The following is a 72,089-nucleotide window of genomic DNA, read 5'->3' as shown; positions in this document are numbered from 1 at the left end:
TAATGAAGTATTGAAGGAAGTATTGGAAAAACTGGAAAAAGCGGGACTTACCACCAACAGGAACAAGTGTAAATTCTGTGTTGGAGAAGTGGAGTACTTAGGGCATACGTTGAACCAAGATGGAATAAAACCGAAATTAAAATTAATCGATGCAATAGAAAGAGCTCCCTCTCCAAAAAATAAGGAACAACTAAGATTGTTTCTTGGCTTGGCAAGACATTACACAAAGTTTGTAGATCATTTTGCAAACAAAGTACATGTGCTGAGAGAATTAATGAAAAAAGGTAGTCATTTTAAGTGGTCCAAGAATTGTCAAGAAGCATTTGATTCGGTTAAGGATTCTTAATAAAAGCAATGACACTCAAATCATATGATTCAGAAGATAAGACTATAATAGTGACAGATGCAAGTAGCTATGGTTTGGGAGCAGCGTTATTGCAACAGCACGAAGGCAAGGAGAGAGAGTGGTAGCTTTTGCGTCACGTATGTTAAAGGGAGCTAAATTGACATATTTAACCATCGTAAAGGAGGCATTGGCTTTCTGGTGGAGTGTATAACATTTTTGCACATATGTTTGGGGTGAGGAATTTGAGCTTCGTACATATCACAAACCACTGATAGATATTTTCACCACCAAAGGGGCCAGTAAGGCTACACCCAGAATTGCTATACGGATATATAGACTTCAAGAATATAGATTTAAAATGAAATATGTGCCAGGGATAAAGAATATAAAGGCAGATTGTATGTCAAGATTGCCAATGGACAAAGGAGAAAAGTTTGAAGAGGATGAGTGGATGGTGGCAGATATATTGGATATGTGGGGAGCCATAGGCAAGGATCAGTGGAAAACTGGAGTACAATCAGATACTGTGTTGGAAAAGTTAATGAAAGAATTACCAGTAGTGAAAAGAAGGAATTTGGATGCAGAACTAGATATATTCAAGAATGTATGGGAGGAATTGTCAATTCAGGGTGGAGTGGTGAGAAGGGGTGACAAACTAGTAGTACCTGCTAGTTTAAGAGAAAGAGTATTAAAATGAATGCATGAAGATCATGGCGGCATGTCTGCCATGAAAAGGAAGACTCGCGCAGATTTTTGGTGGCCAGGAATGGACAAACAGATTGAAAGATATGTGAGGGAATGCGTTGCGTTCGCATGTAGTGATAAATCTCATGTATTGTAAGAATCAGCCAATAAAACATTGGAGTTACCAAGGAAGGCATGTGGTACGTTTGAGTGTTTGGGCTGGTGAGACAAGTTTGCCATAGTCATGATGGATTATTATTCAAAATGGTCGGAAGTGGCATTCATGAAAGAAGTGAAAACATGTAATGTGGTAGCATTCTGTGAAGAGATATTTAGAAGGGAGGGATATTCTGGGGAAATAATGAGTGATAATGGTCCACAGTTCACCATTTTTGCTTTTGAAGGGAAGAGTACTGTGTACTGTGGCGGTACCAGCATGAATGGTCAGTGAAAAATGGTGTGACGTTAATCACAAGGTAATTGGTGAAAGGGTGAGAAAATATCAAGAACAGTATGAATCAAGACACAATAACAAAATTAAAAGGAAACAAATGGTGTATGAAAAAGCAGCGTGGGTGAGAGTAAGCACGGGAAATATTGTAAGGAAGGGTGAGTTTAAGTTGTCGGAACCAAGATGTGAGGGGAAGTAGTGTGAAGTTATCGGATGGCAACTGGTGGAATGTGAGAAGGATGGCAAGGTGTACAGATGTTGAGAAGAATGAGTGGTTGGGGAAGAAGGGGATGGCTGAAACACAGATTGCGGGTGGTAAAGTAAAAGAGGAGTGGAGTGGCATCAAAATTGTGGTAAGAGGACCTAGCAGGAGGATCAAGGAAAGAACAAGTTCATTGAGAGACTATGGCCCTCATTATGAACACGACAGGAAACACCGTCGACCTGCATGGTGACGGCGAACAAAAGACCGCCATTGGCGGTGTACAGAAACCCGCCATATAATGATGCAAAAATCATAAACCAACAAAAATCTTCCTGCCATCACACCCCCAGAACCTTGTCGGCGGAAATGCTGGACCTCCCATCCCACCACCACCAAGCACACAAAACCCTGCCCTCCAAATAATGAATCATAAATCACTGCGGCGGTCAGTGGAAGCCAAACGACCACTGGCGGTACAGGTCACCACAGGAGGCAAGTGGACCCAAAGGTAAGAAATTCACACATTGGCAAGTTTGAAACCCACACACCTGACACACATCCACAACACTATAAAACACTCGCAGACACACCCCACAATCCTTTGCATCGCCAATAGGAGAAGCCATACGGACAACACGACAGGCAGACACTGAACGCCACATTGCACGACTCACACACCCAACCACACAACAGCACCCTCACCTAGATCCACACATGACATCATTCACATCACACACCATGGAACCCCCCCCCAAACACCCACGCTTTACAGAAAGGGAGCTAAGAACCATGGTGGACGAGATACTGAAGGTCGAGCCACAATTATTCGGGGCACAGGTCCAGCACACACCCATCGCCTGGAGGATGGAGCTATGGCAGACAATAATGAACAAGGTCAATGCAGTGGGACACCATCCACGCACCAGGGACAACATCCGCAAGAGATGGAATGACCTGCGTGGGAAGGTCAGGTCCATGGCATCCCAACACAACATTGCAGTCCAGAAGACTGGGGGAGGACCAACACCACCCGACTACACTGACTGGGAGGAAAAGGTACTGGCCATCCTGCACCCTGAGGGACTCACTGAAGGAGTGAACTCGGGTAAGTCGTCTACATTTACCCCATATCCATCATACATGTAATGCATGCACCACCAGCCACCAGGGCCACTACCCCACCCAGGCCACAATCACTACATCCAGTTACCCTGCATGCCCACAAACCCACTAACAGGCCCACATCCCTCCCCCTCTGCACAGCCACCTACCCCTACAAGGAATCACAAAGGGACTACACCACCCACAATGCACCCCCACATCCAAATCAAAATGCAATGCAAACCTCACAAAGGTACCCTGCATGGCCCCAAAGTGTGAAAACCTGCAAAAAACAGCCCTGTCCTGTGCACCCCATTTGATCATGCAATTGTAACAGACATGTCCATTCCCCCCCCCCCCAACAGACACCACCACTCATGCCACCCTGACGGACAGGATAAGGAGTGGCAGTGCCCCACAGGGAGACAGAGGTACCTCCCAGGACACTGGGGATGGAACCCTCGACATTGAAGATCACCCTGGCCCCTCACACAGTCCTGGACTGTCATCATCCAGCAGCCCCACCCAGGATACCACTGACACCCCTACCACCCAGCCAACAACACAAGCCCAGGGCAACCGTTCCCACACCTGTGTATCCAGGCCACAGACTGGTGGAACACATGGACAGAGGCCACAGTCACCCTCTACCAACAGGCAGGAAGACGATGGCCCCAGTACAAGTGGTACTGCCAGACCTGTGCAGGGACACAGGCACAGGGGGCTAGGCCCAGTGGGAGGGCATCACTGGCCCAGGGGGAGGCCACAAGATTGATGCTGCAGCCCAGGACGTGATCTTGGAGGTCCTCGGAGCATATCACCATACCCAGGACAGATTGGCCCAGATAGTGTCCACCCTGGAGCATAGTCAAAGGATGCAGGTAGCACACCACCAAGAGGCCATGGAGCAGTGGAAACTGCACAATGCCACAATGGCCACCATAGCAGGGGCGCTGCTGCACCTTGTCCAACACAACCTGAGGCCCACACAGACCAGGAAGACCCTACTACAGGCCAAGATACAGACTGGACAACAACAGCAGCAGCAGCAGCAACTGGACATGTTCCACCATCTCAGGACACACAGGAGACATGCATCTCAACCCGTACAGGCAAAAACCAGGCACCCAAACGGTCCCTCAGATATGGGACAGGAACACCAGCCAAGACCAAGGCCCCCTCAAAGAAGTGTCTCTGGCACGAACTGTCCTCCAAGTGTCCCACTGAACTAACAACCAAACCGTGTGAAAACAACAAACGCTGGAAAACATAGATGGACATACCACTACTGCCAACAAATGCTGCAACCATGTTGCCCTATTGTACAACCACCAGTAGCCCACTCCCATCACTGTAAACTGCACAATGTAATCCCTACACCAAATAAACACCAGTTCACCTATTGCAATGTCCCCTGTCGTTATGTTTAAACAAAGTGAAGTATGGATGCAACTGTATTATAAATCATTTATTCTTATCTGAGCAGCAGGAATTGCACCACACGCATAACATGTTCTTGTGCCTACAGATGTGTCGAACTATTATACTATAATGTTACCTATCATATGCAGACCTGGTCACAGTAGCAATGACTATTGACCGAACAGCCCCCTAGATGAAAAGGCACACTGACAGTATGCTGCACAGACAGCAATCTCATAGATTAGTCCCACATAGTTACTGGAATAAGAGTTGTATCATTTGGGTCCTGGAATATACATCTTCCCCCTCCTCATCATCACCATCACTCTCATCCCCTCTCTGAGGAAGCAGGTCTGGATATACAGCACCCTCCTCCTCCAAGAGAGGGATAGAATTCCTCACAGCCATGTCCTGCAGCATGCAGAAGGCCACCACTATTATACACACCTTTCAGGCCCATAGGCCAGGGAACCGCCAGAGATATGTAGGCAACGAAATCTAGCTTTCAGGAGACCTATTGTGCGCTCTATCACCCTCCTAGTCCGTCCATGGGCCTCATTGTAATTCCCTTCTGCATCTGTTCCAGGGTTCCTCACTGGTGTCAGGAGCCAACACATGTTGGGGTAGCCAGAATCACCTAAAAAAGGGGGCAAAACAGGACTGTCAATAACAACCCTCAGTGGCAGACAGCCTGGCTGTCTGCTGTGTGGAGATAAGTATCAGACACACCTTCCTATGATCCATCCTCTGTCCCCTTGTAGTTGTTCCATCTTCTGTGGCACACTACTGTTCCTTAGCATAAAGGAATCATGTACTGATCCAGGGAACATGCCATTCACATGTGAGATGTACTGGCCTGCAGTACACACCAATTCAATGATCATGGAATGAAAGTTCTTCCTGTTTCTGTACACCTGTTCACTGACTCTTGGGGGGATGAAAGCTATGTGGGTGCCATCGATGGCACCTATCACATGGGGTATGTTGGCAAAGGCATAGAAGTCTGACTTGATGGCAGGGAGGTCAGCACTTTAGGGAAACTTCACATAGGACTGCAGGTGTTATACAAATGCATTCAGGAATCTCGACAGTATAATGCTACACATTGGTTGTGAAAAACCTGCACCCATGCCAACTGTCACTTGAAATGAGCCTGTGGCCAGAAAATGGAGTGCAGAGTGCACCTGTACTTCAGTAGGGATGGCATTCTGATTCCGATTGGCCGGTCTCAGTGCTGGATACAGTAATGCACAAAGTTCATGTATAGTAGCACGAGTGAGTCTGTAATTGATAATGATGTGACGTTCCACAGTGGTCCGTAAATCAACAAGTGGTCTGTACACCAATGGGGCCCTCCCTTACCACAAGGGTCTGTACCTAGGAGGAGTATAGAACACATGTGAGGAACACACATACATCTGCACACATTGTTTCTTATTCAGCACTGCTGGCATGATTGTCGATGACACAAATGCTTAGTATGTGTGACATTACAGCAACATGACCACAATTATATATCAGGACTGTTCAGGTGAGGTAATGTATATTGTTTCATGCCTATGGGTGTTTAGGAGACAATAGGGTCTGCATGGTGCAGATGAGGATTTTACAACTGTGTAGCTAAGGCCAAAATGTCTGCCCCCTGTAATCCAGAAGTGTTGTGGTGGAAGTGACCTCATACCACTAGCAGTTGACGTAATAGCGTAAGGCGGTGTTTACCGCCGTGCGCAAATTCATTGGTTAACATGGTTGTCAATGGGCATTCTTAGCATATCATGATCGGCGATGACGGTGCACACCCGCGATGCGTACGCAAACTTGTCACCCTAACTTCAGTTGACTCCTGGATCTCATGCATGCAGCTACTCCACTGAGTCATGGAAATGGCATGTGTGGCAGGGGAAAGGGCCCCGGCCTTCACCCTCGAGGAATTGGGGAAGCTCATGGACGGGGGCCTGCCCCTCTACGCCAAGCTTTACGGTTGGCCAGAGTTACAGGTGAGTAGGAGGATTGGGGGGCATGGATGTGTGTAATGGTGGTAGATGGCTGTATACATGTGTGCACGTGTGACACTGTATAGTCCTTGTTTCCTGACATGCTTTGTGTGTGTGTGCTGTTAGGCTGTTTAAAATATCCGTCCCATAGTGGACGTATAGCCAGCAGTATATTATTGGCCATTGCCTGACCTCAGTGTTACTTTTTCTGCGTGTCCATTATAGGTAAGCGCCCATCAGAAGAGGGGACTTTGGCAGTCCATCGCCAGGGAGGTGCAGACCCTGGGGGTCTACAACCGGCAGAGCACCCACAGGCAGGAAGCGGTGGGAGGACCTGCGGTGCTGGGCGAGGAAGATCTGTGAGGCCCAGCTGGGGAAGTCCTCCCAATGAGGAAGGGGTGCCCGTCGGGCACTGACCCCCCTTATGCGACGCATTCTGGCAGTGGCGTACCCAGACCTGGATGGCGCTTGAAGGCTGCACAGCAGTCACAAGGGGGTGAGTACAAATACCAAACTTTGGCTCCTTGATGGATGTGTGTGTGTGTGTGCTGTCGTATGTATGTTGTCTAGTGGCAGGGACTCTGACTGATGTCTATCTACATAATGGCCCCGGTGGGGAGTAAGGTTGTAAGGGTCAAGTCTGCAGTACGTCAGGTCCTTCAGTGCTGTGGGGAATGGCTGCAGAGCAGGGTTCTGGCCACTAGTCAGGGGCATAGCCATGTGTATAGCAGTAGGTGCTTTGTGGTGGAATATTTTCGGGGTGAGTGTTTGTGTGAACCAGTTATGTACCTCCATTAAGCTATTTACAAGTGTCTCTCCTGTTTTCTCTCCCCATCCCTGTTCTCTTGTGTTGTCTGTGTACATCAGTGTCATCTGGCAAGGGAGCTGAGGCACCGGCAAGTGAGGATGCAGTGGCCCACGACTCCTCGGACGCAGAGTCGCCCCACCAAGGGGACCAGTAGGTTGGAGGGTGAGGGGAGTACAACGGGGAAGGCAACTACCACTGGAGGTAGTGACTCTGATACCTCCTTCGATGGGAGCTCCCTGGCGGTGGTGGACCCTAGTGAGCCCACCCCTTCTGTGTCATCTTCGGCCACACCCCATACCATCACCGCCCTCCCATTTGCTCTCCACCGAGTTGCCTGTGCCCGCTCACCCAGAAGGGTGGGCGTCTCCTTCGCCACAGGTACCACCTCCCCTGTCCCAGTCAGCCCTGCTGCCTTCACGGAGGAGGCTATTGACCTCCTGAGAACCACCTCTGTAGGGCAGACAACCATCGGCAATGCCATCCAAAGGCTAGCATCGGAGGTGCAGCAGACACATGCCTATCTAGATGGCATTCACAGTGCTGTGTCTGGCCTACAGAGATATTTTCAGGCTCTGGCCTCCTCTTTGATGGCAGCCAGTGTCCCTGGGCATTCTGTCCCCACTCCAACCACCTCGTCCCCTTCCAGCACTACACTCCCTTCACCCGTCCAAAGCACACATTCTGACACGCAGGCACCCACCTCAACTCACAAGAAGCACATATCAAAACACAAGCACCACCCTTCCCACCACAGGCATACACACAGCCAACATACGCATGCACACACACCAACATCCTCTTCCCCAAGTGTGTCCACCTCTTCCACCTCCCTGTCTGTCCCCTCTACAAGCACACCCACAGGCACTGCACCCTCATTCAATGTTGCTGAGCCTATTCTGCAGTCACCACAATATCAAACATCCATTCATGCACCCCAGACACCACACCTGCACTCACCACAGCGACTTTAGTTGACAGATGCAGCACACTCACCAGACTTGCAGACACCCAGACAACATACATTTATACTGGCAGCTGTCTTGTCCCACTGTGTCCACCCCCCTCCTCCCAAGACACTCAAACGCACCAAAACACCGACCCATCACACATCCACCACACCTCAGCATACTGTCCAGTCACCTGCACCCCTGTCACGCACACCTACACCTCTTACAGCCACTCCCTCTACCTCCACTCCCACGCCTTCCTCCAGGTCCACCCCAATTGCCCCTAAGAAACTTTTCCTATCCCATGTAGACCTATTTGAACCCACTTGTCCACCCCGTCTCATCCCTAAACATGCACACCTCCTTGCCCGGTCCACTCCTCCCACATCACAGCCTGCCCCTGTCCGCCCTTTCCATTCCCGTGCTACCTCCCCTGTGAGAAAGAGACCGCATGCTGGCCCAGGAACATCTGCCGCACACCAGGCCAAGTCCGCTCCACCAGCTGCAAGCACAAAACCCAAGCCCCCTCCACCTTTGAAACGTAAATCTAAGCCCCCCTCCCAGTCATAAGTCCCCACCCCCACCACCCTCTGCCCCTGTTCCCTGAGGTGCCTGGATGCCCCATTGTTGCCCCTATGAGGTGGAGTACCGTTGCACTTGTGGGAGTCAAGTTGGGGCCAATGTGGTCCATCGCACTACTTACTCTGGACTGGCCATTGGCCTTATGTTGCACTTATATTGCTCATTGAGCTGAATAAAAGTTACTGTGTGGCCTGTGTTGTTTATGACACACTCTGGATCCGTGGTTTATCGTTTCATTGTTTGGGGGTGTTGAGTATATGTGTGTACTTTGGGCAGGGTGGATTTGCCTTGTGTCGGGTAAGTTTCTCTTGCTGTGGGGTTATGGCTTGTGCTGTGGTGAAGGGTTGTGGGAGCTTTGCAGGGTGGGTGGAGTGGGTGGGTATGTAACTGTGCCCTTTATTCCCTTTTTTAGTAGGTTGCAGTACTTACCTTCGTCGTCCTCATCAGCGGTCTCGGTCGTGGAGGTATATGGCAAGGAGCAGAACTGGCATGATCGGCAACTCTCTATCCATGTCTGCTTCAGTGTGTTGTGTGAGCCTCCGGTGAGTGTTCGCTTATATTTGGTTTGTTTCTGCCTGGCTTTGTGTAGCGGTAGTTCCCGCCCCGGAACTGATGGCGGTCTAGTGCTTCATCATTTGATGGGCAGGTAGGCCCTTTCCGTCGGCCTGTGGGTGGGCTCTGCCGTCGTTGTCGGCACTCCTCTGCCTACGGTTGTTACCGCCACCGCCGGCGGTGCGGTATTTACCGCTGTGTTCATAATGAGGGCCTATGTGTGCTATTAGAATTAGTAATATTAGTTAAAATGTGTGTTAACTGGTTTGTAAGTATTACTGTAGAATTTGAAATTTGCATTTAAAATGTAAGTTAGTATTAATAGTATTGTTTGAATTAATATAGGATAAGGGATGTGTTATATTCTTGTATGTTAAATGATGTGCCATTTTGGAATCATGCTGTCTCCTGGCAACTGAGTTGCTGCTTCTGGAATCTCAGGAGATTCCAGTGAGGATAGAGATCGGTTGGTGAGGAGGACAGCTGGGCCAAGGGTTGCTGCTTATTTTGAATAAAAGTTAATTCAGGGAACCACAGCTCCTGTCGTAACAGGTTGCCCACTCTCCCCACTCCTCTTCACACTCACCACTGAGTCACTAGCTACTAGCTAGACTGATTTGCTGTGATGCCCTGATTGATGACTGGGACAGGGGGAATTGTTTTGAGGACAAAATCACCCTATACCTCGACGATATCCTTCTGTTCTTAGCGAATCCCTACATTTCAGCACCCCATTGGCTATCATTACGTCCTCTAAGAGGAGGCATTGGGACTCTGACTAATTCTAAATTCATCCTGGTTCCTATATGCGGCGACATGGCTTCAACCTCCTGGCAGGGTGATATACCGATCCAATGACTTTGTTTCAAATACCCAGAGGTCATGAAATCACTGAAGCCTGAGCTCACATGGAGCCTAGATCTTTCCCCATTAGTCTTCAAAATGAAAACAGACCTCTATTTTGAGCTTCTCTGCTGCTCAACATCATATGGAGGATTGCACAGTTTAAAATGTTGATCGTCCCCCAACCAATTGCCCTCCAGAATTTCCCCCGGAGGATTCCTAACACCTGGTTCACCAACCTGACCTCAGATATTCACTCCTTCCTATGGGCTTAAATTCCCCTTCGCATGGCTGTGACCCAATTCTGACTTTCAATACGATGCAGGGATGGGTATGGCTGACATTCAACTGCACTGTCGAGCCAATGACTTCCTAGTGATTAATGAATGGATGTGCTGGGGCTGGAACGATATGGCATACCGTAAAGACCTCTCCTTGGAACTGGACAGAGTAACTGAATTGTTATATAAGGGTCCAATCCCTCAAGACACCGTCTGCCACCACACCCTATGCACTTGCCTCTACGACCCTGGGATCCGCCACAAGGCCGCCTGTCGGAAGCCACCAACACCATCTGCGGTGGTCCCCAAGGGCAGTCTCTCAGCCCAACTCTTTTTAACATCTACATGGCACCGCTTGCCAACATCGTCCGATCTCACAACCTCAACATCGTCTCCTACGCCGACGACACCTAGCTGATCCTCTCACTCACCAAGGACCCCGCCACCGCCAAAACCAACCTTCCCAACGGACTACATGCCGTCACCAACTGGATGGAGAAGAGCCACCTCAAACTTAACTTGAACAAGACAGAGATCCTCATCCTCGGCTCCAACCGCTCCACATGGGACGACTCCTGGTGGGCAGCTACCCTAGGAACCACACCTACACCCACTACCCACGCACCCAATCTAGGCTTCATCCTAGACTCATCCCTCACCATGACCCATCAAATCAATGCCGTTTATTCTCCCTGCTTCAACACTCTCCGCATGCTTCGCATGATCTTCAGATGGATCCCCATCAAAACAAGAAGGACAGTCACCCACGCCCTCATCAGCAACAGACTGGACTATGGCAGTGTGCTCTATGCAGGAACCACAGCCAAGCTCCGGAAGAAACTACAACGTATACAGAACGCCTCTGCAGGCCTCATCCTCAACATCCCACGCCATGATCACATCTCAGCCCACTTCAGAGACCTACACTGGCTTCCCGTCACCAAGAGGATCACCTTCAAACTCCTCATCCACGCCCACAAAGCTCTTCACAACACGGGCCCTGCCTACCTCAACGAGCGACTCACCTTCCACTCTCCCACCTGCCAACTCCGCTCCACCAACCTTGCCCTCGCCGCTGTTCCTCGCATCCATCGAACTACAGCCAGCAGCAGATCCTTTTCCCACCTCGCCGCCAAGACCTGGAACCCACCTACGACAGACCCAGGACCTCCTGACCTTCAGGAAATGCCTCAAGACCTGGTTATTCGAGCAGTAGCAGTTCCTTCCCAACCCCCCTTTTCAGCGCGTTGAGACCCTAGCAGGTGAGTAGCACGCTTTACAAATGTTTGATTGATTGATTGAAGACCTCCTGACATTCTATAATTAGTGCTCTAAACCTGGAGAGCAAGTCCGTGCTCCACAGGATGGTCGGGTAGATTGACTTGTCAGGGTTGTTTTGGCATGGGCGCCTTCTCTGCCGCACCATGCAAATGGAAGAGTTAGCCAAATGGAACAAGATCAGGATCTTGGTGACGTGTTGCAAGGAAGGGACCTAATCTCCTTTCAGGAGTTACAGACAAATATTCACCTCTCTAAAACCCACTTCCATAAATACCTCCAGCTCTGACAGGTCCTAGTTGAATACAAAACAAATCTGGTACACTTACCCAAATGCAGCCCTCAAGAGGTCAAACTCCTTATCAGGACTATTGGAAGAGGAGGAATCTCTGAACTTTTCCAAACGTCAGTACTTAATACCCCTGACCCCCCCAGGGCCCTCTCAGACACAAATATGAGGGTTGGGGTGCCCCCTTGAAGACATAGGGGGTCATTCTGACCCTGGCGGTCATGGACCGCCAGGGCCGGGGTTGGAGGATGCACCGCCAACAGGCTGGCGGTGCATCAAGGGCAATTCTGACCGCGGCGGTAAAGCCGCGGTCAGAAAAGGGAAACCGGCGGTTTCCCGCCGGTTTTCCCCTGCCCCTGTGAATCCTCCACGGCGGCGCTGCAAGCAGCGCCGCCATGGGGATTCCAACCCCCTTCCCGCCAGCCTGGTTCTGGCGGAACCAGGCTGGCGGGAACGGGTGTCGTGGGGCCCCTGGGGGCCCCTGCAGTGCCCATGCCAATGGCATGGGCATTGCAGGGGCCCCCTAACAGGGCCCCACATTGATTTTCAGTGTCTGCCTAGCAGACACTGAAAATCGCGACGGGTGCAACTCCACCCGTCGCACACCAGCAACTCCGCCGGCTCCATTCGGAGCCGGCTTCCTCGTTGCTGGTGCTTTCCCGCTGGGTGGGCGGGCGGCCTTTTGGCGGTCGCCCGCCAGCCCAGCGGGAAAGTCAGAATGACCGCCGCGGTCTTTTGACCGCGGTACGGTCTTCTGGCGGTTCCCGCCAGGCGGGCGGCTTTCGCCGCCGGCGGGGGTCAGAATGACCCCCATAGACTGGTGCAAGGCGTGCATGGCCCCCTGCAAATTAGCAATTTCCTCTTGCCTCCGACTGATCCAAGTTCACTTTCATCACATCATATACCTTACACCCCAAAGCCTTTGGCAAGCGGGTCAGGTGCTGAACACTTGCCTGCCCATGTCACAAACAACCCGAAACAGATTTCTACCACATGACACGGCTGTGTCCTCACATTGCTAGCTTCTGGAGTGGGATCGGCAACACTCTGTTCTGAGTAGTAAGCTACCAAATTACCCTGACACGGAAGTGCACCTTATTGGGAATCCTCAAGGACCTGAGTAACACCAAGGGGGAGAAGAGGATGGCGAGCATAGCCACCTTGGTGGCAAAAAAGCACATGAGCCAATTCTGAAACTGCCCGCATCCACCTAACTTTCAGGGGAGCAGACTGGTGCGCAAAACAGGAAGCAGCTATATATCTGGCAAATGGCTGTCCAAAGAAACATTCTAAAATCTGGGGCAAATTGTGGGAATGCCACGTCTATGCCTGGATATCCTGAATGCTTCTTCACGCTTTGCATTGAAGTTTGTGTACCATAATGTTGTACACAGCCTAGGGTGGCTGGCGCCTTATGTTGCTGTTCATTTTATTGGTTGCGATTGTCCAAAACCCAATAAAACTGAATATAAAAAAAACATCAGTCCACGTGCTAATTATACATTGATGACATTCTTTTCCTTCCATAGGCCTTCCTGCCGCTTGTGTATACTCCTGATACCAAAACACTGCAGCTGCCTCTGCCATGCTACACATAATTCCCGACCACTGACAACTCCCCTTCTTTCTAGGTTCCTGAGTCCCTGCCTTAAAAACAACCCAACATTTTGACCACACCATGATGTTCAACAAGAACCCATGCCAAAGGTGAACTTTTTTTTGAAGAGTTATACATAGAGCTTTATTGACAATACAACTCTTGAAACAGCTATCCATAAAATATAATACAAAATATTTTTTTTTTTACCGTTCAAAATACCGTTTTCCGAATCTCAACCATAATAAATAACTGCAAAAAATATAACAATTAAATTAGATTTCATGCCTACTTAAGATAGATAGTAATACACCAAAACAAACATTTTCTATCCACACAGAGAGGTGAACCTTATCCTTCGCAGAGAACTCCAGGATTCGCAGGTTGATGAGCTCATGCCTAATGAAATCCCAGCCCATTGTCCTGCAAAATTTACCCATCTCAATGAAGAGTTTTCTTCTGGATCTTTTGATTGCTCTATGGTCTTAAGCTGCCCTCCATTGGAACCTGGGTAATGACTTCTGAGCACAAGATTTCCGCTGATTCCAGCCAGCTAGCCACCTTGGGCAGGCCCCTTTTCATGTTTTCCAGCTACTGGTTTCTGTACAGCAATGTGAGGTTGTTATTCCCCCAAGTGCACCACCAGCACGTCTGGTCTCTCTCTTCTCTCCAACTCTCTCCTTACCATCAGTAGCAGCTGGTCCCATTTCATCCATGGTTGTCTGAGTTGCACTGCCAAATGCCCTTGAATGATTGGCTTGTGCTCACCAACTGCTGGTCTCTCGTGTTGTAGTGATATCAGTGATTTAATACAAATCTGGCCGGACAAATGATCTTTATACCTGTGATTCTCATCTTCCCGTTTTTTTTATCTCAACCTCCCCTAAACTATGCTGCATTGCAATTATCGCTGCCCCTGTCCAGAAGGAGTAGGTGCCACATTTCTGCGCCGGTAATCTAGCTTCACCTAATGCTTCACTCTTGACCTTGGAGAACTGAAATCTACTCAGGAAAGAGCCTTCTTCAAGCAAAAATAGAGGTAAGCCACCTGCTCGCCAGAGCTCCATATAGGCTCTTTGTAGGCAAACAGGACAATGCTCCCTTCCAGGGATGCATTCTATGCACATCTTTCCCTTCACCTCTTGGTCAGTCTTCGACTGTCTCAACCTCAGTACCATGTATTTCTGCTGTAATTCCAGCCTTAAGGAATACTGACCCAACTTATCTCTTGATGGTACCACCAGTTCGCTGACCTGAAAGGCCCCACAAAAGTTGTGGTAGAGGTTGCCCTGAAGAAAATTGCCTCAAATGGCTTACTACACACTGGCTGAAAAGCCCTCAGTAACGCCCATAACAATACAAAGTTTATGGGCAATCTCACATCCTTGGGCAGTGCTTGCATGGACCCCCCCCCCCACTTCCTGGTGACCCAGTAATAGTTGCTTCTAGTTGGAACACTGCCCTTTCGCAACCTTGTGAAGTATGCCACTGGGGACAAGCCGGCTTGCACCCAGACCTTCTTATGCCCATTGTTATAAGCCCAGAATATGTCCCTCTCTATTGCTATTGCTACTGTTGCTTAGCCACCCTCCGGCTCGCTCAATCTTGTCACCCGTTGAAATGTTGCCAAGCACTTATGATATTTGCTGGCTGTTTTAGGCACCAGTGCGTTATTGACCAAACTCCATAGGTCCGGTCTACCAGGTCCCAAAGCTTTGATGGAACGGCAGTCATCTCCTTGCCATTTAAGGGAACAATGCCCAAACTTGAATCTCTACAAACAAGAAAGTTTGTCTGCAACTATATTAGTGCAACTCAGAACATGCCAAGCTCTCTCCTCCACATTCACACTCAGCTGACATTTCACCAGACTATCCAGCAATACCAGCACCCTAAGGCAACCTGCTATCTGGTTGTTCACTAGCTGCACCACAGAGTGATTATCAGACCAGAGCATAATCTGCTTGTTTACTAGGGCACCCTTCTGTATCTGAAAAGCAATCACTATCAGGAAACGTTTGAGTAACGTTATGTTTTTAGTAATGTGCCTCTGTCCAGTGGACTTGCTACCTTGCCGTGCTAAATATTGCACCAAAGCCCTGCTACCTGATGCATCTGTGAACAGTTCTAGCTTCTATGCCGTCACCCACGGTTCCCTCCAGATCAGGGTGACATTATGCTCAGATAGAAAAGCTAACCATATTCTCAAGCCTTGCTTGACTCCTGCTGGCAGCCTAATGTGATGGTGTTTCTTGCTAAGTCCCCTTGTGAGCCTGCCAGAGCTTCTTACAAAAGCTCAGTACCTGATTTAGAGTTTGGCGGAGGGGGTTACTCCATCACAAACATGACAGATATCCCATTTGCCGTATTACAATTCTATTTTAGCCTATGGAACTTGTAATACAGCTGATGGGATATCTGTTATGTTTGTGACAGAGTAACCCCTCCGCCAAACTGTAAATCAGGCCCTCTGTCTGCTAGGATTACTCTCCTTGCAAGTTTGAGTGTGCCTAGGAGCAGCTGTATTTCGCCTCATATGGTTTTTGTTTTACCTACCATTGCTTCAGTGTCTGTCTCAGCTCAGTAAACTTGTCAAGCAGTCGCCTGCACACCCCTTGGGCAGAAGTCAGCTTGAGCACCAAAATGGTTAGCGGTGTAACCGGGACCACAGTCTTCCAATGGGCACGTGGGACTACCAGGGCCTCTGCCAACTCTAAGAATGCATCTAGTAAGGGCTGCCACTGACTTAACTCAGCTCACCCTACACAGAGGAAATCATCCAGGTAATCCAGCTTCCCTCCCTCCGGACACCCAATTGGAACAGTAGTTTGGGGTTGCTCCAGTGAATAACCCAGTAAGAAGGAATAACTGGAGTCCAGAGGAAAGACCCTTCAGGCTGATCAGTCCAGAAAACAGGATACCAAAGAGAAGACTGGAGGTTGCAAAAACCATGGAAATCAAAAGCAAGCAATAGGTAGAAAACAATTGAAACGCAACTGGACATTGTGTTAGACCTGGCATCCTTGGCGTGGTTTCCGCTATCTTTTTGCCTCTGCTTCTGGTATTTTTGACTGAGTGCTGGACTTCGTTTTTGCTGGTGTGAGCACGTCTGACCTTTTTTGTGGTCTTTAGTGATTTATGTATAAGGGTACGCGTTAGAGGTTTGATGGACCTTTTGACTACGCTTAGAGTGATTCCATCATGGATCATAACTTCAATCAGCAATACAGAACATATTCGATTTACCATCATTAACATTTTGGAGTCAATAATCCTTACGCACCATGACCTATGCGGCCATGAATAACCACACCTTTTAGTAAAATTAGAAGATTTATTTGCCTGTATTAACAATGCTAATATCACGTAGATTAGTCTCAAAACCAAATGATAAGTGTATACAAACTACACAGGCTGACCAAAGCATCAAAAGAATCTCAAATTACCTAATGCATTAATAATTAACCCTTCAAGAGTTACAGTACAGATTAGTAGCATCATTAATGAACAACAGAAATAGCATACATCTAGATTCAACAGGTGAACAAAATCAATTCTTAGTTAATTACATTTGTAAGCACATGACACTGTAACTATCCCTCCAATTCGAATGGCATGTTTGGACTTTATGCAAAAAGTAATGTAGTCAAAAGTTAATTTACAAAACATTTAAATAGGGCTCTACCAAAATAGTGATTGGTAACTAAAGAGAACAACAACAATCTTTTAGCAGCAACAATAGCATTTTGTTATACCACTCCTCAATGGATCGGCAGGCTGCGATTTCTTCTTGTCAGTTGGACATCCGTCTGGTCAGCTTCAGCAGCAAGACAGTAAAAGGAAATGGCTCAGCCATAGTTGGGCTCTAAGTTAACTGAACCAACTCAAAGGTCTTCAAGCTAAGGAATCTTAAGTCTAAAGTATGACTAAACAGTCTTTCACACGTCGATGAGTGGCTCCTCTTCTCCAGATTGCATCTTCAGATTTGTCAGGTAACCTTTTAGTTGCAATCCTAGCTGTAGTCAGTGAGGCCATTGTCAAGGCCTGGGAACACCTTCTTCTCACGCATCAGAATTACAAGGTAGCAACTTCTAGTGCAAGACATTTTAACAAGCAATTCTCACGAGAAAGTTTAAGACATTTACAAATCGCTTGGTCAGGTCTGTGTGAACAATGAACAATATTATTTCCCTGCTTTCAAAAACATTTAGAAACATTTATTTATGCCATGCAACTTAACATGAGTCTTAGTTGGCTAGGCCCAAAACTCCACAGTTACTCAATGTTCATATGTTCTAGACAAATACATAATATTAATACATTATCATGGTTTATTAATACATTTTATTCTGCATGAGCACATTATTTAAACTTTAAGCACAAATTCTCTACTAGTTGCTGTACGGGTAATGGTGGCCAGTCAAGTGGGCACATTTTCCAAGATGCACTAGTTTCTATGTTTTATGTTAGCCTAATTCACGTAATCCTTAACCATTAATCAAAGCAAATTTCAGTAGTAATTAATTCAGCTTTCACAATCCCTCCTCTGATGACTAATTGTGGCATCACACTTTACATCACACAACCCAATTTTTCTTTACGTAAAATTTTGTTCCATTATAACCCTTTACATTTCTTTTCTTTCCCCAATTTACTCTAAAATATTTTTCGAATTTAATTTCTTACCTCCTCTGACCATGTTTCAGCTTGCGCATTTAAATCACAGTATACAATTTACGAATTCCCCGTAATCCAGTGATACAAATTATAATTATACCTTTCCCTAGATTGCCCAGCCTATTTCCCACAAAAGTAAAACCTTTGCCAACCTTTTCCCAAACTCCAGGTTCTTTCAAAACCTCTAAGTCTGAGCTAAGATTAGTAATTTTGCTTATAAAGCCTCTAATCTCTCTACTATTGTTAGGAATAAATGTGCAACAATGTTGCGATTTTAGCATTTTACAAACTCCGCCCTCCTTAGCTAAAAGGATGTCTAACGCAAGGCAGTTCTGAGGAGTCATAGACCTTACCACAGCCATTTCAGTGTCCATTAGGATCATGGCTCCTGATAAACTAGTCAGCATGTTATCCAGAACAGTAGACAACTTTTAGATTTTCATGGAATGTAGGATAACTCCTACTGAGGGAATCATTGCTCCAAATATATCTCAGATTATGGCAGAGTAAGATTCTCTCTTTGGTCTAGTAAGGTGAAATTAATTTAACTTAGGCGTCTCATTTAAGTTCTCAAGTTGGGAATCCTTTGGGAAAACTATTCCAACGTAACACGTGCCATACCATCCTCTTGGGAGACGGTAATACGCATTTGGTCCACATGTGTAGTAAACCCTTGGAATTGCTGTGTCTTGTCCATTTAACTTAAAAGTCCATTTACTCTGCAAAAGAAACACATGTCTGCATTCCCTCGTTCCCACAAATAAGATATCAGTTCTAGATTGTGGCCTGTATATACAAAGCTTCCCTACGTGTTGAGCACCTAAAGATAACGTCCCTTATGTTTTGGTTTCACTAAATGCATAGTCATTTCTAAATGTCCTTTTCACTAAACCCTCATCTAACTTCTTGTTTAATGCCTTTCTCCTATCATCAGTTTGATCTAGGAAACTCTTTTCTACTGGTGTAAGCAAGCATGCGAGGTCATTCCTGTGCACCTAAGCTGTGCCAAATGTCAATATAGGCTCAAATAAACCTCTCAGTAATTCTATGTTATGTTCCCTAGCTAGTCTACTCAGGTATTTGATAATAGAAACAAAAGAAAACACCAAATCATGATTTGAATAAAAATACTGGATGCATACTTGGTTATAGAACCTTGTTAATAGAAGACTGCAACTAATTCCATACATTAGTGGCAAGCTATGATAGGTTATCCCTTCCTATACTGATGAAGGAATTTGCGTGCAAACATAATATTCTCTCACATCCATTGTCTCAAAATACTCATGGAGTAAGCGATAGAAAACTTTAGATGAAAGATCTCCTTGTGAATTATCTGCCTGTAAGTATATCTCATCTATTCTAAACTTGTCTAACTCTGAAAGTGTATTAGTAGTTTCTAAAGTAGAGGTATAATTAGCTACATACCTATGTGTTCACAACACCTATTCTTTCTACCCTGTCTGTGGTGGTTACTCATGATCTGTAAAGAATCAGAAAGTAGAGGGAGAAAAGGAAAAAAAGAAATGCTACTATGCAGCAAAACAAAAATCTTCATGGCAATTTTTTACAGCTTTCAAACTCTTTTCACAGGACTTCTGTCAAAATCATCAATTCATCAAAATTGGCTTAGCAGCTTGTCAAAATCAGTTTTGTTTCATAAGTCTCTTCTGATTATTTCAATTATCTCTTTTCAGTTTCACAGAATTCTCTAAGTTTGGCTCAAAGTTCATTTCTTTGACCAACTACACATGCCAAAATATTGACCTCGTATCTCATGATCAAAACAAAAAGACAGAAATTCACTTTGCCAATCACTAGTTGTGGCAGACACCCATTCAGGACCTGTGTAACTTTGATTTGCAATCAATTTTCTTTTCAGTCTTTGATTTCTATTTAATTCTCCATCACTCAAATCTTCCTTTTTTGTGGAGTCTACTTCTTCTTCGATCGTTGACACTGTAATCAATACTTTTCTCTTAGCTTGTGATTTCGGCCACTTATCTCCTTTCAGTGATCCATTGGTTAATACTCTTTTCAATGTTGGACTTTCAGTTTCTTCTTCTGCAAGATTTTGACTTGATGTACCTATGATTTCATTTGGAGGAATCAAATCGGTTTGACTTTGATCTGACTCAACTCCGTTCACTGGGTCTGTATGTTGCTCTACCTGTTTTTCAAGGACGTCTGCTTCTGGGAGAGCCCTCCTCTGATAAGACTCTCCTGCAACCTCATTTGAGGTTAGTTCGATGTCACTCTTTTGCAGGTTCAATGTTTCATCTCTTACAGGAGTACCTGGATTGTCTTCTGTCTGCTCAGTGCTTCCTTTTCTGACTCTGATTCTGGAGTTTGTCCGGATGTTGTTGGTACTCTCAACAATTCTTCTTCGTCGTCCAATGGACAGGGTACTTTCTGAGTATGGCTGACATGAATCCAGTTGGGGACTCCTGCACACTTCACAGCAGTAGTAGTAACCAGTACTACTTGGTGAGGCCCTTTCTACCTGGGCTCCAGACAAGTCTTTCTTACGTGTTTTCTGATCACAACTCAGTCTCCAGCTCTCAGGTTGTGGCTTTGATCTTGAGATGGCTGCACACTTGTGGCCTCCACCTGATGAGGGAAAGAGCGAATCACGTCAGCCAGACCCTTGCAGTAGTCCAACACTATATCATCTGTTATGTTCACAAGAGCATTGGCAGGAACCTCTGGCAACCTTATTGCTCTGCCCAAGATGATTTCATACGGTGACAGTCCAGTCTTCCTGTCGGGTGTGTTTCTCATACTCATCAGAACTAACGGTAGTGTGTTGGGCCATTTCAAATTTGTGGACACACACATCTTTGCAAGTCGTGACTTTAGGGTACCATTCAGTTGATCTACAAGTCCTGATGCTTCAGGGCGGTAACTACAATGCAACTTCTGCTCAATGTTTAGGGCTGAACACAGTAATTTAATTGCTTCATTATTGAAGTGACTTCCTCTATCTGATCCTAAAGAGACCGGAAATCCAAAATGAGGTATCAGTTCCCAAAGCAATAATTTTGCTACGGTAAGGCTGTCATTTCTTCGTGTGGGGTAGGCTTCCACCCAGTGACAAACAATCACCAGCACATATTTCAATACTCCACACACAGGCATCTCAATGAAATCCATCTGCATTCTGCTCCCGCTCCCGAAGATCACTCGCTCTTCCAATGTGGCTCTTATTAACCACTTTCCTTTACCCACGCTCATTTGCTGACAAATTTTACAATGGTGGCAAACTGCTTTGGCAACCTGCCTAAATTTTAGATTGAACCAAAATTGCTTGAAGGTGCGAATCATAGCATCCCTCCCAACATGTGCTTGATCATGATAATATCTAGCTATTTGAGTCAACAGGTTATTTGGCAGGAATATCTGACCCTTCCCTGACATCCAGGCATCATCCTCTCTGTGTACACTTTCATTTTAACCCACATTCTCTTTTCATCTTTCTCAACATTTTCTTTCAGAGCTTTCAGCTCTTCCCAAGTGTCAATTACAGTTAAAGCATAATTCGCACAGATCTCTTCTTCAGGTAACAGTTCCCATTTGTTCTTAAAACATATACAATTCAATGCACAGAACCATGTGACTTGATCTGCATATCCATTTCCCATTGATACAAAATCTTGCTATCTCGGGTGTGCACTGCATTTCACCACAGCAATCTTTTCAGGCATTTGTAAGCTTGTAACAAATCATGTATTCTTTCACCATTTCTAACTGGTAAACCAGAAGAGGTCAAGAAACCTCTCTCTGTGATCGTAGCTGACCGAAATTGTGGACTATTCCAAATCCAGACTGACTGTCTGTATAAATGGTATCTTTAAGCTGTTCAGAGACATGGCATGCTCTAGTAGGAGCCACCAATTCAGCCACTTGTGCAAAATACAGTTCTGAAAGCCAGGAAGCTTTGAGTATATCAGAAATTGTGCCTACAGCATATCCTGCTTTTAATGTTCCTATATTATCTCTTAAACAGGAGCCATCAACAAAAATAATTTGGTCATTTACTTCCAATTGGGTATCTCGAATATCAGGCCTAGGTCTTGTGCACAAATCAGTAACTTCCAAACAGTCATGTTCAACCTCTTTCAATTTATCAATTTCAACATTTTTTATTTTTGGAAGCAAGGTTGCTGGGTTAACCACTGTACACCTTTTCCGAGTGACATTTCGAGACCCCAAAATTATAGTTTCATATTGAGTCAGTCTTGCATTGGTAAGATGTTGGGTCTTGTTTCAGGTAAACAAAACTTCAATAGAGTAAGGGCCAAAACAGTTAAGGGATGACCCATTACAATGCCCATACTCTGGTTGAGGCTCAATGAAACCTCTGCTACAGTTTGGAAGCAAATGGGTCCAAAGTAGCTGAAAAATATGCTACTGGGCAGTTTACACCACCATGGACCTGCGTCAGGACAGATAAAGAACATGCATCACGTTCATGACATAACAACATGAATGGCTTTGTGTAGTCAGGCTTTCCCAAAGCTGAAGCTTTGCACAGACTTTCTCTCAACTCAGTAAAGGCTTTCATGCAAACTTGATCCAACTCTAGGGGATCAGTAACTTCTTTGTGAGTCAGCTCCTGTAATGGCTTTGAAATGATTGAAAAGTTGGGAATCCACTAGCAGCAATAGCTTACCATTCCCAGAAACATCCTGACGTCTCTCTGCGTAACTGGAGATTCATCTGTAATATGGCTATGACTCTCTCTCAGGGAATCTTTATAGCTCCCTTTTCAATTTGATGTCCCAAATATTTAACTTCTTTCTGACAATACTATAATTTTGCTAGGGACACTTTGGCTCACATTGTGACAATGGCGGTATGAGCCACCTACCGCCGGGGTGATGACCGCCAAAAGACCGTCACCGCGGCTACCATCCGTTCGGCAGATTATGACCACAGCCAGACTTCCGCCACAAGAAGGGCTGAAATTGGGCTGTGGCCATACTGGCGGAGGGTGGTAAGGTGGCACTGCTACCACCAGCCCCACCACGCCAGTAGACCGCCTCCAGCTGTATCATGGCACATGATACGGCCTGGCTGTGTTCTGCTGGCGGACGCTGCTGGCTGTAGCAGCTCCCTGTCCCGTTCCGTGCCGGAAGATCACCTGGATGCAGGCAAGTTGGGCTTCTGACTGCGGAGGGGGGTGGGGGTTGTTGTGTGTGTGTGTGTGAGTGTGGGGGGGGGGTTGTGTGCATGAATGTGTGAGTGTGTACATGAATGCGTCTGTGTGTGTAGTGTTGTTTGCGTTGGTGTATGCATGTGTGTGAATGCGGGTAAAACTGGAAATGTGAATATCAGTGTGTATGTGGGTACGGAGGTGTGTGAGAATGAATGATGTATGCATGAATGAATGCGTGAATGCTAGTATGAGTGAATGGGTGTATGCGTGGTGCGTGTCTGCGAGTGTGTGCGTGTATGGGGAGGAAGATCAGAAGATGGGGGAGTGTGGATGGGGGGGTAGGGTGCATCTGGGGAGTGTTTGGGGGAGTGGGTAAGCCTCCTATCAGTGACAGGGAAGGAACTCCCTGTCAGTGGTAGGGCCTACCGCCATGGTTTTCGTGGCGTTTGCATCATGGCGAGAGACAGGCTCAAAATGCCACCGGCGGTACAGTAGAATACAAGATTGTTGTCTCTGGGCCGCTACCGCCATGGCAGTAGGAATGGTAAATTGGCAGGTTGGCTGCAGCCAACCCACCAATGTCATAATGTGGCGGTATGTACCGCCAACCTGTTGGCGGTATTACCGCCACATTATCACCTACTGCTGGGGTCATAATGACCCCCTTTATGTCCGTTCTTTCCCAAATGATTTAGTAGGGCAATAGTATCTTGTTGGCACTCATCTTTTGTCTTTGAAGCGACCAACAAATCATCAATGTACTGAACGAACATCGATTGGAAAGGCATTTCCAATTCTTCTTCAGTATTTGATTGAAGATGGACGGTGACTCTGAAAACCCTTGAGGAATTTTGCACCAACAATTTACTTGATCAAGAAATTTAAAACAGAAGAGAAACTGGCTATCCTCTAGAAGAGGTACAGAAAATAATGCTTGTGATAGGTCCACTACTGTGAACCATTCAGCATCACATTGGATCTGAAACAATATCACTGCTTGATTTTGCACCTTTGGACAAGATTTAATAACAATGGGCCTCATTACAACAAGCTGTAACCGCCGTGCGGCCGCCAATGCGGCCGCACTCCCGCGGTGCCCATTTGGACATCCCCGCTGGGCCGGCGGGGATGTGGGCCGCAACATGGGAGCCGGCTCCAAATGGAGCCGGCGGTGTTGCGGGCGTGCGACGGGTGCAGTTGCACCCGTCGCGCTTTTCACTGTCTGCACAGCAGACAGTGAAAAGCACCATGGGGCCCTGTCAGGGGACCCCTGCACTGCCCATGCCAGTGGCATGGGCAGTGCAGGGGGCCCGAGGGGCCCCATGACTCCCCATACCGCCAGCCTTTTCCTGGCAGTTCAGACCGCCAGAAAAAGGCTGGCGGTCGGGGAGTCGTAATCCACTGGGCAGCGCTGCAAGCAGCGCTGCCCTGGCGGATTACATCCGCCGGGGCCATTGTGGCGGTAAACCGCTGGCCCCGGTGGTGCGACCGCGGCGCTACCGCCGCGGTCATAATACGCCGGGAGGCACCGCCAGCCTGTTGGCGGTGCTCCCGTCGTTTTGGCCCTGCGGTTGTAATACCGCCAGGGTCATAATGACCACCAATATCATTTATTTTCCTCAAATCCTGAACAATCCAAAATTTCGCACATGGCTTTCGCAATCGCATTATAGGTGAATTACATGGGCTGCTCAATACTTCTTTTAAGATGCCTTGCCTTACAAATTCTTCAATTATAGGCGCAATCCCTTCAGTAGTATCCTGTGCCATGTGGTATTGAGGAATCTGGGGGACAATTGCATTTGGCTTGACTGGGACTTTCACTGGCTCAACTGCTTTAATCAGGCCAATGTCTTTCCCTGAAAAATTCCATACTTTCACTTTGACTGCTCCCTGTAAGTCAGAAGGAAGATCTTGTACTGTAAAAACAGGAAAGAAACTGATCAAGGGGTACTCTTCATTCACAGAGTAACAATCTTTTCCCTTTTCTCAGACTATTTGTCTGAATGGCAAACCCATCATCTGAACAGGTAATTGAACATCTTGTTTTGAATAGCAATTCTCTTCCTAATAAGGAAACCAAACTCAAGTCACAAATTACAAATTTGTGTAATCCTTTGAAATTCCCAATTTTAACTGTAACTGATTCTGTAATCAGGTTTGTCAAATGCTGGTTTGCAACTCCTACAATCCATACTGTCTTTCCTGAAAGGGGCAAGTTGGGAACTTCTGAAGTTCTCACTGTAGAGCGTGTAGCTTGTGTATCAACTAAAAATGAGACTTTGTGACCCATCACTCTTTCTTTTACATATGGACCTTTCTGGTCTACTTCTAATGAAGCTGCTAACACAAGTTCTTCTTCATCCGAACTCTCACTCACCCAGTCATCATTAGCTTCATCATCACTGTGCAATGGGTATTGGTGTATTGTGTTATTACTCGTGTTAAATCTTTGATCTGTGCCCTGCTGAGGAAGCATCATATGCTGCTGCTTCATTGGGGCTTGAGGTATCTGAATTTGTTGCCTTGGTACCATTTGAACTTGGGGTTGCATTTGCTCTGACTGTGGCATCTGCAAATGTGGCATTTGCATCTGTTGCATGGGCTGAGGACCTTGCGCCTGATTCACATTGTTTTGGAAACCAAAATGTTGACCTCTACTCTTGGTTCTCTTATGTTTGGAAAAGGATTGACTTAATTCATCTGTGGGACAACACCTTCCTGTCCTAACATCGGACACTCCTGCTTCCAATGTCCGAAGCCTCAAAAAGCGTGAAAAGGTAACGTTCTTTTAATTGCCTGCATATCATTCTAAGTAACTAGAGTATTCAAATCGGGACCACAATTCACATTTCCAATTCCAACTCGACTTCTACCTTTAGCCTGATTCGGAAACCACATGTTTCCCTGCTGCTGCTACGGAAAACTCCCTTGCATTCCTGATTGTGCTGCTTTAATCTGCATCACCATTGCCTTCTCTTTCCACTTTCTCTGCTTCAATTCAGTCTCATCACTACAGTACTTAGCATATTGTAGTACTTCATCAATTGGCTTTGTTTGCCAACAATTCAAATGACTCTTAATCATCTGGCTAATTTCAGGTCTCAATCCTTCAACAAACCTGAACACAAAATGAATCATGTCTTTCGGCTCAATTGTTTCTGTACCACTGTAATGTTTGAATGCCTACAACAATCTCTCATAATATGCATGTATAGACTCCTTTCCTTCCTTAGCTGTCCTGTCTATTCTCTGCCAATCGATATTCTTGGGAGAAATGTTCATTTTCAAAAATTCAACCACCTTATCGTAATATTTCATTACTTCGGGAGAGGGTGCACCTGTTGCTGGATCTCGTGGAGGTTCTCTTGTAGGCCAACCTACACTTCTTTTGCATTTAAACATGCATCTTCTGGAACCACTATCTCTAGTAGAGTGTTTAAATCCTCCCACAGGCATTTTGCAAGCTTCACAAATGTATTTGTTTGCTGGTACCATTCCACTGGTTTCTCTCACAACCTCGGGTAATCAGTGGTAAACAGCAGAATATCACTTCTGCTCCAAGGGACATGGACAAAATTCCCTCCCAGAATTTCCCTCATTGGCAATATTTTCACCAGGTTATCAGTCTGCTGCACATTAACAGTTAAATTTGCAGAATCCCTTTTCTTCTTGTCGTGTTTCATCACCCATCTGCCTTCCCATTTATCTAATGCTCCCCATGTCTGAATGCTTTGGATTAATTCCCTAGTGTGAATTTTCATTCCTGGTATTCTCATGTTCTCGATGTCTTTGGAGTCAAATTCTAATCGGTAACTTCTCTCAAATACTTTGTTTTCTCAATTTCTGTGTCATATTTCTCTGCTAGGTCTGCTAATACTGATGTACCAATCGTGCTTTGTTTGTAATTAGTTTGCACAAAAAGCACAACTCATCTTCTCTATATGAGTCAAGTCTGCCCAATCCAATTGTTCCCTTGATTAATTCTTCTTCTTCTAATTTAAGCCTGGTCAAATTAGTGGACTGCCCCCATGTGAATCTTCTGGTGTACTATTCAGCTTTTCCAGCCACTTAATTGTTGGGATGTAAAACCTTGTAACAAGATATGGTTATTAACTATGTTGGGCATTTGTTGCAACATTCATGTGTACTCAAAAACGGGTTGGGACCTATCTCTGTTCTCCCCGGATTGTTCGGTGGAGTCCTGGAATAACTCAAGTAAATTAAGGGACCTGTCATGTCAAAAGTCTGCTTCATCGCAGACATAACTCCTGTATTTACATTAAGGGGGTCATTCTGACCCTGGCGGCCACCGACCACGGGAGCACCGCCAACAGGCTGGCGGTGCTCCAACGAGCATTCTGACTGCGGCGGTTCAGCCGCGGTCAGAAGCGGAAAGTCAGCGGTCTCCCGCTGACTTTCCGCTGCTCGTTTGAATCCTCCATGGCTGCGGAGCGCGCTCCGCAGCCATGAGGATTCTGACCCCCCCTACCGCCATCCTGTTCATGGCGGGAAAGCCGCCATGAACAGGATGGCGGTAGGGGGGGTCGCGGGGCCCCTGGGGGCCCCTGCCGTGCCCATGCCAATGGCATGGGCACGGCAGGGGCCCCCGTAAGAGGGCCCCGCAAAGTATTTCAGTGTCTGCCTTGCAGACACTGAAATACGCGACGGGTGCCACTGCACCCGTCGCACCTTCCCACTCCGCCGGCTCGATTACGAGCCGGCATCCTCGTGGGAAGGGAGTTTTTCCCTGGGCTGGCGGGCGGTCTTTTGGAGACCGCCCGCCAGCCCAGGGAAAAACGTATAATACCCTCCGCGGTCTTCTGACCGCGGAGCGGTATAATGGGGGCGGAATTCTGGCGGGCGGCCTCCGCCGCCCGCCAGAATCAGAATCACCCCCTAAATCTTTTCATTTTTACACTTGAATTCAAAGTCTTTTGTTCATGGCTCTTATTATTTCCCTGGGCAAGCAATGGTATGACTGGACAAATAGTAATGGGTACTGACACAGCGTCTGGACTCAGTCAAACATTTTGATCTCTAGGGTACATTATTCCTGTATTCTGAATTGACAATGCAGACATCTCTGTCTGTGATCCTGTTATGGGGGTGTTTCTTGGGATTATCTATGCTTGCACCGGGGGAGCAAATTTGGTTTAGACTCTATCTGAATCAGTTTCGGCTTCTGATAAATCTGTCTTATCTGTGAAACTTGTCCTGTTAGCACCATTAAACTTCTTGCAGTATCTACAATAGGTACATCTGGATAAATTCTCTGTTTGTCAATCTGCAGCATAGGTGTCTGGATTATTGAGGTGTTAGGAACATTGGAGCTAACCCGTACCTGCCTTGGTGTAGTTTCAATGGGCAATGGAGCTGTAGGATCACACTAGTACTTGAACCTATCTCATGTTCTGCATATGACGGGGATGACTTCTTAGCAGCCGCAAAATAAACTCATCATCGTCCGATTCCTCATCACAGGTCAAAGATTTTCTTGACTCTTTTGAACTTTGCTGTCTTTCCTCAGAGGGATACAAATTCCTCTTTTTGGAACACTTTATAGCATGGCTCTTAGGGGGTCATTCTGACCCTGGCGGTAATTACCGCCATGGCGGAGGTCGGCGGTAGCACCGCCAACAGGCTGGCGGTGCACCGCTGGGCATTCTGACCGTGGCGGTTCAGCCGCAGCCAGAAGCGGAAAGCCGGCGGGCTACCGCCGACTTTCCGCTGCCCGTCTGAATCCTCCATGGCGGCGGAGCGCGCTCCGCCGCCATGGGGATTCAGACACCCCCTACCGCCATCCTGTTCATGGCGGCTCTCCCGCCATGAACAGGATGGCGGTAGGGGGTGCCGCGGGGCCCCTGGGGCCCCAAAAAGTATTTCAGTGTCTGCCCAGCAGACACTGAAATACGCGACGGGTGTAACTGCACCCGTCGCACCTTCCCACTCCGCCGGCTCATTCTGAGCCGGCATCCTAGTGGGAAGGTTGATTTGCCCTGGGCTGGCGGGCGGCCTTTTGGCGGCCGCCCGCCAGCCCAGGGCAAATGTCAGAATCACCGCTGCGGTCTTTCGACCGCGGTGCGGTGTTCTGACGGAGGTACCTTGGCGGACGGCCTCCGCCGTCCGCCAAGGTCAGAATGACCGCCTTATTCTCTTGTGTAATTGCGGGAAACATCTTAACTCCCTGTAAAGTCTCAGTTCTCCCAAATTTCTATTCTGTATCCCATCTTGCTTCAGCTAAAGTTTTCTCAGCTTTTCTCATTCTCCTCTCAAATTTCTGTTGCAGTTGCTGTCTGGCAACTAACTTCCAAATAGCTAAAGCTTCGAACTGTGCAGGTCTCCGAGGAGGTCTTGAATCATACATTACTCTCTTCAAATTTTCTATGATTTTCAAATTGAATGTTCCATGGGCAGGAAACGCTAATCTACCTTCTTTTCTGTCTCTTTGCACAGTCGTTTTAGCCAAAGACATGGCGCAGCACCTTGTTCTTCGAATACGATATTTGCAGGTGTACCTTCTGGCAATGTAATCTCTCCTATTCTAACTGGAATTAACACACATACTTCTTCTATCTCAGTTTCCCTGACTCACAAGCAAAATTCGACCAGCAAAATTTACTCTCAACTGATCATTGAGTCCTCCTGGTACACATAGGATTCACCAAAACTCTGAGTTTGTCAACCACGCCTGATTGACCTATTAAACAGACAAATGACAGCATCAAACCAAGTGTCTCATACACTTATACAATACTCTGGACTATCAGACCACGCAGGGTCTGCATACCAACAACCATGTGGGCAATTTTAGAGCACAAAGCGCCACACACATGTAAAGTTCGACATCTTCCCTACACACACTCTTTGGAGTACGCAAACTCCCTAAGCAACTTCATTGGAGTATGCAGACCCCCTAATCACTCTCAAACATCACAATTCACCTGCAATTTACTTAAGCCGTTCAAGCGCAAAACCTATACCATTCACACTCTCACTAGGAACAGTGAGGATATCTTCAAACAAGCATTGACAAACTCCAATTTTCTGGGAAAGTCATGGTAGGTTCTTAGAGAGACATAGGCCCTCATTACAACCCTGGCGGTAATTGCCGCCTACCGCCGTGCTGACGGCCACCAAGATACCGTTAGCGCGGCGGTATACCACTACAGGTATTATGACCCACACTGAGAAATCCACCACTATACAGACACCCACACAAGTCCGCCAGCACAAAGGTCAGTGATAAATTGGCGGTACCAAAACCCACACCTTTACGCCAGCAGGAATACGCCCACAGTATCAGGACCCACGAATCACTGCTGCGGTCTTTCAACCGCGGTAAACCATTGGCGCTACACACCGCCGCTCTCAAAATACCCACACATTTACAAAACACCACCACATTGGACAATTCAAACTACACACATCTGACACACATACACACACAACACCCACACACTCAGACCACTATAAAACACCCACCCACATTACTCACAACCCTTTCAATGAAAAAAAAAATTGCCAACAGAGAGAGACACAAGCCATGAGCACCCACTCAATCTAAGCCACAGAAAGCCATCACCCATACACCATCCACGCACCTCACAGCACACACCACAACACATCACCCCACACATTACCCCACATATCCTCACACATATCACTCACGCCACATCCATGGCACCCCAAAGACACCCAAGGTTTTCAGAGGAGGAGCTAAGGGTCATGGTTGAGGAAATCATCCGGGTAGAGCCACAGCTATTCGGATCACAGGTGCAGCAGACGTCCATTGCTAGGAAGATGGAGCTATGGTGGAAAATCGTGGACAGGGTCAACACTGTGGGACAGCACCCCAGAACAAGGGATGACATCAGGAAGAGGTGGAATGACCTACAGGGGAAGGTGCTTTCCGTGGTTGCAAGACACCGGGCAGCTGTACAGAGGACTGGCGGTGGACCTCCACCTCCTCCCCCACAACTAACAACATGGGAGGAGCAAGTCTTGGCAAAAATGCATCCTGAGGGCCTTGCAGGAGTAGCAGGAGGACTAGACTCTGGTAAGTCATATCTTTACTACTATATCCCCCACCCTACCTGCATGCCATCACAAACTCCTACCCCTATCCTCACTCCCATCACTCCACCACCTCACATATACCCCACTATCACAACCCACCCATCCCAAAACCAAGCCCTGCATGTAACACCAATCCAGCCAGAGAACATTGCCAAGAGCCCCGCCAGGAAATAGGACTCTCCTGATTGTCACACTTCTGTCCCACTCTGTCACCCTGTCCACCTTGAACTGCCATTACTCCCCTTCCTATGCCCCATTGGACAATGCACCTGTGATACCAAGAGGCTAGACTCTAACTGGACATTCCTCCACCATCACCCCAACCCATTGCACATCCCCCTCTCCGTATGAGCACTTAAATAAACGTTCTTGGAACAAATACAAATCTTGAGTCTGTCAAATGATTGAAATATGTATTAGTATGACATTCTGAAAACATTGCAAGTCATATGTACAGTTGTATATACATTGGTATGACCTTTAGTGGGCAGCAGTAAACATACCAGAAGCCAGAGTGAGCCACAGAGATCTGAAAATAGCGATGCCAAAGGGTACAGTAAGTGGCCATTGACATAGCAAAATCAGGCTGCCATGTACAATGTCCAACACAAAACCGAAAAGTAAAGTGAAGTTACAGTGTCTTACCTGTGTGTCACTGGAAGTACTGCAGTAAGATATTACTTCTTTTGTCCACATCTTCTTCCTCTGCCTCCTCTTCCTCACTGTCCACAGGCTCCACCGCTGACACAAGACCATCTCCAGGCTCATCCTCCTGCAGAAAAGGCACCTGGCGTCTCAAGGTCAGATTGTGCAGCATGCAACGATGATCTGGCACACCTTCTTGGGTATGTAGTACAGGGATCGACCTGTCAAATGGAGGCATCGGAACCTGGCCTTCAGGAGGCCGAAGCTTCTCTCAATTATCCTCCTTGTTCGCCCATGTGCCTCATTGTAACGTTCCTCTGCCCTTGTCCTGGCATTCCTCAATAGGGTCAGTAGCCATGAGAGGTTGGGGTAACCAGAGTCACCTGCAAATATCGAGGGACAACTGTCAGACACACACTAACCCCTAGGAACAACCCCATACCCAGACACCAACATATACTGGGTGGGGACCTTGGGCTCACCTATTAGCCACACCCGGTGCCTCTGGAGTTGGCCCATCACATATGGGATGCTGCTATTCCTCAAGATAAAGGCGTCATGCACAGAGCTAGGATACTTGGCGTTCACATGGGAGATGAACTGGTCCGTCAAACACACCATCTGCACGTTTATAGAGTGATAGCTTTTTCTATTCCTGAACGCCTATTCATTTCTCCGGGGGTGGGGGACAAGTGCTACATTTGTACCATCTATGGCACCAATGATGTTGGGGAAATGTCCCAGGGCATAAACGTCAGCTTTCACTGTGGCCAAATCCTCCACCTGGGGGAATACAATGTAGCTGTGCATGTGTTTCAGCAGGGCTGACAACACTCTGGTCAACATGTTGGAGAACATTGGCTGATACATCCCTGATGCCATGGTCACTGTTGTTTGGAAGGAACCACTTGCCAGGAAATGGAGCACTGACAGGACCTCCACTAGGGGGGATACCTGTGCTGAGATCAGGTCTGGCTCCAATTGGGCACACAGTTCTTGGATTGTGGCCCTATCAAGTCTGTAGGTTAGGATAATGTGTCTGTCCTCCATAGTCGCAAGTTCCACTAGGAGTCTCTACACAGGAGGATGTCTCCATCTCATATTCATCTTCAGTGGTTGAAGCCTATGGAGGAAAATGGTGAGCAGAGGGATATATTCACACATCAATTGACATAATGAATCATCGTTTCCTTTACAGAACCTGTATATGAATCTGAGAGTCAGTTGCTGTGCCAATGTCTGCTGTGACGCAGTTAGGTGCCATGGCCTGTGCCCCCCTGAAATGGCGGCTGCGTGACCAGTGAGGAGGGACAACTGGAAATGAGGTAATTCCACTGATGTTGTGCGCTGTTGCGATAGGCGGTCGATGACCGCCGCACAACTTCGCATTGGTTATCATTGGGCCCTATGGGTTCCAAAAGCCAATGGCAATGTACGCCTGCGGTGATGTAACACACCGCCACGGACATGACCGCCATTTTCTATCTCTTCACTCACTTGCTACCTGACCTTCAACAGGAGAGGACCCACACTGCAAGTGCTGCTGTGACCTGTGTCTGGAAGTGACAATCGCTCATGTGTCTGAAGAAATGGCCCCTGCCTTCACTGCGGAGGAGTTGGAGAAAATGGTGGATGGGGTCCTACCCCAGTACCTGTTACTCTACTGTCTTCCAGACAAACAGGTACACTGTGAGCATGATGCGTGGGCCATGCCCCTTCCTCACCTTGGCAGATGGTGGTGTGACCTTGGGTCTGGCAACTGGAGTCTTTGAGGTGGCCTTGCTGGGTGGTTGTGGCTCCTTCTCCTTGCTGGATCCTGTCCCCCTCTTCACCTTGCCAGTTGGCAGAATGGCTTTGGCCTTGGCAGGGGTTGGTGGCACAGTGGCTGGTATGACGGGTGCCCCTTTTGAGCCTCTGATAGCTGGAGGAACCACAGCGGACATCGACTTGGTGGCTGAGGTGCTGGCCTGGGTTCTTGCCACCCTGGACCAAGGGGAAGGATGGGGGAGGGGTATGGAAGAGGTCAAAGTTGGCAACGAAAAGCTTCCTATGGACACTGGGGTGGGAAGAGGGAGAGGGTTTGGGAGTGGAGGAAAAGGGAGTGGTTGTAGGAGGTGTCTGACTGCTGAGTTTGGGTGCAGGTGCATAGGCTGGATGCTGTTGTGAGTGGATGGCTGTTGGGTGGGTGGGTGCTTGCGTTTGTGTACTTTGGGAGGAGGTGTCATAGACACACTGGGAGAGGACACAGGGGACATGTGCATGGATGTGGGGGTGGTGACTGCCAGTGAGGGGTGTGTAGTGATGGGTGTGCTGTTGATGGAGGTAGTGGATATAGTGCATGCAGGTGTGAGTGGAGACGCTGCTGGGAGAGAGGTGGACGAGGAGGAGGAGGGGGACACAGTGGAGTCAGTGGATGTTGGTGTGTCTGCATGGGGATGGTGCTTGTGTGAGTGCCTGTGAGATGACGTGTTGTGCTTGTGTTTGCCTGAGCCACTTTTGTGTGTTGATTTGGGTGAATGCTGGTCTGAAGGTGTGCTTGGGATAGGTTGAGGTTGAGGGGATTGGGACTGGGCCTGGGTAGAGGAAGTTGGAGGAGGGAGGCTAGAGACACGGGCAATGCCTGCCATCAGTGCTGAGGCCAGAGCCTGAAATGCTCTCTGTTGGAATGCCATGCCAGACTGAATGCCATCCAGGTATGCATTTGTTTGTAGCAAATCAGAAGGGTGACAATCAGGAGAGTCCTATTTCCTGGCGGGGGTCTTGGCAATGTTCTCTGGCTTCTGCCTGGATTGCAGGGACCGTTTGCAGGGTGGTTCTCCTTCTGCAGGGGGTGGGGTGCTGGTGGCCTGTTGGTCCTGTGGTGGGGCCTCCTTTCCACTAGCGCCGACGGAGGTGGAGGGCTGTTCTTCGGTGTGGCTAGTGTCAGGGGCCCGTTGTTGTTCCACTGCCTCCCTCATAGTCTTGCCCATGTCTGCCAGCACCCCTGCAATCGTGACCAGGATGGTGTAGATGTTTTTGAGGTCCTCCCTGATCCCCAGGTACTGTCCCTCCTGCAGCCGCTGGGTCTCCTGCAACTTGTACAGTATCTGGCCCATGGTCTCCTGGGAATCATGGTATGGTCCCAGGATGTTGGAGAGTGCCTCCTGGAGAGCCGGTTCCCTAGGCATGTCCTCCCCCTGTCGCACAGCACTCCTCCCAGTTTCCCTGTTGCCCTGTGCCTCTGTCCCCTGAACCGTGTGCCCACTGACCCCAGGTCCCTGATTGTCCTGTGTGTGTGGGGTTGCCTGTGGTCCCTGTAGTGGTGGACACACTGCTGATTGACGTGTCCTGGGGACAGTGGCATGGGCCCGCTGGGTGGGTGATGTGTTTGTGTTTCCTGAGGAGAGAGGCTCTGTGGTGGTTTGGGACTGTGGCAGGGTAACTGACTGTCCAGAGGTCCCTGATGGGCCAGGTTGGTCATCGTGATCTAGGCGTGCAGAGCTGGTGTCATTAGTGTGGGCCTCCTATGGGGGGACTGGATGTTGCTGGCAACTCCTCTTCAGTGACGTTGAGTAGGGGTCCTATGGGGATGAAAATGCAATGTTATTGTATGTGCGTTTGCCATCTTGTTCGTGGGTGTGTTTCCCTGTATCGTTGAGATAGCCCTGGCAGCTTAGGCTTGTGTGTGTGGTGATTTTGTGGGCTAAGTGATTCTCTCTAATGGGCATGCTGTGATGATGGGTGTCCATGCAGGTCTGTGATGCGGGTCGATGGATTGGTGTTACTTGCAGGGCTTGGTTTTAGGATGGGTGGCTTGTGATAGTGGGGTATATGTGTGGTGGTGGAGTGATGGGGTGAGGGTAGGGGTAGGAATTTGTGATGGCATGCAGGTAGGGTGGGGGATATAGTAGTAAAGGTATGACTTACCAGAGTCCATTCCTCCTGCTACTCCTGCCAGGCCCTCAGGATGCATGATCACCAAGACTTGCTCTTCCGATGTTGTTAGTTGTGGGAGGAGGTGGGGGTCCACCGCCAGTCCTCTGTACAGCTACCTGGTGTCTTGCAACCACGGAACGCACCTTCCCCCGTAGGTTATTCCACCTCTTCCTGATGTCATCCCTTTTTCTTGGATGCTGTCCCACGGCGTTGACCCTGTCAACGATTCTCCACCATAGCTCCAGCTTCCTAGCAATGGACGTCTGCTGCTCCTGTGATCCGAATAGCTGTGGCTCTACCGGATGATTTCCTCCACCATGACCCTTAGCTTCTCCTCTGAAAACCTGGGGTGTCTTTGGGGTGCCATGGATGTGGTGTGAGTGATATGTGTGCGGATGTGTGGGGTGATGTGTGGGGTGATGTGTTGTGGTGTGTGCTGTGAGGTGCGTGGATGGTGTATGGGTGATGGTGTTCTGTGGCTCAGATTGAGTGGGTACTCCTGGCTTGTGTCTCTCTCTGTTGGCAATCTTTTTTTTGTTGAAAGGGCTGTGGGTAATGTGGGTGTTTGTTTTATATTGGATTGGGTGTGTGGGTGTGGTGTGTGTATGTGTGTATGTGTGTCAGGTGTGTGTAGTTTCAAATGTCCAATATGGTATAATTTTGTTAGTGTGTGTGTATTTTGAGCGCAGCAGTGTGTATCGCCAATGGTTCACCACAGTTGAAAGACCGCCGCGGTGATTCAAGGGTCCTGATACTGTGGGTGTATTGCTGTTGGTGTAACTGTGTGGGTTTTGGTACCGCCAATTTATCACTGACCTTTGGTCTGGCGGACTTGTGTGGGTGTCTCTATAGTGGTGAATTTCTCATGTTGGGTCATAATAACCGTAGCGGAATACTGCCGCGGTCACGGTGTGTGGTGGCCGTCGGCACGGCGGTAGGCGGCATTTACCGCCAGGGTTGTAATGAGGGCCTAAGTACCCTTCAATACAATCCTGACAACCTTGTCCAACTGTCAACACCAGGACAGTGTGCGCTCTACGGGCAGCATAATGCAAAATGACAAACCTTATGCAATGTACTAATTCATGCATTATGTGTTGATATTGTATATTAACCTTTTGCATTGCAGGTATTTATCTTGAAATGTCATTACTGCTGTTTGTATTGTATTGTTCATTTTCAAGGCTTTGCTGCAAGAATACTAGGGGTGGTTAGTGTGTGGTCCCTATTCTGAGCCTTTCCAGACGCCTTTCCTGGAGCCTGGCTGGGTGTGGCATGTGGGCGGGGCTTGGGTCTATTTAAGGGACCCAGCCCAGCTCCACGTGCTCATTATTCAGAGGTCCCGGTGCAGAGCAGCAGCATTTCCCTGAACTCCTGTTCCGGAGGCCTACTTAGGCATTTACCTGGCCTGTCCTCATTATTTTGATGATCTTCAAGCAGGGCTGTAAGGCGGAAGTTGGGGTAGGGCCCGACTCCGTTTCTAGAAGCATTTGAGTTTTGGCCTTGTGATTTACAGTGTGCGCGATTCATTCTTGGCAATTAACCCTTGCAGTTCGGAAAGGCAGAATGCACGATCATTTCGAAGCATTTGAATCTTGATGGTTGAATCAGCAACAGTGTGCGTGATTCATTCTTGGCAATTAACCCTTGCAGTTCGGATCGGCAGAGTGGGCGATCATTTAGAGAAATTTTTATCTTGATGGTTGAATCGGCAACAGTGTGCGCGATTCATTCTTGGCAATTAACCCTTGCAGTTCAGATCGGCAGAGCGCGCGATCATTTCAGGTATTTGAGTCTTGATGCGCAGTCTGGCAATAAGGTGCGCAATAATTTCTGGGCAATTGAATCTTGAAACTCAGATCTAACAGAGTGTGATCTTTCTAGACATTCTACTCATTGATTCTTGTTAAGACGTAATTGCTATTCTAAGGACTAACTTGAGAGAGTTCAATGTTCAGAGTATGTGATTATAAAAAGATGTTATTTTGAAAACGCTCATATGAAAGTCTGCGTAATCCTTCTTTTATTTCCAGGTATCCAGAGTTAAAAAGGTCACGTCATTGAAAAGTTCTTGATCTCTTATGTTATTAGAGTATAGATAATTAAAACAAAGTTCATGAAGATTAATGTGAATAACTTTGTTATTGTGTTCTTAACTCTTGCTTCCACAGGTCTCCTTCCCGCTGTTCCCAAGCTAAAACCCCATCCCCCACTTGGCCATTCTTTAACTCTGTGCTATTATAGTTAGTAGAGTTTGGAGCTACCAAGAGGTGGACGTATTGGGAACAGGCGCAAACCCCCGAGGATCCGGTCTCGCTGACACCAACTAACATGTACATTACTATGGCCTAACTGTGGTGGTGTTGTTACAAATGCATAGCTTGAGTGTGTCTGGACTGTTGCTGCACTATTTACCATCCCTGCCTGCAACTATACTTATTTATGCCTGGTGAAGGTCCCCAGACTGGTCCTTCCCAGCCTCCTGCTGAGCAGCCTGGAAAGACACTATTTGTGCAGCCCCTATGCTTATTTGCTCATCATTTAGCTGTTGCTGCTGATGCCCCAGTTGCCTCTATGTAGGATCCAGACTCCAGAAGGTTATCTGGGTTTGTCCCTGAAGGCTTTTTCTCATTACTCTTATCACCATCTGCCTCTTTTGTGCCCTGCCTGCCATTCACACATCCATGTTGGATGCACACACATGCTCAGGGATCTCCTCTCTTCCACACATTTCTTCGCTCCTGCAACCCTGAGAGCTTTTGTAGTTTTGCATGCTGCCTTGGTGCATACTCATCGTGGTACTGTGCCCTTTGGAGCTGCTCTATTTGCTCTATTGATTGCACCATGTGGTTGCTGAATCCTTAGCCCAAGAACCACTCCTTGGCTGTGTGTGCCCACTGCCGCTCAAGCCATCTCGATGATTGAGTTAATGTCATCCGCACAGTCCGGTGTCACTCTCAGTGGTTGATTGACTTCTGCCATTCCTCATGGTTCTGATGTGTGAGCATTCACCTCCTTGTCTTGATGATAACTGCTTTTCTTTTCTGGACCCAGGGTGAGCCTTCTATGGCTGTTGGTGTGACCCGGTTGCTTCCCAACTGGTTCTTCCAGAACCCCACGAAAGGGGGTTACATACTTGTTGTTTCCCCACCCCGGTACTGAGCCTCCCACTCGGTCACTGGCCTGGAGGCAGGGTAGAGCCCAGGTGCCCCAAAGCATAACTGGCAAGGCTCTTGCTGCTTTGACCTGGAAGCTCCAGTTACAGGCTGCTCCGGTAATGGTGCTCCTTCCCTGCTGGTTGTGAGGAGGTATTTTTATGTAGGTGATCCTCGGGTTTCTTCTCCTCGAGGACCTGTGTCCCCCTCTTTTTCTACTCTACAGGTTACCAACCGCACCGGCCTGCAGCACAATTGTCCCAAAGCACATTGGGGGTGCTGTCCCACTGCTCACATTTTGTGCTGCAGAGTCTCAGTGACTCATTACACCCATTGGCTCATTTGAACGTCCCAGCCAGTCCTCTGACACAGATTCTGGGCGCTTTGCCTCCGAGTGGGGGAGGTAGTAGTAGTTGGCCCTCAGTCATCCTGTTATTTGTTCCCATTCCCTTCTCCCCCCAGGCCACCTTCTTTTTAGGTCAAGCATGCAAACACTTTGACCTGTTTGTAAGTATTGTTTTTTTTTAATCACACCCATGTCACGCCCATCACTTTCACTCGTTCTTGGGTTTGCCTTTCAAAAATCACTTGGGCTCTCATTATGACATTGGCGGTAAAAACCGAATACTGCCGTGCTGACTGCTACGTACATATCGCCGCGGAGGCAGACATTCGTCCGCCATATTATGACATACACATTCAAAACTGACAGAAAACAGTCACAACCACAAATCCGCCAGAACCACTGAATGTGATAAACTGACGCCATGAAGACTGGCGGTGTCCCACTTGCGGGCCGCGGTCAGATCGGCGGTCCACAGCTCAGATGCCCGTTTCTGCCACGGGCCGATTTTCAGGTCGCGACATGTTTTTTGGGCTGCAGCATGACCTGAGACTTTCCCTTTGAGCTCTGTTTCAAGCTCTGCCCACCTTTTATCCCCCTAGTTTTACTTACCTGTTTTTTTACAGTTTTTCTTCTTTTCTTCTTTTTTCTCTTTTTCTTTTGTGTTTCTTCTTGGCCATATTTTCTCTTTCCCAGGAATCTGTGTTTCCTTCCCTGCATGCTTTGCTCCCTACTTTTTATACTAATGCTATTTTTCCATTTACTTTAATAAGACTTCCACAATCCAAGATGGTGTCTTCATTACTTCCTACATGCCACTTCCTGTTTGTCAGTGTATAAGCACAGTTGATCTTCTGTTTTCTGCGTGGCAAACACTTTCGTGCCGGTTGTGCTCCTCGCTCCTGTATCCTGTGATTTTGGACTTCACCTGCTTTTCCCTGTCTGCAGTTTTTGTTCCATACTTTTTGTGCCTCACTTTTTTTTTTCTTTATATCTTTTTCAGGAGTTCCTTGATCTGAGGTTTTTCCCAAGTTTAGGTTTTTTCCTCTGGGACTCCTTCTAGAGGTTACGGCCTGCTTGGTGTTATCTATTAACAGCAGCACTGTGGCTACTGGAAAGGGTCACCCCTAACTTAGTCAATCCAGAACAAGCAAGAACCCTGGTGGTGTCCAGAGACTGGCAGATTACAGTGGTAAGAAGTATTTTGACATAAACTGTCAGTACTACCATCCATACAGTTACACCACCAACACTACGCCCTCCAAATAATGACCCACCAATCACCACAGCCGACATTCAACGACAGTAAACCATTGACGTGATGGCAGATAAGGCCACACAAAGACAAAACAAGACAACATTGGCCAGAACAAAAAACCCATACCTGACACAAATATACGCAGCACACATACCCACCAATAGAACTATGAAACACACACCCACATCACCCACAATCCTTTGCTAACATGACAAGACCGCAATAGCTAGCTATGCAAATCACAGAGACAACTTCACACACACACCACAACCACCCATTCATCTGTCATGCACCACACACCCAACACCCCACCACATTACTCTACTTCCTCTGCACAACACACACACCACACAACACCCATGTCCCCACAAGGGTACCGCCCCTTTCACTGATGAGGAGTTGCAGGTCATGGTGGAGGAAATAGTCAGGGTAGAGCCACAGTTGTTTGGAGCACAGATCCAGCAGATATCCATTGCCAGGAAGATAGAGCTATGGCAGAGGATCGTGGACCGGGTGAACACCATGGGACAGCATCCACGAACAAGGGATGACATTAGGAAGAGGTGGAACAACCTACGGGAGAAGGTACGTTCCATAGCAGCAAGGCACCAGCTCGCCATCCAGAGGACTGCCGTCGGACCCCCACCTCCTCCCCCACAGCTGACAGCATGGGAGGAGCAAGTCTTGGCAGTCCTGCATCCTGAGGGACTCACTGGAGGTGCCAGAGGACTGGACACTGGTGAGTCAATTTTACTACCTATCCCCCCATACCTGCATCCCACCACCACCCCTCACCCTGAAACACATCACTCTGCTCTATCCCACACAGTGCACCACCACAATTAACTAACCCAAATGCCAAGCCCTGCATGCCATACCCACTGCATGCACATCCCTTCAAGCCCTGCATGTACTCTCACCACCAATGCAAAGGTGGCAGGCATACAGCAATGATATAAGGGAAGCCAGGAGAATATGTCACAGACATGTATCATAATACACCACTTACATCCACACAGGTGCCCCAGCCACTGCCAGCAGTGAGGAGGTGGCACGGCTACCCAGTCCCCCACCAGAAGATGCCCCCAGTGATGACAGCAACTCTGGAGTTCTGGATCTGGATGAACTCCCTGGCCCATCAGGGACTACTGGTCAGTCAGATAACCCAGCCCACAACTTGTCCACCCCAGAGCCTCCCCCCTCAGTATCTAAAACCACAGCAGCCACCCAACCTCCCCAGGCCTCTGTCCCCAGGATACGTCAATCAGCAGTGTGCCCACCTGTACAGGGAGCCCAGTGCACACCTCACAGGCAAGGCAATCAGGGTCCTGGGGTCAGTGGGCACACCATTCAGGGGACACAGGCACAGGTGGCCAGGGACACTCAGAGAACAGCTGTGCACCGTGGGAGGACAGGCCCAGGGAACCGACTGTCCAGGATGTACTCACCAATGTCCTGGGGGCTTACCAATAATCCCAGGACAAGATGGGTCAGGTGATAGACATTATGCTGGAGAACCAGCGGCTGCAGGAGGAACACCACCAGGAGATCAGGGAAGAATTGATCTCCATAGCAGGGATGCTGGGTGATATGGCCAACATCATCAGGGAGCACACATCACACCAGCGGGCCCTTTCCACTAGCCAGTCAACTGACCAGCCCTCCACATCTGCTGCAGCTAGTGGACAGGATGCCCTGCCACAAAACCCACAGGCCACCAGCACCACTCCCCTTGCAGAGATGAACCACCCCGCAAACGTTCCCTGCAATCCAGACAGACACCAGAGACGCTTGCCAAACCCACGACCACCGCCCGGAAATGAGCCCCTCCTGAATGCCCCCCTTGTTTTCCACTGTGTCACCTGGTCCATTTTGAACTGCCATTGCTCCCCTTCCTATGGCCCCTTGGACACTGGACCTGTGCTACAAACAGACTGTACCTCTACCCTGGACTATTCCTAACCATCACCCCACTCTATTGCACTTACCATTGTAGAACAATTTTCAATAAACACCCTTGAACACAACTTAAGTAATAGTGCTTTATCTACAGGTAATGTACAATGCAACAAACTGTAATGAACGGCATGATCCTATGTAAATGTCCAGTAACATGTTGACCCATCCAACAAATGTGTCTCAGCAGTCTGTACACATCACAGCAGTACACTGTTGGAACAACAACAACATCTGCAATAATGGAAGATATAGATGCCAGTCAGGTGGGATGCAAAGGGAATAACTGGCATCATGCTGCAATCACATAGTACAACACTAAAATGTAGTCTTGCTTAGTTCAACAGTCTTACCTGTGTGTCATTGGAAGTACTGCTGGATCAAATGTGACCTGTAGTCCTCATCCTCCTCATTTTCTTCCTCCTCATTGTCCTTGGTGTCCACTGCTGTCACAGCTGCATTGTCACCCCCTCCTCCTGCAGATAGGGTACATGCCGTCTGAGGGCCAAATTGTGCAACATGCAGCACACAACGATTCTGCAGACCTTCTCAGGGGAGTACAATATGGATCCACCTGTCAGATGGAGGCATCTGAACCTAGCCTTCAGGAGACCGAAGGTCCTTTCGACAGTCCTCCTGGTATGCCCTTGGGTATCATTATATCAATTTTCAGCCCCTGTTATCGGATTCCTAGCAGGGGCCATGAGCCAGGACAGGTTTGGGTAGTCGGAATCTCCTCCAAGAAGTGAGGGACGCATGTTAGCCTTGCACAATGGCAGGGGATATGACTCCTGAAGGAATACACAGACATATATTGGGTGGGGACTTAAGCTCACGTATAAGCCACACACTGTGCTTCTGTAGTTGTGCCATCAGCTGTGGGACACTGCTATTCCTCAGGACAAAGGCATCATGCAATGACCCTGGATACTGAGCAGTGACGTGGGAAATGTACTGGTCAGCCAGTCACACCATCTGGACATTGAGTGAGTGGAAACTCTTCAGATTCCTGTACACTTGTTCATTGGCCCTGGGGGGGACTAAGGCATTATGGGTCCCTTTATTGGCCCCAATTACATGAAGTATATGTCCTATTGCATAGAATCCAGCCTTCACAGTGGGTAAGTCATCTACCTGGGGGAATGCTATGTAGCTGCACATGTGTTTGAGCAAGGGCGACAAAACCCTTGCAAGCACAATAGAGAACATTGGCTGTGACATCCCTGCAGCCAAGCCCACTGTCATCTGGAAGGAGCCTGTTGACAGGAAATGGAGCACTGTGAGTACCTGCACAAGAGGAGGGATTGCTGTGGTGCTACGGATAGCAGGTAGCAGATCAGGCTCCAATTGTGCACACAGCTCTGTGATTGTGGCCCTGTCCAGACGATAGGTGAGTATGATGTGCCGGTCCTCCAGTGTAGCCAAGTCCACAAGAGGTCTGTATATGGGTGTTTGCCTCCTCCTATTACTCCGCAGTAGTTGGTAGCTAAGGGACCCAAATGTAGAAAAGGAGTGTCAACAGGAACCATGAACACACTACAGCAGTGTACACAGAGCATGTTTGTTTGTTGGACACTGGAACTGTGTAGGTGAGTACATTCGACTACAATGACGCACTTATTAATCTGTACATGTATACCAGAATTATAAAATGGCACCCGCTTGTCCTGTATTCAGGGACAGGAGGAAGTGATCTCACACCACTGGCATTGGCATCATGCTAGAAGGCAGTCCGCATTGCCGTGCAATTCCTCATTTGCTAACAAGGCCTGTCATGGAGTATGGGAACCAATGATGAACAACACCGGTGGTAACGGTGTTCCCCGTCGTGGATGTGACTGCCATTTCCTTTCTAACACTTCACTTGACTCCTGACTTTCCACAGAACGACATCACTTCTGCGTGTGCTGCTGGGACCTGTGTCTGGAACATGCCATGGCTTGTGTGACAGGGGAAAGGGCCACAGCCTTCATGTCGGAGGAGTTAGAGTGCCTTGTGGATGGGGTCCTACCCCATTAGGGCCAGTTGTATGGGCCTCCAGACTAACAGGTGAGTACACCATGGGTACGTTGCATGCAAAATGACTGCATGGAGATGTGTGTGTTTGCTGGCAGTGTGTCAGGTGTGGGGGAGGGGAATGGCTGGTGGCAGCATCAATGCAGGGGTGCAGGTCATGTGTGTGCCTGATGAGGAGAAATGCTTTTAGTGGGCCATATGTGTGACAGGCTGGATTGTCAGGTTCATGGTGTCCCGTCTTCTTTGTTTCCTCTGCATGTCATCAGAAGAAGGGTTTGTGGTGTGCTATCAAGGACATGCAGACTCTGGGGGGGGTCTATAGCAGGCAGAGCACCCACTGCAGGAAACGGTGGGAGGACCTGAGACGCTGGGCCCGGAAAAACGCAGAGGCCCAGCTGGGGATGGCCTCCATATGAGGAAGGAGTGCCTGTCGGAACCTGACCTCCCTGATAGCCTACATACTGGCCGTGGCGTACCCAGAGCTGGATGGGTGCTTGAGGACATCACAGCAGCCATAAGGGGGTGAGTACAGTGTGTATGTCAACCATCTATGTTGGCTGGTGTTAGACCTGACAGCTTTAGGGTGGTCACCCCTAACTTTTTGCTTGCCTCCCTCCACTTTTGAGATACTGTTTTTGCTGGTTCTTAGACTCTGTGCACTTTACCACTGTTAACCAGTGCTAAAGTGCATATGCTCTCTCCCTTTAAACATGGTAACATTGGATCACACCCAATTGGGCTATTTAATTTATTTACTTATAAGTCCCTAGTAGAGTGCACTATATGTGCCCAAGGCCTGTAGATTAAAAGCTACTTGTGGGCCTGCAGCATTGATTGTGCCACCCATTTACGTAGCCCCTCAACCTTGTCTCAGGCCTGCCATTGCAAGGCCTATGTGTGCAGTTTCACTGCCAATTCAACTTGGCATTTAAAAGTACTTGACAAGCCTAAAACTCTTCTTTTTCTACACATAAGTCACCCCTAAGGTGTGCCCTATGTAACCGCTTGTGCAGGGTGCTGTGTAGGTAAAAGGTAGGACATGTACCTATGTAGTATGTCCTGGTAGTGTAAAACTCCTAAATTCGTTTTTACACTACTGTGAGGCCTGCTCCCTTCATAGGTCAAGATTGGGGCTGCCCACATACATTGTTTGAGTGGTAGCTGCTGATCTGGAAGGTCATATTTAGTATGGCCAGAATGGTAATACAAAATCCTGCTGACTGGTGAAGTTGGATTTAATATTATTATTTTAGAAATGCCATTTTTAAAAAGTGAGCATTTCTCCGCACTTACATCTTTCTGTGCCTTACAATCCACATCTGGCTAGGTTTAGTTGACAGCTCCTTGTGCATTCACTCAGACATACCCCAAACACAGGATACTCAGCCTCACTTGCATACATCAGCATTTTGAATGGGTCTTCCTGGACTGGGAAGGTGGAGGGCCTGCTCTCACACAAAGGACTGGCACACCCCTTACTGGGACCCTGGCAGACAGGATTGAACTGAAAGAGGACCTGGTGCACTTCTAAGCCACTCTTTCAAGTCTCTCCCACTTCAAAGGCACATTCGAGTATAAAAACAGGGGCTCTGCCCTACCACCTCAGACACTTCCTGGAGAAGAAACCTAAACCAGAACCTGCACCCAGACAAGAAGAACTGCCTGGCTGCCCAAAGGACTCACCTGACTGCTTTCTGAAGAAGACTTCTGCCTTGCTGTTGCCCTGATGTCTTGCTGCTCTCTTGTTTGCTGTGGAAGTGCTCTCCAAGGGCTTGGATAGAGCTTGCCTCCTGTTCCCTGAAGTCTCAGGACCAAAAGGACTTCTCTCCTGCAGCTGAAATCCCCGTGTGGTGAAAGTTTACACACCGCCTGGCAAGATCGATGCACAGCCTGCTCGCGGTGAAAAATTCACAGCACGCCGAGTCCGAAGTGATGCAGCCCAACATTGCGACAGAAGATCGATGCATCGCCAGTGATGCGACTGGAACTTCGACGCACGGCCCTACTGGATCGATGCAAGCCGACTCAGAACGACGACGCCCGACTTCCTGAGAGGAATCGATGCAGCGCCTGCCATGCGGAAGAAAATTCCACGCATTGCCAACTGGAATCGACTTAGCCCTTTGACTTCGCTCCGCAAGCCCAGGATTCCACGCATCGTCCGCGGGGCATCTGAAAATCCCGCAACCCGAAGAGGAGCCAAGTATATCGCCGCCGGATATCGATGCAACATCTTCCCCACGTGAAAAATAACAACGCAAGTCCATGTGCGAAGGGGCGAAACCGACGCACACTCACTGATTTCCATACACCTCCTCCTCTGCGGTCCCTTGCGAGGATTTTTCTACATAAACCAGGTACTTTGCACTGCAAGAGACACTTGTTGTATCTAGGAGAACTTAAGACACTTTTTTATTGCTTTTACAGTAATATTTTAACCCTATGACACTTGATATCACTTTCAGTGATATCCCTACATTTGCTTATTTCATCTTTAATCGTTTTGACCTGCATTTATCCAGATAAATATTATATATTTTTCTAAACACTGTGTGGTGTATTTTTGTGGTGCTATATTCTGGTATTGTATGATTTATTGCACAAATACTTTACACATTGCCTTCTAAGTTAAGCCTCACTGCTCAGTGCCAAGCTACCAGAGGGTGGGTACAGGATAATTTGGATTGTGTGTGACTTACCCTGACTAGAGTGAGGATCCTTGCTTGGACAGGGGGTAACCTGACTGCCAACCAAAGCCCTCATTTCTAACAGCTGGCATGGCATTTGGGTGCAGAGTATTAGTCAGTGGATGCCCCAATATGCCAGTTCAGATATTGCTGCGTGGTCCAGCTCAGGATAATAGGGTTGAAAGCATGTATTAGATAGCCAGGTAGGTGACGTCCCATGTCAGGCAGGGCTTAGGTGGTCCCAGTTGGAGTGTGGCTGACAGGGCTTGGCTCCTACCTGCTGTGGTACTTAGCCAATGGTAGGCCAGTGTGGTCCATATTGCCTATTCTCAGTGTCAGTGTGTGACAGTGATGTGTCTGACATCTGAGCTGTTGGTGCTGAAATTGACCCTATGCTCCCTTTCTCTCCCTCCCCTCTCTCCTTTTGTCATCCTCTCCATGTGTGCATTAGCATCATCTGGTGTGGCACCGATGAGTGAGGGAGCTGCAGCCCACAGGACCCAGGAGGCAGAGTCCACTGACGCTGAGGGGACCAGTGGGATGGAGGGCGAGGGGAGCACGATGGCAGGGACATGAGGTGACACCACTGACTCTGAATTGTCCTCCGATGGTAGCTTCCTGGTGGTGACTGACCCTTCTGGGACCACCCCAGGTACAGGTTCTAGCTCCATCCACCATACCAGGACCGCCCTCTCAGTAGCCCCCCACTGAGTTGCCCGTGCCCACTTACCCAGAAGGGTGGCCATCTCCATCACCCCAGGCACCTTAGTCAGCACCGTTGCCCTCAGTGAGGAGGCTATTGACCTCCTGAGATCCATCTCTGTAGAGCAGTCAACCATTGTGAATGCCATCCAGGGGCTGGCATCCCAGATGCAGCAATGCAATGCCTTCCTGGAGGGCATCCACAGTGGGTTGGCAGCCCTACAGAGATTGTTTCAGGCTCTGGCCTCTTCACTGATGGCAGCCAGTGTCCCTGTTTCATCCGTTCCCCCCTCCTCCTACCACTACTTAGTCCCAGTCTCCTTACCCCTTAACCCATCCCACGCTCATATTCTGACAAGCGTGCACCCAAAACAACAAACAACACTCACACAGACAAACACAGGCAGCACACTTAAGTCCACAAGCACTCACACAGCCAACACCCAGATGCACACACAACATCATCCACTACCTCCACTGTCTCTCCCTCCTCCTCCTCCCTCACAGTCACATCCTCACTCACACCTGCATGCACTGAATCAACATTCCCAGATCCTGCCACCTGCACAGCCTTGCCCACAATCACAACAGCAGACCTGCAGACATGCACCCCACACACCACATGTGCAGTCACCACCACCACATGCAGCATATCCACCTCACTTTCAGACACCACCACAAATCCAACCACACATCATGTTTGCCCTTCCCCCGTCTGCTCCCCCTTCCAGTAACACACACACACACACTCGTACTCAGTCCCCCAACACCTCATGCAAGCACAATGTCCATGCCCTGCACCCAGGTCCAGCACACCTCCTCCTCCTCCAACAACCACTCCCTCTACCTTGACTGCCATCCCTCCTCCCACATCCCAACCCATTGTCCCTAAGAAGCTTTTCCTTTCCCGCCTTGACCTCTTCCCTTCCCCTAACCCCGTTCTGCCCATAAAAGGAAAGTCCCAACACCCAGGCCAGTACCTCAAGCATCCAATCTGACACAGCTCCACCCCCAAAGTCTCCAGCTGGCACTATGGGGCACATGAGTGTTAGGCCGGACCCACTCAACATGGACTCTCCTCACCCCCAAATGGAAGGCTAAGGTTCCCCCCCTCCCAAACAGACCACCTACAAAACTCAGGGCCAAGGAAGCCCCAACGAAGTCCCTGCCCAAGGAGGCCCCCCAGAAATCAAAGGGCAAGGAGGAGCTCCAGAAATCAAAGGCCAAGAAGGCCCCCCAAAAATCAAAGGCCAAGTTGGAGCCTCAGAAATCAAAGGCCAAGGAGGCCCCCCAGACATCCAAGGCCAAGGTAGAGCCCCAGAAATCAAAGGCCAAGGAGGCCCCCCAGAAATCCAAGGCCAAGGAGGCCCCCCAGACATTGAAGGCCAAGGATGCCCCCCAGACATCCAAGGCCAAGGTGGAGCCCCAGAAATTAAAGGCAAAGGAGGAGCCCCAGAAATCCCTGGAGAAGGAGGCCCCACAGGAACCCCTGGACAAGGAAGAGCCCAGAAATCCCTGGAGAAGGAAGCCCCACAATGTAGTGGCCATGGAGCAGCTTCCGGAACCAGAGGTCGAATAGCAGCATCCAGAACCAGAGGCTAAGGGGCACCATCAGTAACCAGTGGGCAGAAAGCCCCCTCCTCATTCTGGGGGCAGCCAGCCCCCTCCTAATCCTGTGGGCAGGAATCCTCCTCCAGAACCAGTGGGCAGCAAGGTCCCTTCTCATCCTGTGGGCAGGGAGCCCCCTCCAGAACCAATGGGCAGCCATCCCCCTCCTCATCCTGTGGGCAGCCAGCCCCCTCATCATCCTGTCGGCAGGAAGTCTTTTGCAGAACCAGTGGGCTAGGAGCCCCTCACAATGAGTTGCAATCCCAACCCACCCCACCCCACCCCTGCCCCTGAGGTGCCTGCCCATTTCCAACATGATGCCCCTGAACAGTGGAGTCCCGATGTTGTCAGGAGTCAAGCTGGGGCTTGGACTTTGCCCTGTGGGCATTAGTGACTTTGGACTGGCATTTGGGCCTGCATTTCTTTATTTCTGCAGTTGTGCATGTTTTTGCATTTTGCATATTCATACAAAAGGAATACTGTGGTTGGAACTATGTATGTGTCTTGCTTTTATTTACTCCGGGTTTCTGTTGCTGCTTATTCCTGTGCATGTGTTACTGGGTGTGTGGTGTGTATATGGTGTGTGTTGTGTGTGTTGTGCGTGTGGGTGTCATTCTCCCCCCTTCTCTCCCACCCTTGTGTGCTAGGCGCTGTACTCACTGTCGTCGTCTTTGTCGGACTTGGTGCTCCAGGACGGCCATGGCGTAGTACAGCATTGGGAATACTTGCAATTCAGGTTCCATGGCGGACGTGGACTCCTGTGTGTCCCTGGGGGTGAGTGGCTCTTTTTCAGTGATGTGTTTCTACCAGGCTTTTGGTGTCATTGCTACTGCCATGGAAATCGTGGCGGTAGCCTATGTCATAATATGGTGGGCGGATCCTTGTCACCCGCCTGCCTGTAGGTGGCTACCGCCGGGTTCAGTGTTCGCACCTTGCTGGCAGTTGGTGTGGTACATTGGCTGTCTATGGGAGAGATCACCTCCACGGTCATGATTTGGCATTCTTTACCGCCAGCCTATTGGAGGTGATGCCGCCACATTAATCCTGGCAGTCAGAAGAGCACCAGGGTCATAATGACCACCTTGATGTCATTCACAATTGCTTTACGTTTGTACCGCCTTGAGGCTATTTTTGGTACGCCTTGCGGACTGCCCCTGTTACGTGGATTATTGCACGATTGCCGACATACTTCAGCATGGGCAAACTAATTTTTTGTCTCTCCCTTTTGTGCTGCATTGTGGCCATGACACTCACAGCGCGAACAGGAACAACAGCGTGAACTCGATCAGCGGTATTGAAGCTCTGGTCATATTGTTCACAGTTAATAAGAGTCGTTTCTTCTGGCTCTCCCCTTAAAACAGTTGAAATTGGTAAATGCCTTACATAAAACAGAGATCCTCAAAGGGAAGGGGCTCTCCTGGCACAGTGGGAGAGCCAATACTACAATATTCACTGCACTTTGGAAAACTAGACCCATGATGCTTTGCAAGCATTCTTTTTCACAACATTTTTGCTCATAACTCAGCCTGTGGTGGTCCAAGGACAATGGGAACGCCTTCAAAACATTGACCACAATGTGCTCTTTCTGTCTACATTATCGCTGTGTCCCCACACTATACTAGTGGGGACACCAAAATAATAACCCCTCCCACCAGTCATTGTCCTTTAAGTTTCCTCATGGCTAGATTATTATTTTTTTTTTTTATAGCTGAGAGAAGTGTGTTTTAAATTCCTTGTTTTTAATGTCACTGAAATAGACTTGCCAGTTTGTGAAATGTTTTCCAGGGGCTTAGTACATGATTGCATTCCATAATTTTTTCTTGTTTTTTTCTGGGATGTTCTTTAGGGGTGAACAATGTGGTTACATGACCATGTTTTATACAAACAATTGTTATGATACTATCTAGGGGATGTTTTGAGCATTACAGCCTAATGCCAGAAGTTTCTTTATGATAAAGGTTCAAATGATACTTACATATATTTTAATAATCTTTCCTTACTACAATTATGACCATAATTCAGGCAAATTTAACATCCTTATTACACTCTGAATGTTTGAATACTCTTGATATGTTAGGGTGCCTCGAGTTTATTTCTCCTCTATCGCTGTTTTGTGTCTTTTTTTGAGGAATTGTGTTAGCCAGCCAGCTACTCTGAAGCTGGGGTGGTGAAAATAGTATTCTACTGGGATGAGCACGGCAGATTTAAATTAGGATACTAAAGGCAGCATTTCCATTTTGTTATGCAAATCGAGGAAGAAGGTAAATGGAAGTGATTTAGTTATATGTAGGGCCACTGGAACTATATGGCAGGAAAAGACGAAATGATGAGGCATGGTTGACCAATTTATGTGGCAAGAAAAGTCCAGTTATGAATTTACAATGCCAAGAGCTCTAACTCAAGCAAATGCAAGAGCTATTGCATTGCAAATGCTTGTTTTCTCTTCTTCCTGACCCAGCCTGTGGTCTCCCAAGCCCTAGGGTCTTCTACTGCCCTGTACATGGTGGGGGCTTGGACCCTCACAACACTTTGGGCTCAAAAATGTTTGGTGCGTATACTGCCTACACCAGTTGGACCTGTGCTCATTCTAATCTCGGAGGCTAGATTGCATACCTGTTTTTATAACACAGGCCTCTGAGAATGCAATGGAGCATTTCATGTAAATCCACAAACCATAATACAATCTTCAGACTACAACCGAAAACATATTGGGATAAGTCTCAGGGTTGCAGCTGAATGTCTCATATAAAACCAGAAAATACAGGACAAATGTTTGAGTTAAATTAAGCATTTGTCATAGTATTCTCATTGGCAAAAATATTTAGGCAGGGGGCAATGGAAGTAGGGGTCCAAGCAGTGCTTAATTTGTGCTTGTTGTTTCCGGTGCTGAGCACCGCCACTTTTTTTTGAGGGCCGGGGCTTATTCTTCAGTCTCAAGCATTTGCTGCGAGCAAAAGACACCTATGGGAAAGACGGAGGAAGGGAAAAACGAATAAGCGTAGCAAACGGAAAAAGTAGAAAGCTGCCAGAGTGAGCTGAAGGGGCAGCGAGTGGCTGTAAATGGATTGAAGAGACCCGTGATATCTTCAGGATTACGCCGCCTCAGTATTCCGTGTTCGCACATTTAAATGCATCAGGCGTGTGTTTAAGCAGAGGGCTTTAGGCACTGGCACCTTTTTATTTACAAATTAAGCACTGGGTCCAGGATATGCTGCAGCACCCTCCAGATAAACCTTCAGAAGTTCAGAAGAGGAATGAGCAAGAAAGAGTCCTTTACGTTTAGAGTGATTTAGGCCCATATTTATACATTTTTAGCGCCGCATTTGCGCTGTTTTTGTTACGCAAAAGAAGGGCAAACTTAAAAAATACAAATGTATTTGGCCTTAGTGTGTGGTCCAAGACATAGCCCAAGTGTCATGCAATGTTATCTGACAAATGGCAGCTGGTTTAACATGAGCATTAATTTCTTTGACTTCAAAGTAATGGAAGTTTGTAATTTGAACCAGGTGGCAATCTTGCTGGAGACCAGGAGAAACTGCAGGATCGTAAATGTTTTCTAACAAAAAACAAAATTTAAATACTTGTGAATGAAATTAATATTTCGAAATGCATCAGCAGCAAAAAAAACTTCAAATAAGGCAATTTTTGTTTGTAATTATGAGGTTTGATGAAAATAAAGCTTTCAATACATCACAACAAACCAATACACTTGTATAATGCATAACTGGTAACTATACACAGAAATTAGGGGGCATATTTATATGCCCCCAGCGCCACCTTGTGCCACATTAGCGTCATTTGTTTATGATAATGTGGACCAACGAGGCCAAAATCCTCGCTCATTATTTACCAAGTGGCGCAATGCATGCATTACGCCACTTTGTAACCCTTTGTGATACATTATGCATGAGCCTGGCATAATGTATGCCGAGGGGGTGTTTCCCCATGAGGTGGGCCGAAAAAATGGCACAACGAAATCTAACAGATCTCCTTGTGTTATTTTTTACGGCACTTTTAACACCTGCTCAATGGGCCCCTATGTACTCTGCAGGAGTGGCACTAATATTTGGACGCTACTCCTGCTGAGTACATCAATAACGTCAATAAAAATTACGCTATTGCTCCCTACCCTGTGCCATGGTGCGCTGTATCTTAGATACGGTGCACACATGGTGGAGGTAGGGGGCACTAAGGGACGCAAGGAAAGTGGCGCTGCACTAAGTGCAGCGCCATGTTATTTAAATGTGCCCCTAGATGTTAGCATGCTATTCTTTGTGCACTACATAGGTGTAACAGTAAGTTGCATGAGTGATGCAAATTTAATGGACATTTCAAAGGGCAATTGCATTTGAAAATGTGCACTATGTAAAAGGCACTGCCTTAGCACAACATGCTTTATTCATTTATTAAGAAAAGTGTGCTCCAAAATCTATCACTGGATACCGACTGTTCGCACACCTTTCTACTGTTGAATGGCCATGGCTAATTTGCTACTCTTTGTGTAACACTTGTTTCTTGATTTATGAAAAATGATGCACAACTGCGCTAGTGCAGTTGTGCGTCAAAGAAACTACCGCTGGCTAACGCCATTCCTTATCTTCATCTGTGCACCATGGGCCGTATTTATAGGCCACTAGCGTCCTGTGTCACTAACCACAGCGCCATATTTACAAGGTGGCGTTAAGCCACAACCTTGTAAATACGGCCCCTTCCCACGCAGCACTGTGCGTGGAAGGGGCAAGCAATGGGTGTTGCTGTGGGCCTGCCACAGCAAAACCCATTGCATTTTGACGCTGCCTCAGGTTTATGAAATCTCGTAAACCTGAGGCAGTGCCAAAATCTAACGTCACCCCCAGGGGAGGATAATTACATTCTGTTCCACGGATAGAAAAAGCAAAATGCCAGAAATTATTGTTTATGTGCAGGAAGGTGTCCCTTCCTGCACATAAACAATAATTTGAAAATGACTCTTTGGTACTTCTGTGTGTGCTCAATTGTGCAGCACACACAGAAGTGTCATTAGTGATTGTTTATGTGCGGGAAGGGACCCCTTCATGCACATAAACAATCACACCCCTCAACACAGACATCCTTGCATGATGGTGCAAGGATGCCTGCGTTGGCAGCTAAATTTAGCGCCAGCACAGGGGGAAATGCTGGGGTGTGCCGTATTCCCTTAAATACAGTGCATCCCTGCTTTTCTAAAGTGGCTCAGCGCAGCGCTGCCAATTTTGGCACAGCACCACGCTGCACCACACCACATCTGGCCCCATATTTAAAAAACCAAAAACAAATTGAAGAGGTACCCCTCACACCCCCAAGGGGACAGGTTTAAAGTGCAGACACATACAAAGATTCCCTTTGGGACTATAATTAATCCTAAACCATAAATAGAGTTATAATTAACTACACTGGCACAAAATATTTAAAAAACCTAAAAGCGAGAAAACATTGAATTTATAACCGTATCTCAATCTTTTTACTATAAAGCACCCCTCTTAAAGACCATATTGTTTTTTTCTTATTTCTTTCCTTTTTTATTTTTCAATAAATGTTTAAATAAATACACCATACATCTGTACACATATAATACTTCAAAGCATTCTGACATATAATAAAAAAAAAATTGTTATCCTTTACAATAAAACAGTATTTATATCCACAGTAAGACTATGGTGGTCATTCCAACCTCGGTGGTAAAAGGCGCTTACTGCCGTTCAGAAGACCGCCATAACACCGCCGCTGCCGCGGTAAACCGCCACGGTCATTCTGACCCACAACAGTCAAACCGCCAAAATACTGATATCCATAAAAGTCCGCCACACCAAAGGGCAGCGAGAAACTGGCGATGACCAAACCTCCACCGTCACGCCAACAGAAATACGCCCACACTATCACGACACACGAATCCACGCGGCGGTCTTTCAACCGCGGTATTCCATTGGCGGTACACACCGCCGCGCTCAAAATACACACACACCTACAAAATACAACCACATTGGACAATTCAAAATACACACACCTGATACACATACACACACCACTCCCACACACCCATTACAATATAAAACACACACCCACATCACCCACAAACCTCCACTCCTAGAGATTCGTGAACACGCACCGAGAAAAGACATCCGAGCACCCAGACGCCCAATTCACTGTCACCCAGCAATATTGGCACGCACTTCACACAACACAACAATACACATCACCACACTTAGCACCACACAATCCACCCTACACATCACCCACACCACCCCATGGCACCGCAAATACACCCCAGGTTCTCTGATGATGAACTCAGGGTCATGGTGGAGGAAATTGTACGAGTAGAGCCACAGCTGTTCGGGGCACAGGTGCAGCACACCACCATTGCCAGGAAGATGGAGCTATGGAGCAGAATAGCGGACAGGGTCAACGCTGTGGGACAGCACCCAAGAAATTGGGACGAAATCAGGAAGAGGTGGAACGACCTACGGGGGAAGGTGCGTTCCATGGTATCCAGGCACAACATCGCGGTGCAGAAGACTGGCGGCGGACCCCCACCTCCTCCCCCAGAATTTACAACATGGGAGGAGCAAGTCTTGAACATCCTGCAGCCTGAGGGCCTCGCAGGAGTAGGCGGAGGAATGGACTCTGGTAAGTAAAATCTTCACTACTTCTTCCCCCCACCCCACCTGCATGCCAACTCATACCGCCACCCTCACCCCCACCCCCATCACACCTACTCCTTGCAAATGTCTCACCATCACAACCCACCCATCCCAACACCTAGCCCTGCATGCGTCCACAAAGCATGGGCACCCATCACCTAAGCATGCCCACTGCACATACACATACAACCCCCCCCAACCACTGTCACAACAGCCCCCACAAAGGAATGCCAGCACTGGGGTACACAGGCACCCACCCATTGCACGCTATGGCACACACAGAAGCAATAACCATACTTTTATACCCCTGCAGGACCCGAACGCCACGTCACCGCGCAGGAGGGTCCACATATGTCCACTCCACCCCCAGAAGAGGCCCACAGTGAGGACAGCAGCTCTGTCTCCTTGGATCTAGATGACCAGCCCGGTCCATCGGGGACCTCGGGACAGTCGGTTCCCCTCACACAGCCACAGGCCACAGCAGACCTTCCCCCCTCTGGGAACACCAGCACAGCACCCACCCAGCGGGCCCATACCTCTGTCCCCAGGACACGTCAATCAGCGGTGTGTCCACCACTACAGGGAACCCAGGCTAACCCAACACCCCAACAACAACAGGGACCTGGGGGCAGTGGTAGTGGGCACACGGTCCAGGGGACAGAGGCCCAGGGAAACAGGGGAACTAGGAGGGCTGCTGTGCGACAGGGGGGGGGACAGGCCCAGGGAACCCACTCTCCACGAGGCCCTCTCCTCCATCATGGGAGCATACCACCGCTCCCAGGAGACGATGGCGACGGTCCTGGCCAGGTTTCAGGAGATCCAGCTTCTGCAGGAGCAACAGTATATGGGGTTCAGGGAGGAACTAAGAAACATAAGTTCCGCCATGGGTACCATCGTAGTGGCCCTGAATCAGGTAGTCACCACATTGTGGGACACTGTGGCACCTCAAAGGGCCCCTGACACTAGCATGCACCAAGAACTGCCTACCACCTCCGCCGGCGCTAGTGGACAGGAGGCCCCGACACAAGACCAACAGGCCACCAGAACCCCACCCCCTGCAGAAGGAGGACCACCCCGCAAGCGGGCCCTGAGATCCAGGAAGAAGACAGAGTAAGATGTCAAGACCCCCGCCAGCAAAGGATACCGCCCTGATTGTCATCCCACTGTCCCACATTGTCACCATGTCCAACCTTAAACTGCCCCTGCTCCACTTCCCACAGGCATTTGGACAATGCACCTGTGAAACTGATAGTCTGGACTCTGCCATGGACAATCCTCCACCATCACCCCTCACCGATTTGCAACCACCCATCCAATTTAGAGCACTTGAATAAAAACACTTATTGCACAAAACAATCTGGAGTCTGGCTGTGATTTAGAACAAATGTATTAGACATGACTGTGCCAAAATGTTCATTCACATTGTGATGCCAACAAACCGCTGTCACACAGCTGTAGTCCATGGGGAAACAAAGCAGATGTCACACAGTGGGGCCCACATCTCTGAAAACGGAAGGGAAAGTCACAACACAGTTACCATACACTGGGGGGAAAAGTCAGACAGTAGAGAGGTAGGAGTCTTTAAGTAAATGTAATATGCCGGTGTGTACTCTTACCTGTGTGTCACTGAAAATACTGCTGTATTACTGTGTTCCTGTTCTCTATGTCGTCCTCTTCGGCTTCCTCCTCTTCACTCTCCACAGGCTCCACAGCTGCTACAACACCACCATCTGGACCATCCTCCTGCAGAAAAGGCACCTGGCGGCGCAAAGCCAGGTTGTGAAGCATACAGCAGGCCACGATGATCTGGCACACCTTCTTTGGTGAGTACATTAGGGATCCACCTGTCAAATGGAGGCACCTGAACCTGGCCTTCAGGAGGCCAAAGGTTCGCTCGATCACCCTCCTAGTCCGCCCATGGGCCTCATTGTACCGTTCCTCTGCCCTTGTCCTGGGATTCCTCACTGGGGTCAGTAGCCATGACAGGTTGGGGTAACCAGAGTCCCCTAATAGCCACACACGGTGCCTCTGGAGTTGACCCATCACATACAGGATGCTGCTATTCCGCAGGATGTACGCGTCATGCACTGACCCAGGGAACTTGGCATTAACATGGGAGATGTACTGGTCAGCCAAACACACCATCTGTACATTCATGGAATGATAACTCTTCCGGTTCCTGTACACCTGTTCACTCCTGCTGGGGGGGACGAAAGCAACATGTGTCCCATCAATGGCACCTAGGATGTTGGGGATATGTCCAAGGGCATAGAAATCAGCCTTCACTGTAGGCAAATCCCCCACCTCAGGGAAAACGATGTAGCTCCGCATGTGTTTGAGCAGGGCAGACAACACTCTGGACAACACCTTGGAAAACATAGGCTGGGACATCCCTGATGATATGGCCACTGTTGTTTGAAATGACCCACTTGCTAAGAAATGGAGTACTGACAGCACCTGCACTAGAGGGGGGATCCCTGTGGGTTGGCGGATGGGTGACATCAGGTCTGGCTCCAGCTGGGCACACAGTTCCTGTATAGTGGCTCGGTCAAGCCTGTATGTCAGTATGACATGTCGTTCCTCCATTGTCGACAGGTCCACCAGCGGTCTGTACACGGAAAGATTCCTCCATCTCCTCGCATGTCCCAGCGGATGGTGCCTATGAAGGACAACAGCGAGCACAGAGTCAATCAACCCACAGGTACGTAACCACAGCTTGCACATGACACGATTCCCAATGCATTGAATTGCTTTTATGAGTGTTGGTGCAAGGCCTAGGTATGTGTGACGCAGTTGGTAATTAGGCCATGTGGGCCCTTGAAATGCCGGCTGCCTGACCTGTGAAATGCGACAGTGGGATGTGAGGTCAATGCGTTGGCGTGGCACACCGCGGCGGTAGGCAGTCGAAGACCGCGGCGCAAAGCCTCATTGGTTAACATTGAACCCTATGGGTTTCAGGAGCCAATGACGATGTGCGCCGGCGGTCGCGGTACGCACCGCCGCGGGCGTGACCGCCATTTTCTATCTGCCTAATCACTCAATACCTGATCTTCGACAGGAGAGGACCTACACTGCAAGTGCTGCTGTGACCTCGGTCTGGAAGAGACAATGGCTCATGCGACTGGGGAAAGGGCCCCTGCCTTCACTGCGGAGGAGTTGGAGAAACTTGTGGATGGGGTCCTCCCCCAGTATGCGCTACTCTACGGTCCTCCAGACCAACAGGTAAGTACACTGGGACCATGCTTAGTGGGCAATGCCTGGGTTGAGTGGGTGGATGAAAGATGGTGGGGAGGGGAGCCATTGAGGCATGCATCAAACGACAGATGAGAGCATGTGCCACATGGCAAGGGTGGGGATGGGGGGCCACTCCCATCGAGCATGCAGAAGGTGATGACAATTTTTCTCTCCCTGTACATGTCACATAGGTCAGCGCCCACTAGAAAGTCGCGATTTGGCGTGCCATCGCCAAGGACGTCCGGACCCTGGGGGTCCACAACAGACGGGGCACCCACTTCCGGAAGAGGTGGAAGGACATCCGACGCTGGAGCAGGAAGACGGCGGAGGCTCAGCTGGGGATGGCCTCCCAACGTAGGAGGGGTGCCAGTCGTCATTTGACCCCCCTGATGTCCCGGATCCTGGCGGTGGCCTACCCCGATTTGGATGGGCGCGTGAGGACATCACAGCAGACACAAGGGGGTGAGTACAAATACATTCTGCTGACTTTGCGTGCAGTGTAGGTGTCTGGGTGGGGGAGGAGGGCTGTGGGTATCCCTAGGCCTGGGCGATTTCTGTAGGCTAGGCCCCTCCGTAAGGCATGGCCCTGTGCCCCGCCCCCCACCTCTGTAGGGTGCCAAGTACAGGTATCCATGGCCCTGTGTCATCTATGTGTGCAGTTGTCATCCATAGGCTTGTAGGCCATGTCCCACGGATTGCGTAGTGGACCCCAAGTGTGCGGCGTAGTGCAGGGGGCTTCTGTGTCTGTCTTGTCCGCCAACGGTAGCGGTAATCCATGCACTCAACATGTCTTTATTTCTCCCCCCCCCCTTTTTTTGTGGTCTTCCTGTTCATGTGTGCATTAGCATCATCAGGCGGAGGAGAAGTGGCATCGGAGCACGAGGGAGCTGCATCCCACATGGCCCTGGAGGGCCATGCAATGGAGTCCGAATACACCAGTGGGACGGAGGGCGAGGGGAGCTCCACAGCGGGGACTCGTGCTGATGTCAGTGACAGCGACTCGTCCTCTGAAAGGAGCTCCCTTGTGGTGGCGGCAACATCCGTGCCCCCCGCAACAACAGGTACAGCCGCCACCCAGCGCACCAGCACCGCCCTCCCAGCAGCCCCTCAGCGTTTGCCCCGTGCCCGCTCACCCAGGAAGGTGGGCATCTCCTTCGCCCCAGGCACCTCAGGCCCTGCCCCTGTCGCCCCTGCTGCCCTCAGTGAGGAGGTCATTGACCTCCTGAGGACCATCATTGTTGGGCAGTCTACCCTTTTGAATGCCATCCTGGGTGTAGAAAGGGAGGTGCACCAGAGTAATGCATACCTGGAGGGCATTCATTCGGGTCAGGCTGCCCATCAGCGATCGTTCAACGCTCTGGCCTCAGCACTAACGGCAGCAATTGTCCCTGTCTCTAGCCTCCCCCCTCCAACTTCCTCCACCCAGACCCAATCCCCTGTACCTCTGCCTATCCCAGACACACCATCAGACCAGCCTGCACACACCTCAACACCCAAGGGAAGCTCATCCAGACATAAGCACCACACATCACAATCATTCACACAAGCAACATCCACATGCAGACATACCAACACCCACTGCCTCCACTGTGTCCCCCTCCTCCTCGTCTCCCTCCTCCCTCCCTGTGACGTCTCCACTCACACTTGCATGCACAACATCTTCAGCCACTACGTCCATCACCAGCACACCCACCAGAACACTCCGCACAAGTGCAGTCACCACCCCCACTACCATTTACACATCTCCTGTTTCCTCTCCCAGTGTGTCTGTCACCCCCTCTTCCAAACTACACAAACGCAGGCAGCCACCCACCCAACAGCCATCCACCTCACGACAGCCTCCAGCCCAAGCACCTGCACCCAAAGACACCAGACTTCACACTCCTACAACCACATCCTCTTCCTCCACTCCCATACCCACTACACCTACCCGTCCCTCTCTTTCGAAATTGCTTTTCCTTGCAAACCTTAACCTCTTTCCAACAACTCCCCCACCCCGTCCATCTCATAAGACTCCAATCAGCACCTCAGCCACCACAAAACCGGGACCTGTAAAGACTGTTGTCCATGGACTGTGGAGTCCCCCACCCTCAAGGGCATCCAGTTCAGCTAGGAGCCAAGGCACGGCCAGCCCACCCCCGGAAAAGCATCCGAAGATTGCCAGTGCCCGGCGCGAGAGACCAAAGACCCCAGGGACCAAAATCCCTACATTGGCTCCGGCAGGAAGTCGGGTGCCACCTGGCACACCACCAAAGGTGGGAAAGGGACACAAGCGTACAGGGAAGGGTGGGAAGGGCAGCACGCCCGACAAGTCCGGCAGCAGGCCAGCTGGCCAGGAGGGCCCCACCAGCCCCATCCCAGGTGTGCAGGAGGACACCCAGAGGCCCGGTACTGCAGCCCAGGAGGGCCACGCAAGCCACGTCCCAGTTGGGCAGGAGGACACCCACAGGCCGGGTACTGCAGCCCAGGAGGGCCCCGCAAGCCACCAGACAGATGGGCAGGAAGGCCCCGACAGCCACATGTCAGGTGGCGAGTGACATCCATGCCTGGGCCGGATCCGCTGACCAGGACACTCATCTCAAGCACCGCTCCGCTGGGCACCACCATCTCAAGCACCGCTGAACAGGGCACCGCCGTCTCAAGCACCGCTGAATAGGGCACCGCCGTCTCAAGCACCGCTGAACTGGGCCCTTCATCTCAAGCACCGCTGAACAGGGCACCGCCGTCTCAAGCACAGCTGAACTGGGCCCTTCATCTCAAGCACCGCTGAACAGGGCACCGCCGTCTCAAGCACTGCTGAACAGGGCCCTTCATCTCAAGAACCGATGGCCCATTGGCGGAAGGGGCAGGCCCGCATCTGTGTCGGGCAGGGCTGCACGAAGCACTCTGGGCACTAGTCCCCCTCCAGTACCAGTGGAGACTGATATTGACTTGAGAGACTGTGGCTTTGCACTCCCCAGGATGGCACAGTGGGCAACCCACCCGCTGTAGAGACTTGAGAGACTGTGGCTTTGCACTCCCCAGGATGGCAAATGGGCATGGAGGCCCCTCGTGGATCTGGCGTCGTGGACTCATCTGGCTGAGGTGCTTCCCCTTCCCTTCCCTTCCCCCTGAGGTGCCTGTAGTTTTCCTATCTGATGCCCCTGCAGTGTTCTCTCCGTTGGAGGCAGGTATCCTGTGTGGGCTTTGCCCATGTGTTTTGGCCCAGTGGCCCACGAACAATGGCTGATAGACATATCGGACTGGACAATTTATGTATATAAAGTTATAGATGTGTGATATATTTTATACTCAGTCTTACAATATAATTCTATATTTATAATCATTTCCTTTTGCCTTTGCATTCTTCCGGGGGGTTTGGGGGGGTAACTGTGATGTATTTCTATGCATTGATGTGTGTGTTGTACTGGGTGGGGGTGGGTGTGTCGCGTATGTGTGTCCCCATAATATTTTCTCCTCCCCCCTCCCCTGTGTCGTAGGTGCAGTACTCACCGTTGTCTTCTGCGTCGGCGTTCGTGCTCCTGGTAGAGGAGCAGGAAGACAATGGCTGGTAGGATGTGGAGTTCGGGTTCCATGCTGTCCAGATTCCTCGTGGGGTGTATGGAGGTGAGCGTTTTCCGTTTGAAATGTCTGTTTCCGCCGCCCGGAAAAGGTGGCGGATTGGTGGGTTGTGATAGGGTGGGCGGTACATTGTTTCCCGCCTGTCTGTTGGCGGTGACCGCCGCACTGTTTGTTTGTCCCGCCATGGCGGTCGGAGTGTTAAAGTGGCGGTCTCTGTTGGCGGTTTCCGCCAGGGTCGGAATTGCATTTTTTTTACCACCAGCCTGTTGCCGGTTTGGCCGCTGCTTTAACACCGATCGCCAGGGTTGGAATGACCCCCTATATCTCTTGTTTATACTGTAAAAAACAGTCTGACTGTCTGACAAGGTATATAGTTTTACTGTGGAAATAAATGCTTTTTTATTGTAATGGATAACAAAAGATGTTTTCAATTATATGTCAGAATGCTTTTAAGTATTATATGTTGTACAGATGTATGGTGTATTTTTATATTGCACTGATGCAGGGGCCAACACAGGGCTGCGCCCTAAACCCTCAAAATGGTGCATCCAAGCATATTGAAAATTACAGTTTGTGGCACTGCCAAATGTGGTGCAACGCTGCACTCTGACATTTTCCCTGAAAGCTGGGCAATAATGGCCCAATATTTCAGATGCACCTACACCTTCCCCCCTACATGTACCAAACATTTCTGAATCATCCCAGCAATCGCTTCACTATTGCCACTGATCGACCTGCCCATGTGTAGCACTAAGAGGCATATTTATACTTTTTGGTGCAAAACTGCACTAACGCATTTTTGCATCAAAAGGTTTTGCACCAGCTTGCACCATTCTTGAGAGCCAGCCGGGCACCATATTTATGGAATGGTGCAAGCCAGCGCAAAGGGTAGGCTAGCGTAAAAAAAAAAAACTTTGGCCGGTTGGGGGTGGCAGTATGGGAGAAGGAGGTTTTGCACCAAAAAATGACGTAAAAAGAATTACTCTAACCAGCCTAGCTTCATTTTCTGATGCAAAACCATCCATTCCACATGACTCCTGTCTTAGAAAAGACAGGAGTCATGCCCACCACTCTAATGGCCAGTACAGGGGACCAGGGTCACCTGGGCATAGCCATTGCACCCCATGGCACCCCAGGGGCCCCAATGGCACTTGAAAAAATAAAATAAAATACTTACCTGTACTTACCTATACGTACCTTGGATGGGGTCCCCCATCCTCTGCAGTCCCTCTGGTATGGGTGGGGGTGTCCCTGGGGCCTGGGGAGGGCACCTATGGGGCTTATTCCATGGTGTTTTATCATGGAAATATGCCCACAGGTCCCCTAACGCCTGCCCTGACCCAGACGTTAAATAATGGTGCAAAGCAAGCTTTGCACCATTATTTAACCCCTCCTCACCCCTGTGATTGTAGCACGGGGGATAAATATGGTGCTAAGGCCATGGAGTCATTTTTTGCACAGGAACGCCTACCTTGCATCTCATTGATGGAAGGTAGGTTTCCACGTCTAAAAAATGACTTTAGCTCCATAACTTTGGCGCTGGACGGGTCTAGCGGCAAACTATAAATATGGAGTTAGTTTTGCACCGAATTTGCGTTAATAAAAAATGACGCAAATTCGGCACAAAACAAGTATTAATGTGCCCCTCAGTGTGCAACATGTCATACGCTAGTTGCACAGGGTGGCTCAACAAAAACTCTCACCTCTATGCACCATATAGGAATGGGCCCAAAAGTTAACATATACAACATATGGGGTATGTCTGTGATCATCATATGTGCTGCTGTACAAGTAGCTCCCATTTCACCATGTAACAAGGTTGCCTGTGCAGTGGGAATGGTTGGTGTTGTGCACAAAGGGACACAGTCCTGCGTAAGAACAGCCACAAGTGGCATCAATGTCGCACTGCGGGCCCAATGTTACAAGCCTGTAGTGCAACATTAGCATCATATACATTTTTGCCAATGTGGATCCAAACTGACCATTCTCCCTGTGCCACATTAACAAAATCACACAATGCATGCATTGATCCACTTTGTACATCCTTACACCGCTATATGCCTGTGGCAGATAGATTGTATGCAAGGAAATATCCCTTACGCAGGGAGGGAAGAACTAATGGGGCTGACAATCGGTAAAGGTTGCACTGTGCCATCTAATTACCTCACGTGTGAGGCCTGCTAAAGGCAGATGACAAAGTGACAGAAGGATTGTAATCAATGGATCTCCCTGTGCATTGCTGCACTAGTGCCTTCATTCATGGTGCCAATGCAGTAAATCACCAAAATAGCGACAAGACTGCTGTTGGAATGTCCACCATGGTGAACAGAAATGTAAATTACGTGCATTAATGGTGTCAGTGGCTGAGGCAAGAGGCCTGCAAGAAAAATGGTGGTGTGGGATCAATGCACCAAATATCTTGAAAGGTTGCCCTGTGTGTGATGCACAATGCAACACATAATAAACAACTACAACCTGTAGAATTACAAACCTGTCACACACCCACTTGCCACTTCCACACCACCCTGAGTTCTTGGACTACACTAAACCTAATCCAGATGTGCTGACCTTTTCAAAACTATCAGAAGCTGGGTGGGTCTCACATGTTTTACATGGGAAGATCACAAATATACATATGCAATGCCTATTACATGCAGTGTCAGGGGCACATGGAAAATATGCCACAATAAGGAATGCAAGGCGCTTCACCTTGGCATGTTACGTATGACCTATCACTATCCACCACTCAAGTGCAAGTCAGAAATTTTAGATGCTTGGGCACAGCACTGTGATGTCTGTGTCTGGATATACTGGCACATATGTACCCAGTGGTGAAGAAACAAACAGTGCAACAGCTCTGCTTGCCCTGCTGTGCAGCATCAATTCAAATGTCCAGAGATGTGTCCTTCTCACAGATAGTCAATGCATCCCTATATGTGCCTTTTTTACAGGAATACGTCTCACCCCTGTGGTTCCCCCTGTGCTGGCAATGAAGTGAACGGCTTGCACCAATGAAGACATCCTTGCACCTTAGTGCAAGGGTGTCTGCTTTGAGGAGACTGCTTGTTTATGTGCTTGTAAGTACACCTTCCTGAACATGAACAAACATCCATGGCATTGTGCCTCTCCTATGTGTGCTGCAGAATGCTGCACACAAGGAAAAAGCAAACAACAAGGATGAATAAAAGCATACCTCATTTTGCCATGTTAAAGCCAGCCATGAGTTGGCTTCAGTAATTGTCACTGCCACAAATTTTAGAAATCTGGGGCAGCATGATAAGTAACGGAGAAAACTGCATTGGAGGGGCCCATTTTTACATGGACACCTAATGTCACAAACGGTGGCAATGCACCTCCTTGTAAAAATAGAGCACTGAAAATCACCACCGGAGCATTTCTAAAAGTGAAGCTCCGGTGGTGATAGGGCCTTGTAAATCTGGCTACCAGAGTCATGTATTCAGCATCCTGTACCACTCAACATAACAATGAACCATCTTGTGTGCATGTGCCCAAACAGAAAGGTCTACCTTCCACAAAAACATCACTTAGTCCAGCAATGCAGCCATCGTTGCAGCGAGGCAACAAGGAAACCTGAGATGTACGGATGAGTATTGTCTTGCAGGAAGGGAGAAAATCCTGTTTGCTCTCATATACACAATGTGGCTGAATCTGACAATGGGTTGTGCGGATGATGGACACATCACTCAAAGGGTCAAGGAGGATGCATGTGGACAGCTCACTCCCTACTGTTACTCTAACAACACATATAGGGTGGCAGATAAGTTACTTAGGGCCAGATGTAACAAAGTTTTTGCACATTGCAAACAGCGAATTACGCTGTTTGCGATGTTCAAAAAATACATTGTGAGGCCCAATCCCCGTTTTGCGAGTCGGTAACCTGGTTACCGACTCACAAAACGAGACTGCGAGTCGCAATTAGGAAGGGGTGTCCCCCTTCCTAATTGCGAGTAGCAGCGAGATGCTGCATTGCTTTGTGACCACGAACGCGGTTGCAAAGCAATCGCAGTTACCACCAGTGTCACACTGGTGGTAACCCATTCGCAAAAGGGAAGGGGTCCCCATGGGACCCCTTCCCCTTTGTGAATGGCATGGACCACTGCCTGCTTAGAAAAAATGAAACAAAAACATTTCATTTTTTCGTTTTGTAATGCATCACATTACAAAAAAAAACAGCTTTATTTAAAAGCAGTCACAGACATGGGGGTCTGCTGTCTCCAGCAGGCCACCATCCCTGTGAGTGCTGTGAGTCTCAAGGGGGGCTGCAAATTTCGACCCACCTCATTATTATTAATGAGGTGGGCCTTTGCGACTCCCTTGCGATTTGCAGATGGTGTCAGGGATACCATCCTGCATACTGCATTGCGACTCGCAAATTGCGAGTCTCTCTGACTCGCAATTTGCGAGTCGCAATTCAGGAATTACATACATCTGGCCCTTAATAACTTGAATATCTGTGAGAACAAATTTCAAGTATATCTGAACATCTCCACTTGTGGAGCGAGCACAAATCTAGAACAATGTCCATGTCTTGCAAAGCTTACACAGTCAAGTCAATGAGAGGGATACATATGTCGACGGCCATGATTAAAATATCAAGGTCGGTGTAACACACTGGAAACTGTTGACTGGCAGATTGTGCAAATGGTGACTACACACAAATGATGTTCAGGTGATATAGTGGGCCATTAAGGCTCCACAAATGTGTGCCTTGATATGTGGGTCTGTACCTGTCACTGAGCCACCAGTAGCAAGCAAATGTTGAGCCATGTCAACAGCCACTTTCGCTATCCTATTGCAGAGGATGATGCCTTACCCCCTGACGGTCTGCCTGTCCTGGATTTTACAGATGACATTGATGACCAGCTGTCGACCACCAATGAAGAGACTCTCCAGGTTGTCCTGGGTTCCTTCCAGACAACACCTGCAGTTGCAGGGAGGACACACAGTGTTGCATGGTCTTCACATGAACCACCCAACTACTAAAACACAGCACCAACCAGTCCTGCCACAGCCCTGAGCTCGAGGACTCAGAAATCACCTTTCAGAGGACAGTGGTAGGAGTCCAGCGGGGGCTGGCACAGAAGGTGCATGCCAGAATGGAGACCATGGCAGGCAGTGCCTCAGTCCAAATAAGTACAACTCAGCTGCCATCAGAGGCACCCACTCCCTGCTACATGGACTCCAGCAGTCAGTGGGCAACATAGCTGTTGTCATGAGGACGAGGCTTGAACAATTGGCCTCCCAAAGTGGCAGCAGCAGGATAGATAACAGGCTGGGGGCTATACAGAATGCCCTGGAGGCCTTTCAGTGGGAAGTGGCCTCTCTCAGGGAAAACATGGCTGTCTACCACCGTGATGTAGCAGCGGTGTTGCGAAATCAGCAGCTCCTCCTTGCTGCAGTGATGCCTTATGTGTTCCCACAAATGGCAGGTGCCAGGACCTTTGATTCCACATGTCTATCCACATAGACAGTATCTCTTTAGTTCTGTGCCTGAAGATCATGCCAGTGTTGTGACAGCTGGCAACATCCCCTCTTCACTCTACCATTGTTGACGTATCTTGTATGGACTGTCATTGTCTCAATTCCTACCTATTGTCAATTTGAACACCTCCTCACTAATGCCCACTTCTCCTACACATGTCTCGTGACAAGTCCCTCACCCTTGGACTTTGAATATACATGGGGTCTCATGGTGTTGGTGAACTGGACATTGTACTGCATTGGAAACAAAACTTGCACATGTAAATAAATCACCATAATCACCTGTATCATGCTCCTTTTCAGTGTTCATTCAACTCATATGAATGCCTGCATTGTGTGAAGCTACGGCAAAGAGAACAGAACCAAATGACATGTGTTGCTTACTGTCAGACACAAAGGCACACACTAGGACTCAAACATAGTAAAGGTGACAAATAGTATTGTGTACTACAACCAAATTTCTGAGACGTCCAAGCATGTATTGAACAGATACCCATGCAAGTTGATATATGGCATGAAGGATTCAGAACTGAAGTGTCTGGAAATTTCCCTGATTATTGTACCAGTACAACAAATATGGGAGGAACAGAAGAGCCATGTTTGAGACTCTGACAGGCAACTGTCAGTGTGCCAGTATCCATGCCCCAAATAAGGTGGAGTCTAATGTGCTAAACTTTTAAAGAATGATTGTGAGAGACCTTAGCGATGACAAATTGTTGCATCATTACCTGTCAAAGATTTTGTATCCATAAACAATCTGAGTGTGAGGAACTGCACTGAAAACTGTCTTGAGTAGCTGATGTCACAGAGCTGCAAATCAACAGATCCTTGGTCATACGGAATACACATATTCATACATGTAAATCAAAACTTCATGCAAAGCCTAAGGTATTTCTCTAACTTGGTCAGTGCAGACATGAGAACACCCAGACAGTCAATCATCAGGGACACCTAATTGTCTGAAACTTACAGGATTTATTGGCACTTCAAAACACAACCAATTAAAAACCTAAACTACTCACTAGCCTACACTAAGTTAACCTATGCTAACTTATCTTACCTTAACCCTCTAGCTAGCTATCCTAATCTAAACTTAACTTATACATATAACACCTCTTAATAAACATTATCCCCCCACCTTCCTTATGAGACAATAAATGTGTAGGGCAACATGTACTAAACCTACACATAGACTAACTAATCCTATATCCTAAACCAATATATATTTGCTAATTTTTTTTTTACTTTGTACATTATTTGGATTTTTTTTTTTTAAGCATATACCCCTATACGTAACCCCCCACCCAACCCTACTGTGCCGGGCCGACTATCGATGAGCTGGCCCAGCAGTACCCCAGGGACACCATCAAGTCGGGAGTACATGACCCGGAAGCTGTCTGACCGCCAACCACTCAGGAAGCGTCTCCAATAGAAGGATGGGTTTTTAAACCCATATTGGGACTTGCTCAGGGAAGGAGACTGTTGGCAACGACAGTACCAGCGGAAACGGCACCTCGCAAGGCCGAACAGCGGAGAAGTGTAGTGGACACAACAGCGGCGAAGGACGTGCTGCACGAGGCGGCAACGGAGGAGAAGACGCCAGGCCCAGGAGGAGGAACCCGAAGACGGCGGCCCAACCCTCGGCCCAGCGTCCAGATGGAGGAACAGGAGGCAGCAAGGCCAGCAGACTTGCCATGCTCTGGGGAGAGCGTGGCCCTGCCAGGTATGGTCCTAATATAGGATGAGGGAATGGAAACGGCAGAGCTGGCGGGAGGCAGGAGGTGGGAGGAGGGAGTATCAAACAAGGCTGGTTATTTTTCTTTGGTTATTTTTCATTATTTTGGGGTGTTGATATGTAGTTTCCTGGCAAGATTGTTATGACGTATAATAACGGCTGTGAAGTGACACTACAGAAAGAAAGTACTATAACTAAAGAAAAGGAAGAGTGATGTCAGACTCTAGTTTTCGTTTTAGTATTTTTATTGGTTTTAGAATTTAGCGTTTTGTCAGAAGTATTAGGGAATAGAATGGAAGGAAACCAACCCCCTCGACTAAACCACAGAAAAGAGGAAAGGACAGAAAGGGTAGAAGAAGATACCACAGAACCAGGAACTGAGACAGAAAAAGACAGAAGAATAGGCAGTAGAAGAAAAGAAGACAAGGGAAGCTAGTAAAACGAGAAAAACAGTACAATAACCAGAAGAGAAGAAAACCAGTAACAGGAGAACAAAAATAAAGGAGAGCAAGACAGACCAGGGAAAATAGGGATAATACTTACCTGTCCACCAACAGTCTTTTCTTCTTCTTCTCCCCATGTGCCTCCTGATGCACCATCTGGAAGGAAAAGAAGGAAGAAAATGAAGACCCCATGAGCCCTCAAAGAAGAACAAGGAGAGGAAAAGACACATACGACAAAAGAAAGAAAGAAAGAAACTACTAGTAAACAGCAAAATCTAATAAATAATACTTATATTATAACTACAAAAAAAGCCTAAATTCCACCCCTCAAGATACACTAACTATTTCCTGCAACTATCTGACTCAATGGTACCTAAGCTATGTCTACATCCCTAAAACACACTGTAACTATACACAATGCAGACTGGGGAAGAGAAGATCCTGGGAAGAGGGTTAGTGGCCACACCTACAGCTTCTTCAGCTTCCTCTTAATGTACCTTTGGAGCTTGTAGTTCCTAGCATTGTCTGCTTAAAGTTTGTCCAACCTAGTCTTGACCTCTGCCAGATGTTTCTGCATTTTCACCTCAAAGGTGGAACCAGTGGAAGATTGCACAGAGCAGGCATTAAAAGGGGGCACACCATTATATTTTGATGGCCCACTATGTACTGGTCAGGGTTAGCGGCAAATTAATGGCAGTAACCCAGAACAGTACATCAATAGCGTCAAAAATTAAGACAGAATTACCCCCTAACCTGCGCCATGTTGTGCTGTATCTTTGATACAGCACACAGATGATGGCATAGGGGGTGCTAAGGAGCGCAAGGAAAGTGGCCCTGCATTGTGTGCAGTGCCACTTTCCTTAAATCTGCCCCTTGCTATCCTCACCTTTCTCATGACATGCTGCAGTTATCCTTATGCCCTACTGTCATGCATATGCAAAGGAGGATGTTGCTATGTTGCAGGTTTACTTACCAACAGGTCCGCCAAACCACCAGGTGATCCAGTAAATCCCTTTCCAAGGCAATGAGGTCTGCCCATCGGTGCCGGATCTGGTGGTACGTACGCTCAACCTTGAAGATCCTGCACAGCTGGAACAGCACCTTCCCCCAGCGCAGCTCAGAGATAGCCCATGATGACATGGCCACACATTTTAACCATGTTGGGGAGGTAGTAGCACACAAACCATATGAATCCCCTGCTAGTTCATCTGGACTCACGCGCTGTGCCCTTCCCTTGCCAGACATCCTCCTGTTTCCCTCCACAGCAAACAACAACCCCCACCAAAAAATAAATAGTTACCCCAACTAACCCCAAATATCCCAGCAAACTACTCTACCCCAAGACAAACCCCCAACAATACAAATACAATAAAAGAAGA

At 48.5% G+C, this 72,089-nt stretch overlaps 1 protein-coding gene across 1 annotated transcript; it reads left to right on the top strand.

The window, feature by feature from the left end:
* Window positions 1-25,966: 25,966 nt before the first annotated feature.
* LOC138293819 (neurofilament heavy polypeptide-like) lies at window positions 25,967-49,550 on the top strand. The gene is made up of 2 exons (XM_069233143.1): window positions 25,967-25,995; window positions 49,094-49,550. Exons 1-2 carry the CDS (start codon window positions 25,967-25,969, stop codon window positions 49,548-49,550), a joined length of 486 nt encoding a protein of 161 aa, XP_069089244.1.
* The last annotated feature ends 22,539 nt before the right edge of the window (window positions 49,551-72,089 follow it).

Source organism: Pleurodeles waltl, chromosome 4_2 (assembly GCF_031143425.1).
Source record: "Pleurodeles waltl isolate 20211129_DDA chromosome 4_2, aPleWal1.hap1.20221129, whole genome shotgun sequence".
NCBI classification, from domain to species: Eukaryota; Metazoa; Chordata; class Amphibia; order Caudata; family Salamandridae; genus Pleurodeles; species Pleurodeles waltl.
This window is presented reverse-complemented; position numbering and strand designations above follow the sequence as displayed.

Bases quoted from the DNA above. Each gene is read 5' to 3' on its own strand.
- LOC138293819 (XM_069233143.1), top strand. From the start codon at position 25,967: ATGTCCGAAGCCTCAAAAAGCGTGAAAAG. The intron at 25,996-49,093 runs GTAACGTTCTTT...CCTCCCAAACAG, and splicing joins GCCTCAAAAAGCGTGAAAAG to ACCACCTACAAAACTCAGGG.